This window comes from Leuciscus leuciscus, assembly GCF_965113295.1.
Source record: "Leuciscus leuciscus genome assembly, chromosome: 15".
NCBI classification, from domain to species: domain Eukaryota; kingdom Metazoa; phylum Chordata; class Actinopteri; order Cypriniformes; family Leuciscidae; genus Leuciscus; species Leuciscus leuciscus.
This window is the reverse complement of record NC_138739.1, coordinates 30,723,876-30,795,964: the sequence shown is the minus strand read 5'-3', so window position 1 is coordinate 30,795,964 and position 72,089 is coordinate 30,723,876. Positions and strand designations below refer to the sequence as shown.

At 37.9% G+C, this 72,089-nt stretch overlaps 1 protein-coding gene and 1 long non-coding RNA gene across 9 annotated transcripts; both read left to right on the top strand.

The window, feature by feature from the left end:
• Window positions 1-16,061: 16,061 nt before the first annotated feature.
• On the top strand, window positions 16,062-38,864 carry LOC309476742. 3 transcript variants are annotated; one of them, XR_014198323.1, is made up of 5 exons: window positions 16,062-16,210; window positions 25,804-25,948; window positions 34,125-34,196; window positions 37,098-37,187; window positions 37,799-38,864. It is a non-coding gene; the product is annotated as an uncharacterized lncRNA (long non-coding RNA). The 3 variants fall into 3 exon arrangements; XR_014198324.1 differs by having other exon boundaries at window positions 37,795-38,864; XR_014198325.1 differs by having other exon boundaries at window positions 37,098-38,864.
• A 4,802-nt stretch (window positions 38,865-43,666) lies between these two features.
• LOC309476598 (uncharacterized protein) lies at window positions 43,667-60,125 on the top strand. Of its 6 annotated transcripts, XM_082139702.1 has the most exons (12): window positions 45,534-46,106; window positions 46,218-46,298; window positions 47,583-47,636; window positions 48,839-48,904; window positions 49,016-49,096; window positions 50,360-50,413; window positions 51,512-51,577; window positions 51,689-51,769; window positions 53,410-53,463; window positions 54,771-54,869; window positions 58,590-58,668; window positions 59,427-60,125. In XM_082139702.1, the coding sequence occupies exons 1-10, from the start codon at window positions 46,041-46,043 to the stop codon at window positions 54,783-54,785; spliced, it is 618 nt and encodes a 205-aa protein (XP_081995828.1). In that variant the 5' UTR covers window positions 45,534-46,040; the 3' UTR covers window positions 54,786-54,869; window positions 58,590-58,668; window positions 59,427-60,125. The 6 variants fall into 6 exon arrangements, with proteins under 6 accessions (XP_081995832.1, XP_081995831.1, XP_081995830.1 ...); XM_082139706.1 differs by lacking the exons at window positions 45,534-46,106; window positions 46,218-46,298; window positions 54,771-54,869; window positions 58,590-58,668; window positions 59,427-60,125 and adding exons at window positions 43,667-44,424; window positions 45,126-45,241 and having other exon boundaries at window positions 53,410-53,829; XM_082139701.1 differs by lacking the exons at window positions 54,771-54,869; window positions 58,590-58,668; window positions 59,427-60,125 and having other exon boundaries at window positions 45,531-46,106; window positions 53,410-53,829.
• The last annotated feature ends 11,964 nt before the right edge of the window (window positions 60,126-72,089 follow it).

Genomic DNA, 72,089 nt, shown 5'->3' with positions numbered 1-72,089 from the left:
CTGTCGTTCAGTTGGTTAGGGTTGGGATAAGTGTGATCTTTCTTCAATATTGATGTGGATCCGAAACAAATGAGTTCCATCATTAAATTACTTGTACTGTGTGATTAATTATACAGTATGAAGGAGCTGGGGTTTTTTTGTTTTCATTTTTGATCAGCCTCTTAATTTATTCACCTAATGGCAGAGACATACTGAAAATTCATGAAAATTAGTCTTTGATGGTCAGGTCATTAAAAGTGCATGTACTTGTATCCTATCCAAATCGACATCTTTATTCATTTTCATGAATTGGTTAAACACTATCAGCTCAAATAACGTTTCGGCAAACCACTTTAGCTGCAGGTGCTATTTGCTAAACATAGTGATTATTCCATTGCTAAACAGCGCAGTCTGTCGCTCACACTAAAAAACATAATGTTTAGTCTCACATGTCTACGTTATCTAAAAAGTCTATATTTTATTTGTATTTCAGACTGACTAAAGGTAATCATAGATATGGCATCACGACAGGAATTCATGACTATCACTGTTTCCTCATATTTCTTAGACTGTCATCGTTTCACATCAGAACTTTTTGTTTGCACAGAGGGGGGCAAGAGAAATGGTGAAATGAAATAACAACATGGACTTGAGTCACATAGCGCCTTGTATATGGAAAGTAATTGCAAAACAATAGTTGAGAAGAAGACTATCTGTATGAACACTATTTTGAACTGCTCTCAGCTTGTGGTGAAATCAATTAAAACTCACGCTGTTTATTACCAATTGACTGAAATTAAGTGTTCTTGCAGTCGGAATGCGAGTCGATTCAATTTTTGGGGAATGAACATGTGAAATGAGGCATTACTTTTACAACCATCTGATGCGAAAGAGGCATCTGGCTCCTTCAGAAAAGAGATTTAACCAGAGTAATGCTCTGCCATTTATCTCCTCCTCCACTTTTACCATCAACATTATGCTAATAGGACGACTTATTAGCTCGTTACACACTCCTCGTGAAAATCCGTGCCGCGAAATCCATAGGATTCGTCGAGTTCCTATTCTCCGGATTGCCTGCTCACTCTCGGACGTATAGATCTGCTTTGAGGTTCTTATCTGACTCTCCCAGCTCCCGGCGTAATGCGTTCACTTACCAACCGCACACACTCGTTCTTCATGGGGAAAAGACAGAAAAGAAGGACTGACACTACAGTCTTAACTTCACAGTCAGCTCAGAGGAAAGCACACAGCTCTAAGCCGCCCCTGTTGCTGCCTGCAAGGTGGAGATATTACAACTCTGTGTAGGACAGATGCAAAGATCTGAGCAGCACTAGATAACCTGCGTCTGTCGTGCTTGTTTCCGCGCTTCCAAAATATTGGGAACATAGGCGTGATTTGAAACCAAAGAGAGACACATTTTGCAAATGTTGGTTATTGTGACATAAGGATTTAATGTCATTCAATGTCTTGACAAAAAGTTTGTAACATTGGCCCAAGAAGAGAAGACAAACCTTCTGATATTAATGGCCATTAGTTTACAGTGTTAGCTTTAAAGCTGTCTATATGCTAGTCTATAACTTGAATGACTCACCTCAAATCTTTTGTCCAATCAAATGCTCTCTATAATGAAAAGGTCCCTCCCCCTAATAAGGCCTTCTCACACTTGAAATAGTTAACAATGGTTCATTGTAAACCTCAGGTAAATCAATGGAATCCTGGGTTATCTTCACGTTTCACACAGTGGTTAACAATTAATCCTGGGATATTCAAAACTGACGTTTCACACCGGACATTCCTAAACCACAGGTTTATGTCCTTATTTGCATATATGCTGTGTCATTGTCACTGATTGGACGAACGGCGTACGTCATGTTTACATATTGGCTCTAGCATTGCACATCCTCGTATTATATATTGCCAACTACTATCAAGTTTATTCTGGATTGACTTTTCGGACTAGGCTATAAAGGTAAGAATGAAAACGATACTTCACTCCAATTGTGTTTTCTATCACCGTTTTACATTTTTCTCCTCAAACGCTAAAAACGGTTTCGTTTTTTTCCCGGTTGCTAAGCATCTGCCGTAACATTCTAACACCGCATCGTTTCACACTGTACATTGTTTAGCAAGGTTACCAGTGCAAAGGAGGTGCAAAAACCCTGCAGGGTTTCATAACCCCAGGTAAAAAGCGGCACTAACCCTGCTTCTAAATGAGTGTGAAGTGTGAAACATTCCTTTACCCTGGGGTTAAAAGCGGGGTTTAGAACGACGATAACCTGGGGTTAAGCACACTGTGAAAAGCCCTATAGGTCAACGGTCGCTGTTATTTTGCCAAGTAAGACATGTTCCTGTATCAGGATCTGGTATTGTTGATCCTGAAATGACATTCCTGTCCAAAAACATGGCTCCAACCCTATCCCTAATTTATCCATAGAATTAGAGGAAATTGATAGGTGAATAAGAATGGGGTAGAAGCCCCTAACCCTGGTTGTAAGCCTAAACCTATCCCTCAAATCTGATTGGTTGATTGGAATGTTGTACCAGGATTTACAAGGATGTTGATCCAGGAACTTGTTCTACTTGGTGAAATCATCTTAACCAGATGCAACAGTCGGGTTTCCAAAAGTAAAAACTCCATTCATTTTCTCTATAGGGGAAATTATTTTTTAACTACAAATTATTAACCTCTAAAGACAGACCTACTGTGAGGTTGTTAATCAATGCTATATGCTTTTGTTGAGTCGTCAGTATGCATTACTTCAACAGATGTTTTAAATTGTGTTTAACAGTGGAATTCCTAGTGAAGAAACCATGATTCTGCAGAATAATCTCCACTAATCAGAGAATCAAAACAAGCAAACTACGCCAGATTCACCAATAAAAGCGTTAAGTACACAGTCTTGTACTTTTGCCTTTTGGTCTGGGTTTCAAATACTTTTTTAGTTCAAATTTGTAATGTGATTCACCTCAACTGGTTGGTCTGGTTCATGGCTTATAACTTTTTGATGAAAACGTTTTAACAATCCTAATGGAAAAAGCTTTGGGAACCACTTGGGAACCAGTGGGAGGGCACTGTTGCAGTCTGTATCACCAGCTTCTGACTAACATTAGCATGTAGCAAACAGCTTAATTCAAAATAGCGTATTACTTTTACTAACTTTTGTACTATATGTATGGCAGATATGGTAAGAGTAGTATGTCTGTAAGCTCATTTGAATTCAGCCTATGTGCTACTTGCTAATGTTAGCAAAAAACTTAAAATAACTTCGATATGCCTCATCAAACTTCGCGTTCCAATAGAAAATACGTCAACACAGTAAACAAACTTCTCTTGAGTTTAAGAATAAAAGTAATCAAATGACTTGGCAAGCATCATCAAGAATTTTTACTTGCATTTCCGAATGAATCTACTAAGCAAAATAAATCAAACATTCCAGGTGGTGCCATTATAGTTCCGGCAGGCTGAATCTATAAGGAGATCATGACTTGATTTCATATGCACTTTCATGTGGCTTGCCATTTAATAATACATTAGTTTAGGGCCTCGGAATGAGACCCCGTCACTTCACAGGTACAAACAGTTGAATTATTGAGCAGCGTACATGCTGGAAATGCAGCAGCGTAGCTGTTTCGGTTAAAAAACGGGAAAGACTGCAGGGTGATGTATCCCTTTATTCTTACACTCCCAGAGTTACTCTCAGCTCTTTGAGTCAACTGAGCCGCTTTTCTATCACATTCGGCTCTGGAGGGGTGCGATTAAACTTGGTCAGACAGCCTCGCGTGGATTTTTGTCGTTAGCATTTTGGTCTTGTTCTGTGTTGCCTGAATATCCATGAATTTTCAAAGCACTGAAGCAGAGACTTCCAAAATGTAAGACAAAGCCTTTTGACAGATCAATTATGAGGGTGCAGCTTGAAGTGGCTAAATGTGCCACTGACTCTAGCAAAATGAGTTTTAATTCAGTTCCACGGTACTATGTGAGTGTACAGCTAAACCTACAGTAAATACAATTAAATACCCTGGGTATATATCCTATTGGATACAGACCTCAAGGATCTATGCAGAAAGCGTTGACATGGAATTTAAGGAGATGAAATGTGGAATGTAAATGTGAAATTTAAAGCTGAAGTGTGTAATATTTTTTTTTTTTATGTTTAATACTTACTCATATCCATGCTTAAAATGTAGATACAACTATAAGTAAGCCATTTGTGGGTTGATTCATACTAAAAGTGTAAACGCTGCAGTGTTATCAAAACATTGCACTGTTTGTTTCAGCATCCCAATCAGCCTGGCATAGCAACTGTGGCTGGACCAATGACATGAGCTTGGGGCGTGGCCTTTTGTTTGCAGACCCATTTTGCAATTCCTTTTGCAAATTCTGTGATAGTGGAGCTGAAATTGCATACCGTTAACTTTAGAATTAAAAAATTTGGAATTTTAAATGTAAGTTTGAAAATGACATTTTAACTTCTTAAATTGTAATTCTTTCAAATTGCCATGAAAATTCCAACGTAAATGTTTGCATGCATCAGAAACTGTCTATTGAGAAAATGCACTCTTAAAACTTGGTTGACTGAAGCCATTTGTGGAATGTAGCCATTGAGGATGCATGTCTTGAATGCTTGTCAAGGCCATTTTAAATTGCCAATATACTGTACAGTGCGTGTGCAAATGTGATTTTAAAGTGCCTGTGAACCAGAAGTTGCAACCAATTTTACTGAGGTATTTCCAAGTGAAACAGAATATTGAATAGAGGGCAGGTTTTATTTTAGCACAGCACACCTCCTCTCCATCCCTTGGTCATAGCCAAGCGGCAACCTTCCGGTCTCTTTCTTGAAACCAACACGGAAGTGAATTAAACTGCAATTCATCGACTGGCCGCTAGAGACAGGCTCCAAAAAGAGTCAATCCCATAGACGCCCCATTTTAAAATGGCCAACTTTACAGCAGGAAAAATATGTTTACAGCCTGGTACAAAAAGTGGTTTTGGTCTATATAGCTAATTTTGCCCTTCATGACAACAGTGAGGGGGGTGATTTTTTTTATAACTTATATTATATTAAACCTTAAAGTTTTGCATAATTTAGGGCGTGGCCACTTGAGTGACAGGTGGATTGCCACTGCTGTCACTACTAGCCGTTTGTAGCCGTCACGTCACCTCAGCTTATCCCACCTCTTTACCCATTTTCGTTTATACGGGAGTGACGCGTAGTGATGCGCTGCCAAGATGGCGACGGCCAGCTCCTCCCACTTTCTATCATAGAAAGTCTATGCTCATAGCAGACTGATGGATGGAGGGGAGTGGTTAAGGATATTCAACCCAAGCATTCAAACTGACGTCATCAGAGAAGAAACACCATTCCAGAGCGGAAGCAAATTTTCAGATTTCGATCAAAGATTATTAACAAGAGTAATTAAACAAAGAGTATTAACATAGGGTCCATTTTGATTTCATGCCGACTTTAAATCACTTAAATTGTGTTGTAATGTTTTAATATGTGACATTATTTTGCATTGTGCCTAACTTTTAAAACTGGAATTTTACATTTAAATTTTAACCTCTTAGAAAAAGAATTATGTCAAATTTAAATGTAAAGTACACTCTTAAAAAATGCACTCAGCTGACTGAAGACATTTTTTTTGGAAGGCAGCCACCCAGGGCACATCACTGTCTTTAATTTACACCTCCCGGGCTTCAGATGTGCGATATACAGCTGATTGGGTGAGGGGAAAAAGAGAGAGTGAGAGAAATAGAAGGGTGTAACAGAAGCTGACAGACTGAGTGTTTTTCGAAGCCGGATACGCATGAGTGGGCTGGTTAAGTTGATATCTACTGGGGGTGGTGGGTGAGGGGCGTGCGTGTGCCAGGCAGGAGGCCTTATGCCCCATGACAGGTGAAGCCTATTACTACAGCTGAGACCTCGCAGCTGACCTGGATCTACTGTGGATCCTCTCTGCAGAACACATGCCATGTTCCCAGGATTACTACGAGCCCTTTGAGACAACAGTATGCAGCTCATGCTTTAAGAATGATGGCAAATTGAAGTGTGCGTGGTCAGCCCCAGAGCTTAGTTTTAGCATGATGCAATCGTTAATAAAACTACAACTTACTTTGAAGTCAAAAAGTCAGCCTGAAGCTTTGCATCAAGTAGGTCGGCTTTGAGGTGCTTAAAATCTGGAACGTGACATCTTCTTGCACTCATTTCTCTCGAGCACTGCTCAGTGTTACATAAATGAGCACTTGAACACCTTTCTATCGTTGACGTACTGCAAGTGCTTTTGAAGGTTTATCCCTTTCAACTGTACCTATCCTCTGACTGTACGACTACAGGTTTAACCTTCTTGGAAATATTCAAGACTTCTCCACAAGGCATTAAAAAGGAGACCACCGAAAGTTCTGCAGAGCAACTCAACATTGAATAAGCTCTAAAATCAGATTGTATGAGACAGTTCTAAATTGCCATTATAGGCACAGCAGGGATCACACCTCAAATACATTTTATAGTAATGTGTCAAGTTGCGATATCTCTTTGTACTGTGCTTAACTTTCCTGGAAATCTTCAGGGCTTCTCAGCAAGACACCAATAGATAAAAATAGCAAAACAATCCAACCTTACAACTGGTTTTGCAAGGTATTAAAGAGTCTCTTGAATGCGGTCTCAAAAATATGATTGTGTGTTCGAAGCCATTGTAAATTGTCAATACAGGGTAGGTGTAAACGTGACCTTAAATTACTATTAAATTAAATTGTATAGTAATGTGCCAAGTTGCAACATCATTTTGCATTGTGCCCAACTTTTATGCAGATCTTCTCTGCAAGGCATCAAGTCACAAAAGAAGACCACCAAAAGTTCTGAAAGCAACCCAACCTTTTGAAGGGTCTCTCGAACACAGTGACGAAAAGATTATTATATGTTCGAAGCCATTGTAAATTGCCAATATACATAAACAACAGCTTGGAACGTGCATGCAAATGTGACCTTAAAGGGGACATATCATGAAAATCTGACTTTTTTTCCGGTCCCCGTTGCATCTGACAACCCAGAAAACGTGAAAAGAGACAACCCCAGTAACTTTGTTTTAGTAAGCCTTTGGTCCCTATCTTACACTCGGCGCAATGCAGCGCCAAGCGCGATGCAAGTGTTTTTTGCTAGTTTCAGTCCGACGCAGTTATCATTTTCACATCCTGCGCCACGTTGTTTAACTAGCAAATGCATTTGCGCCCATTTGTGCGCCCATGGGCGTGCTGGTCTGAAAACGAAGTGTGTTCTGGCGCATTGTTGGCGCGTTGCTATTTTGAGGCAACAGAAATAGACTGCGCCAAGTCAATGGCGCAATATTTTTTTAGTTATTTAAAGAGCGCGTTAGTAATGTGCACCTATAGGCGGGTCCAACGCGCGTACATTCTGCTTATTAAACACACAGGGATGCACAGCAGCACACAAACATGCCAAATATTAAAATTAAAAGGATTACAATGGAAAATATTATTATTGTGTACATAAAGATATGGTGGAATCCGGCTTGTCCCTTAGATGGTCTGCTTGCACACTTTTACCTCGCGCACAAGCAGTTCCATTTGTGCTCTGGAGACGGGTTTGGTCTTTCCACTTTCAAATTCCGGCATGTAAATAGCGAATCTGCCATGACACCAAAACATACCCATTACTCATTAAGAGAATAGGGACAACCCTTTTAGACCATGCGCCTGGCGAGCCGACCATTTTTCCCGTCGTTAAACTAGCAAAAGTGGATTCGGACACACCCCTAAGTGAACTTGCATAGTGTGCTTTTGACCATGCGCTTAGATCGTTAAAATAGGGCCCTTAATCTACTAGCATGACAAAAAATAAGATGATCAGATTTCGCTCCCCTCCTGACGTCGGAAGGGGATCTTATTATAATATTACTACCCGTTAATCTGCACGTTTCCACCCATGGCGCCGCCATTTGGTTTCGCAAGCCACAACAGTGTAACCCGTTCTAACGCAAAAGCATGAGCAAAGCATGCAAACTGTTCTGTCGTTGGCTGCACAGACGAGCACAGAACACTATTTGACAAAAAAAATGTCACAGCTGTCTTATAAAGACCTCAGGGAACTGTGTCAGCTTGTGTAAAAGTTAAAGATGACAGTACACAGATGAGATGAATCAATATAACTCCACAACAAGTAAATAAATGTATCCACTGACTATTCAGAAATGTCCAGGTGCAGTCTAAAGGTTGCAACCTCTTCCTGAGTCTCTCTGTAAGGCTACTGGTTATTTCTGAGATTTTGGATTATTCGCATGTTTTGTTATTGCCAGAGTATCCGAAAGCTCGTGTAAAGGATTGGTCGTCTTCTGAACGGAGGCGGGGAGCAGCAGCTCATTTGCATTTAAAGGGACACACAAAAACAGCACGTTTTTGCTCACACCCAAAAAGGGGCAAATTTGACAAGCTATAATAAATGATCTGGGAGGTATTTTGACCTGGACACATTCTGGGGACACCAAAGATTTATGTTGCATCTTGTGAAAATGGGCATAATATGTCACCTTTAAATCAGTTAAATTGTGTAGTCATTTGCGCATTCAAGTTGTTTTCATTCAAGTTGTTGCATTGTTTTGCATTGTGCCTAACCTTCTTAGAGATCTTCTGGGCTTCTTGCAAAGCTGGGGCGGAAAGTATGCAACATAGGCCCTTTACACCTGGTATTAAGATGCATTTTGGTCGATCGGATCACAAGTAGACGAGGGAGACAAATTCCCGTTTACACCTGGTGATTTAATCCGTCTCTTCTGTCTACTTTCAACCACTATAGGCAGGTAAATGTATGGTTTTTTTTCAGATCTTTTGATCTAATGGATGAAATAAGCTTGCGCAATTTACATATGAACACGTATGATGGAAAAACAGATGGAGTGCCAGCAGCTTTCGTTTCTGCTCTGATAGACACAAGACCACAGCGAACGCTGTGAGTGTGAGTTAGAAATCATTAATGGAGTGAGAACATTGTGCTTGGTGCATTTTTCGTCTCCAAACCAAACTTGGGTCTTCAGTCGACAAAGTTTAAATCCCGTCTGGCTGGAGCGCTTCCCATAATGTATACGCTTTAGGTAAGTAGGCGGAGAGAAGACGGTCTTTTGTGGCTGTTAGAACTCTGCGTTTTCAAGTACCTCTGGAAGTGGTTGAAAGTGGACAAGCTCAAAATGTTTTAGACCCCATTTACACCTGTATTTAGTGTTGTCCACTTGTGATCCGATTGACGAAAACGCTTCTTAATACCAGGTGTAAACAGGGCCATATGTACTGCATAGTCAGTAATTTGAAGGGGGTCCAAAATCGTCAAGATCTCCCACTCCATTCAGCTTCTCCCTCAACATATCCACCTGATATTGTATTGTTTCTGTGCCTAGTGCTTGTCATCAGGAGACGGGGACCACCCAAATTTCTGCAAAGCAACCTAACCTGGTTTTGCAAGTTGTCAAAAACTCTCTTGGAGCCCTTGCTCTAAATTCCAATTGAATGGAATTGTTAGGTCATTGAAAATGCTCAAAGATCCGGAGAACTGCCCAAGACATTGCAGAGTTAAATCTATCTGTCTTGACTTTTTTTTTCTCTCGTTTGGCCTGAAATAGGGAACACCTTGTGCTTCGACTTTCTGAGAATGATGATTTTCAGTTCCCACATGTGAATCATTATTCGGTGTCTTTATGAAAACTGACTGACCCAAAATGACAACCGAAACCTTTAGCTCCACTTCGTCATCCATCAGTCCTACCGAAATAATTACAGTGGCTGCCTGAGACCCAAATCGAGGGGTCGAATCTAATAACCTCCATTAACTCCTCAGACATCTCAGACAGCAAGTGCTGTGTAATGAGGTTAGGTCTCCTGCGTAACAGATAATGCTCGGTCTCTAGGCATATTGAGGCTGCTTTTAAGACCCTGGCCGTTTTTCTGGAGAAATGGCATTCTTTGAAGGTGTCCACAGGCAACCCCGGGTGGATATTATCAGCATCTCTCAGCTGAACCATGATGCCTGCCAGGGTCTTCAGTGCGGTCGACTGGCAGGCTGTCGCTCTGAGCAGTAGGGTTTTTCTTTCCTCTTGTTTTGGCACGGAGTCCGGGGCAGATGCCACACTCATCCCTCTGGGTTTTGCGTGCTTATGTGTGGATGTATGTTTGTGTGTTTGGTATGAAACCTGTGGCTGCCGTGTCGTAAGGCAGAGGAGGCAAGTGTTAAATAGCTCATCTTTGGCATCGTGGCTGCAATAGTGAGGTCTTCTCAACAGATGGAAAGAAAAGCAGACGGTGTAGCAAACCTCCGTGGAGTAGATGTAGGGAATGTTTTGCACTCAGGATTGGATTAAAGCAGACACATTTGTGTGGAAACAGTGCCATTTTCCTTTCTTCATCTCCGATTTTGAGTGAAACTGCCAATGCACCACTTGCAACACATACTCAAATCTTGAGGTTTGCCATGGAAGTTCTGATTTTGACTCATGATTTTGAATCTTGGTGTGTTGGTTTAAAAAAAAAAAACATGTTCCGTGTGTTGGTACGGAAAGTGTGGTTCTGCCACACATACATTTGTTGCCGTTCGGAGAGGCACTGGTACGTTCAATATCAACATGGATAGACGATTTCTAATATCTCATTGTTGTTTTTAACTTGAGATATGTACATACAATATGCGTGTTTCACTTGTTTATTATAGCTAGTGAGCTTAATTTACTTTGATTGATTAACCCCACCTGGATTTCATTTAAAAATCAATTTGCCATTTAAAAAGGTCTTCCTTCAACAGAAAAGTTTCTGCATCATTGTCGTGCATCTTCGGAGTATTAATAATAAAGATTTTTATCTCTAAAGTTTTACATGCTGTACATAAACGTTTGTTTTATTCCCAGGAATAAGTTTTGTTTTATTCAGTTTTATTCAATGGAAAGAACTGAGGTTTATTTGGAATATGAAACTGACTGATATCTTGATATTTCTCAAAGAGAAGATGCATATAGCACGAAACCTATGCTGCAGCTCAAGATAATGCAATTCATGTATGCATTGCCACTTCAAACACACACACACACACACACATACGTGCCCGCTTGAACTGATTAAACATTAATATTCATAAATATGTGCTCTGGTTTTTAAAGGTGATAATCACACATTGTAGAAAGTGGAAAATTATCATTGTGCTTCTAAAAAAGTCTAAAAATGAAGCAAGAAATATTTTTTGAAGCCTATGCGGGCAAGGATGTTTTACGTCCTTGCATCAGAGCTAAGGCTAAAATTAGACCTAAATCATCGTGCATTAACGGTTCTCTGAATCCTCTTTGCTCTCTACAATTTATGCTAAGCATTGCAAAACGTCAGTCTAAATTTAGGAGTGGAACAAAGATAAGATTTTGCTCATTTGTGATGAGCTGAACGCTTTGCTGCTGATCTTCTTTATTTTGAATTCTGTTTGTTGATTTGTTGCCCCCTCCAAACACACACACACACACACACACACACACACACACACACACACACACACACACACCTGCATCAGGATATTGTGACACATAACTGACAAGCCCTCATTGAGTGAATAAAAATGAAAGCAAGAAGGCCATTCCGAGTATGACTCTGATGCTGATTTGTGATTGCTGGTAAAATATCTCCTTAATAAATTTGCACAAGCCTGTTCCTTGACATGATACATGACTATCAACTGGAAATGATGCTAGCTATCCTTAGGCAGCCATTTTAAATGCAGCTTTAAATGTGGCGCTGCTACAGAAACTTCACAGACAACAGCTTTTTCACAGCTTGCCTTTCAAAATAATATTTACTCATTTAACAAAATCATCTACTGTTGCTATAAATTACACACTCTCTTTTACAGAACATTACCTTTTAGTATATCCGAAGGGTTTCAAATGAACCTTGATGCATCATGTTACAACAGGGGTCCAAACGAAAATAGGCCTAAGTAGATTTTGCTATTAATTAAAATAGCTTTATTAGCACCTGCAATATTGAATTGTGTCTTTTTGTATCTTTTTTAAATGTCCTTTTTCCCCATAGGGACTTTGTCTACGATCCATAAAGTATATTTTTTTATCTAGAGCTCAAATATGTGGAATATTCTTCGGATGTGTATGTATGCATCCGTCAAATCGATTAATCGCATCTAACATATAAGTCTGTATGCTGTATATGTTAGTGCTGTCAAATCAATTAATCGCTTCAAACAGAAAAGTTTGTAAATATATAATGTGTTTGTCTATAACATGCATACACACACACACACACACACACACACACACACACACACACACACACACACACACACACACACACACACACACACATATATATATATATATATACTTATGTTTTTTTATGCACACATACTTTTATCGATTTGATAGCACTAATACACACACATTTTAATAATTTATTGATAATGTTTTCGGTTGCAGAGATTAGGTCGATTAGGTACTCGTCATCTCCACAGAACAGTGCACGCACCTATATGCACGTTTCATAACATAATCCTAGAATATTTGTTTTCCATTTGAATCGGTTTATTTAAAAATAGACATTTCAAGCTTTCGATAGATGCATTTATGTACCGTAGGTATGTGTATGTAGGTATGTAGGTATGTGAAGAAAGTTAAAGCTGAGTTTTGGATTATTTTGGTTCAAGTTCACTAATATATACAGTATATATACAGACTTCTATGTTAGAAGTCTGTATATATACAGAAGTCAATATATATACAGATTTCTTTGTTAGATGCGATTAATCGATTTGATGGATGCATACATACACACACACACACACACACACACACACACACACACACACACACAGAGAGACTTTGATGTTATATGCGATTAATCGATTCGACAGCACTAATATATACACAGACTTTAATGTTAGATGCGATTAATCGATTTGACAGTACTATACTACAGTATATACAAAAACTCATGGCGAAGTCAAGTAGTCAGTGAGGGACAGATCGTTAACAGCGGGTTCTTTGTTATAACAGTATGTCAGGCAGAAAATCCAAACATTTGCCTATCATCATCAAATATGGCTTATCATTTGAAACAAGTAGCAACTTTACATGACCACTTGCTCTAACCTAGATAAATGTACGCTATTTTTAGGTGCATATCCATGTGTTTGTGCGGAGTGTGAAAGCTGAAGTATAGCACACATGACATGGAGGCGCCGGCGTGATCACTGGCATTTAACTTAAAATACTCAGTCTTTTTTGGTCTTACATCAAGAGTAGCATAATACGTCATCCGAAAATGACAAATTTTATTTGTGTGCACTCACAATAACTAAATGTTGTGCTTTTGTAAAATAAGGATGCACTTTCTGCCGTCTCGGCCTCTGTGAACTTGAATGTGTCAAAAAATAAACCAAAACTCAGCGTGAACTTTCTTCACACACATGAGAAATGCATCTGTCGAAAGCTTGAAATGTCTATTTTTAAATGAACCGATTCAAATGGAATACAAATATTCTAGGATTATGTTATGAAACGTGCATATAGGTGCGTGCGCTTTTCTGTGGAGATGACGAGTACGCATCGTCGACCTAATCTCTGCAAGCGAAAACATTATCAATAAATGATTCAAATGTTCAGACAGTCTCCTTGCTGTTTTTCACAACACATTCATAATCATTACTTTTGCCGGTGGGCTGTGGCAAGCTTTATGCGTACGCTTGAACGCTGATTAGGCTGAGAATAGACAATTAAAGGCTCATTATTATGATTCATGGCTTATTAATATACACGTGCGATTAGTCGACTAATCGCTTAAATGAACAACTAATAGTCGACTAGAAAAATCTTTAGTCGAGGGCAGCCCTAATATATATATATACCGAAAATGTACATGGCCAAAAATAATGCCTGGAAAGTTCTCTATTCATTAGCAGGTATGACAGAGTGTTAATTTTCGACTCTGCTCGCTAATTCTACAGTATGTGATCTGTTTAGTTGGTTGTACACTGTTGCAATTTTAAAGAGGCTTAAATCTTGAAAGGAAATGCAAAGCTAAGTTCTGGTAAACATCTCCAAAGCAGGAATGCTTTTGACACCACATGCTACAGCGGATACCCAGAGCTAACCAACCAACATGAGAAACACGTAATTCTGAGAGCGAGAAAAACAAACACGGATGATCGTTCTGCCAGTAGCAGGTGCGGTTCGATTCAAATGCCTGTCAATGCTAATGTACGCTAATCAGCTGTTGGATTTGCCTTTTTTGGCTGTCACACGTAATGAAAGACAAAAATATGTCATCAGACACTTTTTTTTCTCCTCTTGCAGAACTATCAAAGCATGAAGGTGGTGGGCCATTCAGATGAGAGAGAGAGAGAGAGAGAGAGAGAGAGAGAGAGAGAGTCACAAAAATCTGAAAACAACTGCACAACCCACGTGGTGGATCATGACAGCAGTCAAGTGAATAACTCAAGATGGGGAAGCTTTGCAGAATATTGATTTAATGCTGCATCCATGCAGGGAGGGTGTTCACCCACATTACGCACGCTCTAATATTCCCAACATACCTTGGGCCTTTGGTTTTCCAAGCCACTCAGAGAGAAAGACAGAGGCTGAAATATTCCTTTTCGCATGAGCATTTCAGAGCCGAATCGAGCCGCCTGTGCTGGACTGCCAGTGATTAGCACTCCTTTTGTGGAGAATGGGGGTGATATGAAGCATCCCAAAGAATTCTTGGTCAAAACTGTGTGTATTTGGTACGTTTAAACTAAACTTGGCACCCAATTAAAAACATGGTGAGTAAAGGTTTAATGTTAATAGAAGTGCTAGATACACAAATAAAGGGATCTTATAAAGAATATGTCAGTCTTAAGAAATGGATATTATATCCTTCTGATGCATGGTGACCCCTTTGTTTGACAAAAGTCATTTTTTACCATTCAGGAAGTGATGTTACAACCAAACCACCATGATATTTACTTTTGAGCCTTTCTGATCAAAAGTAAGCATTTTCTGAACCTCTTGATAGTATAAATTCAACACTTCTGATGAAAGTGGTGCCCCAAATAATATAAATATATATATATTGTGTGTGTGTGTGTATATATATATATATATGAATATAATCACTTACAATCACAGTTTTATGTATTTGTAATAGAATATCATATATATATATATAATATTATATAGGAATATATAAAATATTATTATATAGAATATTATATCATATCTATATAATATATAGACCTATATATATGATATTCTAATGCAAATACATAAAAATGTGATTGTTAGTGATTATATTCTTAGAAAGGTTATATTCTGTAAAAGGTCATTTTAACAGGGAAAAAAAATTAAATGCTAAAGTTAAAACCTGTTTTGGTTAACCTTATTTAATTAATTTGCCTTAACATATAATATAAATTATATTTTGATAAACAATAGATATGCAATGGTTTTTGAGTTGTTGTCTTTAATTTTACATTACATTTCTGGTAATAGTTTTCCTTTTTATATTAAACAAAATGTAAAATGTATACAGTGTTGTTTTGAAGTAAAAAGACACGTTTTTTCTTTCCTCAGAGAGTTAAAAGTGTTTACTGAAATTGTGTCCATGCAAACATCATTGACAATATTGAATATTTAGCTTATTCCGTTTAAAACATATTGTAAATGCATGTTATAATTGAATTGCTTAATATATTTGAATACTATAAAGACTTTATACGTGTAGCTATATTTAAAATGCACAAAAGCAGCATTTTTATCAGTAATGCAGACGATTATCAATAAGCAATCAATAAATCAAACTACCAATAGCTGATTCTTACTGATGCAATTTTTTTTTGTTCCAGGAGCTTTGAAGCAGCATTGACCTCGGACATCAGAAGACATTCCCCGTTTTTCTTCTCACGCATTCTTGCGCACAGAACTCAGCGAGGAGGAGCGTCTGTCCCTCCGCGTGCGCCCAATGGAACAAAGAGCAGCGTTCTCAATGTGCATGCGTTCAGCCAATAGGAGCGGCTCCCTGCTGATGACGCGACGCAGCGGCTCTGGTCTCTTCCCACTGCGCAGGAAGCGAGACGCGCAAAAGAATCAGAAGTTAAACGCAAAGGTAACGCGGCGCTCTCTCAACAGAAGCAGCAGCAGTTTTTACTGTAACCGCTCGGAGTTTCCCCACGAATGCGAGAGGAACCCGGCGTCTAGAGCAGAATGAATGGTTAGTATCGATATTACTTTTTTTTTTTTATTCTACGAAAAACACTTTGCGAGATGCGTTAGATGTTTATCGTAGTAGCTCTGAGTTTAAATTCGATTTTGCTTTGATGTGTAAAGACGGATTCTGGAATAACAAACCTTTGAGACAGCTAATTATAATAGAAATTCAAAATGATTATTTTAGAGCACTGTTTTATAGTAGCCTATTATCGATTTTGTGTATTCACGCATGCTTGAACTTTTTTTAAAATATGATTCTGTTGATTTCTCTTAATTCTGATTCTTCCTGTGAAACACACCTTTATTATATTATAAAACATATTTTCAACCTAATCTAGATCATCTTAAAACCACAGACCCGTTCAGTTAGTAATCAAAACAAGATGATATCTTGTTGAAAATATTTAAATATAAATATTTAATATTTAATAGTATATAGTATTTAAATATAAATATACAAAGATTTATTATCATCCCATGTGAAAATCTTCTGCATTTTGTCTGCTTTTGTTTAATTTTTGTTCGATTTGACGCGTGTTGTAAAGTTGTGACAGCCGGTGACCTGTGTCAAGCAGTTGTGTGTTTGTTTTTTCTTCATTAATCGTTTGCAGACTTCCATATGCATGTTTAAATGCAGCTCATAAATATAAATAATGCTTGTATTAATATTAAATTTACATCTTGAGAGCTGGGCTATCAAGAAACCTGAGTTCAGAAAAAAAGACTCATTTAGATTGCAATGCAAGACTTTGATGTCTGAGGGTCTTCAGATGTTTTTAATTAGGACCTGTAAAAAAAAAAAAAAAAAAAAAAAAAATGCAGTCTGTCCTGTTCTCTAGGGCGATGCTTTGAAAAAAAAAAAAAAAAGGCAGGAGAACACAGAAAGTCACTTCAGTGGAGGATCGTCTAATCAAATTTTTATAGCGTTTTCTCATTTTTTTCCCTCTCTCTGTACCCTCCCTCCCTTCTTCGCTTTCTTGATCCCGGTGAACGAGTTTCTCTTTGTCTGCCTCTTTGGTAACCACACCTCCCCCCAAAACACAGCCGGCTCAGACACCTGAAGGCTAGACATAATGATCAACGCAGTCCCCATGAGTCTGGATGCCTGCCAGTTGTTTTCGCTCTTTTTTCACTACTTTGTCTCTTCTTCTGTTTTTTCCTCTTGCATCTTTTGCCCTGCTTAATCAAGGGGCCGGCATGCAATGTTGGGGGCCAGTATGCAGTATGTGAGGGGCCAACTCTTCTGCAATGTATGGACCAGGGAGAAAGAAGTCTGGCACACATGCGAGGAGAAGCATGAACAACAATGTCTCCTTGTGTGTGTGTGTGTGTGTGTGTGTGTGTGTGTGTAAGCGGGAGTCTTTATTCAACCGTGCTGTTCAAAATTGCATATCAGGCTTTTCTTTACCATACAAGACCTGTCAACTTACAGTATTCGTGTGCTTAAAAAAAAAGCAAAGATTTATTTTTAGGCATGTTGTGTGACTCTTTTTCAGTGGATAAGAGTGAGCGTTAGATTCTAAGCTTGTTTAAGTGCTTTGTCTGTGTAAGATTAGGTTTACCTCATCTGAAATTACATAAATTGAGGCGTAATAATGCAAGAATGAATGTTGCGATGAGGAAAGCTGTACGATTTTTGCACAGTATCCTAATCCTAAGAATTATATTTTGAGGACTGTTTAAAATCGACACACTTAACATAGCTTTTTAAACTAACAAAATTAAAATTAATCCCCCCCCCCTTTTATTATTAATGTTAATGTTTGTTTGGATTTCAGTGCAGGATTCAGATGATTTAATGAGAAGTTGGATACTGATGTGTTGAAAAAAAAATTTATTCATTTAAAAATTACATTTTTATATGTTTTGCTGCTTTCCACACGCATAACTCTGAATATTACTCGCACATATGAATATCATTACATTTGGCTTGCATTAGCGTCTGTTTCCTTGTATTTTCATAGAAACGTGCCTCCTGAAATCAGTGTTCCATTTTGTCTCTAGCTAGTGCACTTTGATTTGCTCGACGTGCGATATTTTGGATGAAGTCTGCTTGTGTTTTCTCACAGAGCTCAGAGCCGACATGTTGGGAGTACAATGGCACTAAGTAGACGGCAGATCCTTTCTTTCTCGCTCTCCTCCTCTGCCATAAGCCTTTTAAGGGGCGTAATAAAAGGTTCAATAGAAGCAACAAGCTGTTTTTTTCTCTCCTCTCACGCGTTCTTTAGGCATTCTACCTGCGCATGAATAGGAGGCCACTGAGACCGTCTGACAGAGGAAGAGTGTTTATTGAAGGCTAAAGGGCTCAATACAATCAGACAGCCTCACGTAGAGAACTGCACGGCTTGGGCGAGAGGCCATGGGCGCGAGTTCTCCCTAGTGTCACACCCATTGACTCCGTTTGAACCAACGTTTTTGAGCTGCTGAGGGGAAAATCGTATAGCAATGCACATTGTGGATATAGATATCAAGTATGTTTTTAATAGATGTATTATCACAAAGACTTAAAATAAAGGTTCTTTTAAAATGAAGAACCTTTAACATCCATGGAACCTTTGCATTACACAAAAGGTTCTTTATAGTGGGAAACGTTGTTTTTAGATTATTAAAATAATGGTTAATCTATGACATCACTGAGAAACCTCACTTTGGGAATTTTTAAGAGACTATTTTGAAGAGCCAAAATAGAAGTTAAAGAAAAAAATAAACTCATATCTGAATATTGGCGTGAATATGTCCTTTTAAACGAGATGGTTAAAGGAATAATTCAGCAAAAAAATTAAATGGCCATCAAACAATTTCAAAATATATTGGGGTTTTTTTCCCAGAAGGAGGAAATTCATTCAGAATTTGACAGAATACATTTTTTGGGGTGAACTGTCCCCCTTAAACTTTTAACAATCATTAAACCTTGACAAGCCAATCAGTACCATTAGAAGTTAAAGTAATCCATTAAAGTAATCCATAAAAGTAATCCATACGAACATCAATCCCTCTAAGGAATATCATCTTATGTATAACACACATACACAATTTCAATTTGGTATGTATAGAAATACCATCCATTATGTCAGCTAAGCTTAAACCTTGCAGCCCAGCATTAAAAGAAAATATGTAATAATATTTATGCTCGCTGAATTATGGGGTGGATTTTGAATGGAGGGTTCTTGACTTATTCCTCTTGCGCTCAGTGTGAAAGCGCGTTGCCGGCTAGAGGTTAATTGTTTTTAGATCTTTATGTGTCAAGAGAAAATGGAGAAACTGGTGCATAATTGAGCTCCTGGTCGTTTGAGTGATTATGGATTAACGCGCCTCTGCAAAGGAGAAAGACAGCGAGGGAAGGAGAAAAAAGAGAGGACGAAAAGACCCATGTTGTGAGCTGCAACCACAGGGGTTGTCTGGCCTTTTCAGAGCAAGAAGGAGTGGAGGCTTGTTTAGTCAGAGTCCCTTGGAGGCTTGACCTTTGACCTGTGCCGTGCTCCAGGTGCAGGTCAGTTCTCCACGGTGTTCGTTGCACACACACACACACACACACACATGCGGAAGGGCTGAGGGTAATGATGCATGATCTTTTATTTTTTGTTTGTAAGAGGTGTGGCTGAGCCCAAAGGGTTGCAAGGGTGGGCGGAAGAACGTACTTATCCTGTAGTATTTGTTAAAACACCCTTGAAGTTCATGGTTTAAGAACGGAGGGCGCAGCAAAAGATAATGCAGCGTTGTAATATTCATGAATGCATTAATCAGGAGGTTGTCATGTATAATTATTACAGTGTTTGATAATGCCAGAGCAAATCACCTCAGGCAGTGGTGATTGCTGCCTGATGCTATTAATGTTCTTTAATAAAATGCCCGTGTGGGCCGAACCATCAACGCAGCCCGGTAGTTAAGTGCTGTAAGGTTAATGAGGCAATTTACATACGTTCTGCCGCCATCTGGACGCAGTAAGAGACAGCTGCTTGCTCTTATTTCATACTGTGTTTTGGGAGCTAACCCGCAGAAATGTCATTCCAGTACATGCAGAGAGCTTGTTGAACACTTCTGACTTTTGTCCCGTCAACACGGATGAATTCTGGGAGAGAATCGCTATGCTAATGAGCAGTTTTGCTTCTCAGTTGCAGTTTTCGTTTGTAATCCTCCACACAGTAGCTGACTTTCAAAAAGGAAAAAAAGAGGAACTGATTTGTTTTTAGGAGTGTATGCTCTTTTATTTTTTGCATTAGCATGTGGTATCTGTTATACATACAGTTACTTGCTATAATTAGGTATGCGAGAAATATGCAAGCATAAAATACAAGAGCTTTATATTCATTGAGCTCACTATACATGGCATGTACGTGCTTAGATTAAGTCTTTAATGGTTTTATAAGTCATCAGTCACTGATTAAATGAAAGTGAAGAAAACTGAAGTTGCGTAATTAAAACTGGAGGAACTCTTAAAGATATGACTCACCATAAATTTAAATTTCACCAATATCCCATTGTTTTTTCTTCTGAAGCTCTTTCACTTAGTGGTTTTCAAAAAAAATGTTTAGCTGGCAGACCACTTAAAACATGAAATTAGGAATTGCAGACCTACTAGCACGCTTGCTACCTCAAAACAATTACATACTGTTTTAAGTAGTGTACAAATTATCCTTCATTTATACCTTTAATTTTGAAGTTCTCTTTTTCTGATCAATAATGTTGCCAGATGGCCATTTTGTTCTTATTTAATTGACATTAACTGGACTGCTACTTTTAGCTAAGGAGCCAAAATGCTAAGCTAAAAAGTTCGCTAGCTTAAGCTAAGAACTTGCGCATGTACAACTGTTAGAAGTGAGACAAACATTTTTATTGTTGTTAGCACAATCACTTCATGCTATCAGTTGATTAATTAAATGTTGGTACTTTTCAACAATTATAACTATTTAAGTCTTGAGAAGCCAATTGACTGGCGGACCATTTGTAGTCTTTCACATACTTCCATCGAAACCAGTTTGAGAAGCGCTACTCTAACTAGATGTTCCTAAAGCCTTTGAAACGATGCTGCATCTTTATTTTCTTGGTCAGCCAGCATTTTCACCAAACAGCATAATACCAATTGCAGTCGCTATCTTTCCTTAACAGCAGCAAGAAAAAAAGGATACATGGATCATTTCACAACACTTCCTCCAAGGACTGGACAAAGAACAGCCACTCTGCAATCGATAACCAACGACCGCGGGCTGTTAAAGATTTGCAGTTTGGATTCGAAATAGGTAGACACAACCAGGATCCCCTCTGACAGCTGAAAGCAAATAACTGTTACTGGGCTATCCGTAAAATTGCTGAGATGGACCGTGAAAGGGAAAGGCAGAACTGTGGAGTTGGTGGATTCCTGCTGGCTCTGTTTCAGCCATGGTAGACTGACAGGGGTTTAAGCAACGAGCGTTGAGGGCTTGCCGGTGAAACCTGACTGCGTTTTCCGGCAGGCCGAGAAGGTGGTGGAATTAATTCGCTGTCACCTCTGTGTGCCTATTGAGAGCTTGATTCTTCGAGCTTCGCTCAATCTCAGCGATTAAAAAGTGATCCTGCTCAACAACGACTGTGTTAGAGTCAGCGGACGTGTTTGTTCCAGTTAGAAAATCGTGGAAAAAGGAACACGGGAATTAACTCTCATTGTCAGAAGCTCAATCCGAGATGAAAGCCGTCGAATGCACAGTTTTTACAAATTCAGCATTTGTCCGGTTGTGTGGCTCTATCAAAGCAGAGCTGCACCAGGGAGCCTTTATTCGCCGTCAATTGTGCTGCAATCCCTAAAAGATATAGTATCATTTTATTGTTCGGCTGCTCCTCATTTCAACTCGAGACTCTGTTGTGCGATCCATTCAGTCAAATTCTAGGGACCGTTCCAACTTTCAAGTTGCGGTTCATTCATTTAATGTCTTTGAACCCTATTCATGTGTTTGCAAAGTGAACTAAAGACCTGCGAGCTGTAAACTTCAAAGCACTTCCATATTGTACTTATTACAAGAAGTGCATCCAAGCATTAGTGGCTCTCGTATCCAAAGCATTTATCCACAGCTAGCAGAAAGGAAGCTTAAGTTGGCAAGCCATTGGCATCAACAATTTGTGCTACATTTTGCAACCCTTCCACCATGAATATACCACCAGAAGGTTACTTTGTGTTATCAATATGGTGGCACAGTTTAATTTTGCCAAGTTTAGCCTTCACCTTCAGTTTTAGGGCTCTCACAGTTGTCCTAATGACATCTAATGGTGGATAAATGGGGAAGAGTGATGGCAATCGCTTTCTGACCTGACTGAGATGGTTTGCAAGATGTGCCAGTATATCTTGTTCATACATAAGAACATTGATGGCGTTGTTTGGTTTTCCTCTGGTACTAGATGCCAGTTTGATGGATGTTTAATTGAGACATGGTGGACAATGAACTTGAAGCCCCCAAGGGACCACTCAATTAGTTTAGCACCATTGCCGAAGCCTCCCTGTTTTGTCAATGCGAGTACTGGGACTAGTAATCTCAAGAGGTTTTCATGATCTGTTTACGAATACATCCAAACTCCCTGTGGTCCTGCCCTGGTCACCTCCTAATTTGAGTTAAACAGTCCTTTTAAAAAACATTAGTGCTGGAGTAAATTTGGCGTGTGACCATTGTCAAGGTCCCCCCATTGACTTGTGGCATTGCTTTTGTTACCATTGGCATTAGCATAGCTTTAGCTTGCACCTGAAATCAGACCCCCTTAGGGTTCCAGTTATTAACGTTGACTTGTCAGTGAAACATTTCAACATTTCAACATTTCTTTCTAGTAAAGGAAAATGTACATAGACTTTTTTTTTTCTCAGCAGCAATTATGTATTATATTTAACTGTATTGAACTTCCTCAGGCCTAAATCTTTATTTTGTTAAAAATTGTTAAATAATTATATTGTTTTTTTAGGTAATAATGCATGTATTGATGTAACAAAATATGCTAGATTTGGAAAGCACCAACAATTTTGCACAGAAGTCACAGTTTAAATTTTGGATGGGGGAAAAAGTATGTGCTAAAGATCAGAAAAGTCAAACCTGTGAAATCATTATTAGATGTCTGTGTTCTTCAAATCCTTCTTATGTTAAATACTAAGAATGTTAAGTACTATCTTGAATGAATTATTCCACTCAAGGTTTATCTAGGGATTGCCTGAGGATTATTATGGAGTTAGCACAATCACTTCAGGAGCGCTCGTCTTCAGTCCAAATATTTCTCTTCCTACTCATGTGTACAAGTAGATCTGAACAATATGTCTTGAGTTATGAAAAATGCTTGTGATTTAAATATCTGCAAGTACAGCCCCTACATGCTCAAAATGTACAAACTAACATACTCTGCACAAGTAGATGAGCGCAAACGCTTCTAGCTATGCAATCTTTGCAATCTCAGCATTGCCACAAGGGGAGCTATAGCGAGCATTTAGTCTTCTTCTACTGTAATATTGTAATTCTACGTAATGCACATGCCTTGTGTATTTTTCGGGCTTACTCATGCTTTTAGGATTTTGCATGGATCAAATTTATATTATTTATACCTCAGCGTGTTGTTGAAAGGTCTGCCTGGACTAATATACAGGACTACTATAAACATGGCCATTAAAAAACAAACCATAAAATGTTTACTCATCATTGCCACAAGCGGCATTACAATGTGCATAATCTTCAAGTGTGTCAATTTGTTTACAACTAACTATTACACAGTTTAAAAATTGACAGTTCTTATCTTAATCTCATTTATACTTATTATCTAGTTATTTTTAAATTCATGTGTCCTTGTAATATTTAATCAAAAACAATAACTTTCCCTCCCTTCTCTTATTTATGACTTACGATATCTCAACAGTTAGCAAACAATGATCCAATCAAATCCCGATAGACAAAATCAAGTCCAGCCCTACATTTATTCTTGTTTGCGAAGTCATTTCACTAGTATATACGTCACAATCAGAATTTACTTTAATGCCAACTTTAATGGCAATAACATTGAAAGGTAACTCTGTCGCCCCCTAGAATACTGAGGTGTGTTACCACTAAAAGTTACCCAAGAACGCACATTATGTATGTACAATGAATCTGCATACTTAGTTTCTGGCCTGCCCTTGCCTTTTGTACAGACCAAATTGATGTTCCAAAAATCTAGGCTACATAATGTGAATCTTAATGCGAATGTTCATTTATGTAACGTATAAGTAGAAAATGCTCTACATGTTTGTTTTTGAAGGTTTTTTTTAAGTTAATTTAAATATGTTCAGAATCTGTCTGCATCTTTCCCAAATGGCTACCATAAACATGGTCATTAAAATAAAACTGGCCATAAAATGACTATTTAAATTAAAACCAGGGAAATGGTTGTTATGATCTAACGACGAAGGGAACAACTGTGCCACAGGCTAAGAGAGACACATCTACAGACTAACCATCTTACTTGAATGTCTACTTTGTAAATGGCATGTTATGTAGGCTATGTATGGTGAGGAAAAATAAAGATCCACATTAGTGTTATAGTTGTCGGCGTAGCATGTTTTAGCCTTGAATGTTTGTTCAAGGCGGATGCTAGTTGAGTTAAGCGATGCATAGCTGAATCCCTGACTCTCTACGTATCTTTCTCTCGTTTTTGGAGGGCTTGTAAACTGGCGGTCGCCTCATCTCCTAACCCCTTTTTGAAGCCCCCTCTGGTATTGCTGAGTGGACAGAAATGCAGGAATGGTTGGAGCTTGAAAACGAGAGACCCTCCCCGTCGCTCACTATCTCACTTTTCACACTGTCTTTCCCTCTCTCATTTTTTTGCCGAGCCTGTACAGGCATGCCTGTCAACTGAACGGAGGGTGGATGGGGGCGCTGAGGGAGAGGAGTGGTCTGGGGTGAACAAAGGAGCACTGTCACCGCTTTTCAGGGGTTCTGGGCTGTGCAGGGTGAACGGAGAGCTGGGTGGGGGGGTGGCGAGAATGGCAATTAAATATGGACGGGCGTGCATTGAAACCGAACATAGAGAAGGACAAGCATTGAGTGTTCACACATATAGTCAAGCTCGAAACGGAGACTGTGGAAGCTCTATGTTTGTCGTTCATTGTGCAATATTTGCCCAACCCTTTATCTGTGCAGCTGTGGCCTAAAAAAAGAGAAAGAGCGCGTTGAATAGCCGCACAGCTGCTGGCGATTTTGATGAGCGTCTATTACCACTACAGAGTCATCCTCTTGCGCTGAAGTCACCTCTCCACACAGTGTAATATAGAGCAGGGCAGGGCCAGATCAGGGCAAATGTTTGATTTGTCAAGCCTTGCTCATCCTTTCAGAGCAAAAACACAGCTGGTAGCCACACAGTCACGACCCCGATGACTGGGAGGTGTTGTACTGTCGTGACTTTTCTCTGTAATACTCTTTGTACGTCTTGCGGGTGCCGCGGGAAAGATAACGAAAAGTATTTTAATGTAATGATTGGAATCCGCGACCTCGTCTCATCTTGTCAAATTGAGTTTTTTAAATGAAATGCGCTGCCTTCTGCTTTCGCCTGACTTTAGACAGTTCCATCTGGTGAAACGATTTCCTTATCATTCTTCCTTCCCCCTCCCTCTGCATTTCATAGGTTATCAAGGCGCCAGAAACAGAGCGAGGGAAGCTGTGAGAAGATGCAATGCTAGGAAGTCTTTTAAAACCTGGTTCTTCTGGTGACTTGGCAGAGCTCAACCATGGAACGTCAGACTGTTGAAGGCCGAAGACGACCGATAAAGGTAACGAATTTACCTCTGAGGGTTTGTGGTGAAGTTGAAATGTACGTTCTGTGTCCTCGAATGGCTCCTCGTTACCATCTGCAAACGTGTGTATGTATGTGTGTTGGGCATTTTGCCATGTGATCCAGGTGCAGAACGTGTCGTTTCATCTCCGGCTCATCCTGCACACTCAGGCGTCAGTTCCTTGACTCATTATCTGTGCCTTCATCTAACCTCGTCATGTTAAACCGACATCTGAGACTCCCTGTATTTTACTCACTGCAATTACCTCACCGCAAGACACTATCACTGCTATTATGAGCGAGTCTGGAACAATATGTCATCTTTAGGGTTGAGATGCAGTGCAAGAATTACATTTTCAAATATAGGTATTCCACAACCTTTGCTGACTATGAAGATGTCCGGCATGATGTAAAAGTTGGTTTTCAGGTAGTCTGAAAGAGCAACAATTAAACAGCCTAAGCATGCAATGATTTGTAATTATCAACAGTTCAGCCAAAAATGAAATTTATTGTCCTTTATGTCAAACCTGCATGCATTTTTTTCTGGCGAACACAAAATAATAATTTATGAAGAACCTTCATAGTGAACGTGTCTTTTGAACTCCAAAAAGTACAAAGAAACACCATAAAAGTCATCCATACGAATCGTGTGCTATAAAGTCTTCTGAAGGCATATGATTCAGAAATGTATGCTGTAATTCACTGAAACTTTTGTCGCTGGTCTGGGGTATTGACAACAAACAGGACTAGATTGCTTTTGTGGTGTTTTTGTCCTTTTTTGAGCTTGACTGGCAGTCGTTGTTAAAAACGTGGTGTTCCACAAACAAAATAACAGCGTGACGGATCTGGAAACACATGAAGGTGAGTAAATGACAGAATTTTTGTTTTTCCGGTGGACTAATCGTTCAAGTTTAAATGTTGCTTGTGTACATGATTTTTACAGCCCTTACCCTTAAATCCACAAAGATCAGAGTTACCGATCAGCCGTTTCATTCAAAGTGTTTGCTTTTCTCCAGGGCCAAAAATGTTGCATTGTGCTGCCAGTTAGTATTCCCAAGACGAACTCTCAGCCACTTAAACTAAGAGCATTCTTTATCCATACTAAAAGCTTGAGTAAATGATCTCTAGTCTGTCAAGTGGTTAGACTGACTGGCCCTGTAGGATTATAGGTAACACAGTTGTAAATGCTGAATGGCCGGAAGGCTATAATTTCTCCTTCCTTTTCTATCCCCCATCGGACCCCACCCTCCCTCGCTCTGGTCTGTTGTAAAAGTCCCAGCAGACTTTTTTTGGGAGACTAGTTAAAGACACTGGCTGTCTCTTTTCCAGTGGACACTTGCTACATTATCCTCGCTCCACCCTTTTGTAGACCCCCACACGCCTCAACAAGTGTTTAAAAGCTACTTTTATTCCCTCCGGCGACGACCTCTCCAGCTGTTGTCTTCCTGGAGGTGATTCACTCGGCCGTTTGATTCCTTTTCTCTCGCACCTCTGCCTCATCTTCTCCCGCTGGGTTAACAACGCACCTCCGGCCTTTGACTACCGTCGCATGGCAGGTGAATCCAGCAATTTCAAGTGGACTTGAAAGCGGGGGGTGGGGTCTGTCATTGAAAGCACTAATTGAGAATGCAATTTTAGATCTTTCTCAGTTAGCATAATCTACCCCTTTTTTGTAAAAGTTTTCCCTCATGTCTCCACTCCCATGCTGCGAAGTCCCAAGGTCCACTCATCCTATTCTGCGTACGCAGCAGGTGGCTAGTGGCTAGCAAGCTAGCTGGTTTTTGCGAACCTAACAGTGCATTACATGCCGAATTAGCAGACACGGCCCTCAGAGCATTTATAAAGTCACACTGTGGAGAGATGGCTAACGTTGTCCTTTGGTAATTGGCACAAGCTTGGTGGGATTTAGAACTGTCAAGGAGGATTTTAAGGAGAGTTGAACTATATGGCAGAGTGCTGATAGATGAAAATTGTGTGATTTATACTTGCCTGATTACATACAGTCACTGGTTCTTCGCATTTGCCTTTATAGTATAGTAGTATGCTCTACATAGTATTCGTCTCTCTGTCCAAATTTATGTGATACAATGCATAATTGAATATTTGAAGTATAAAATACACATTGCATGTCACCTCTGAATCTTGGAGCAAATGCACAATGTCGATGCCAATTGTAGTCTGATTAACATTTACATTGGGTGAGGCTGAGGCACATTATCAGATCTGTTAGTCTGACTTTGTGAAGTCTGACTGGTATGATTTCAGTCTGATATAATATTTGCTTTAGTCTGACTAAAATCGTGCATGTAAATTTACTGATTTCTACTTGAGAACAGTATAGAAAAGAAAGGAAAGGCTGAGGAGAAAAGGAAGGAACAGCATTGGAAAATAACGCAAACCAGACTCTTACAGGTTTGAAACATGCAACCGTTGCTGTAGCTCAACTGGCTAGCATTGCTCTAGCAATGACTAGGTCATATTGTCAAATGTATATCTTAAATAATGTATGCAAATGTCATAACACACCGATAGGCTACGTAGCATATTCATGATTTAACATCCTCTCCTTGCATTCTGTAACAAATCCTTTCGTCGCGGGTCAAAATGACCCGAAGGCCTTTTTTTTTGTCCAGAAAGCTTTTTGATTTCTTTGGAGATTTTTTTTATTTTATTTTTATTTTATGTACCTTTTTTAAAAATAAATAATATAATTTAATCACATTCCTCAAATTCTTTAAACTTAAATTCTAAATAACTCCAATACATGCAAAACCAGCCGAAATCAGCTCAAAATATATCACATTGGGTCAATTTGGGGGGAAAAAATATATAAATATATAACTTGATATTTTATGACTTTTGTCACTAAATGGCCTTATAGCTCTATATGGAGCAAATGAGCTGTTCCGCTGGGTCCTAAAGTCAGTACGTGAGTTTCTCTTCAGTATGCATTCAGATACACATGTACACATTATAAAATGGTTTTTGGTAGTTTTAGCATTTTTACCTTTCATTGCGAGGATTTTTCTATTTATACTGAAGCATTCCTCGCATTCCATTCATTCCTAAGGGATCGAATTGACCCGCGAGGGAATTTTTTGCGAATTCGTGGTTCAAGTGCGACAGAAGTCCTAAGGTCTTAGACTCCTCCGATGAACACTCAATTTTTTAAAATGTTAACAAAAATGAGTTTCTGGTCAAAATGACCCGAGGGAAGGATGAGGGTTTATTGAGAAATGTAATTGCATATTGTACGGAAATTGTGTGCATTTACGTAAATGTGGGAATAGTTTACCTGCTGCTTCACAGAATGCTAAATGAGCGTGTTTCTATGGCCCATGCTAATTATGTAGCTCTGCTACAGGACCTGAGTGATAGTTACCGGTATGAAATCTGGACAGCTTTACTACCTCCGAGAACAGTGCCAGGGCCACGGGCACTTGACCAGAGAGAGATTATCTGGGCTTTCTTTCCTCTCTGCCTGCCAATATAAGCACAGCCAGCCATTTCACTTATCACCGGAGGTTAAAAACTACTGGCTAACCACATTGTGTCTCAATCTTCATGGTTCGTACTGTAGAGCTTGAAATGATCGTAGCATTTCAGGGAAACCTGGATGGAATTTGAGAGCGTTATTCCTACTGGGTTCATGAACCGCTTGAAATCCTTGGCTCTGTGGAGGCTTGTTTTGGACACAATGGCGTTCAGTACATTCCCCACTTGTTTCTTTCATAAGGTGCTGAACCTTCAGGTGGACTGAAAGCTCTTTAAAGCCCAGGGTTTGCGAGGGGACAAAAGACTCTTCACATGACTGTATTGATAGAAAAGACCTGGGAAATCTCCTGCAACGGCGTCCTTTCTTTAGGCAACATGCACATTGCCCTGTATTTTTTGAACTGAATATTAATAATCGCCACATAAATGAAGTGATAAGTCAAGGTGTCTGGCCCAAACAAGCAACATTGTAATCCAAGATTGATATAACAAGCAATGTTACAACAGGCCCTCCTTGCCTGTAATGTATTTTGAGAGATAAATGGTCTCAAAGAGATTAAGTCGGTACAACCACGAGCCAAAGCGGTATAAAATGTGTTCATCACACTCAATTTGCCTAGCAAATTTGTAGCCGTTAATGCTGCTGTGGGAAAATATATTGAGTTACTTACCACCTTGTGTCTTTGCTGCCCAGGAGCTGCTCACGCGAGTTCAGGGTCATTACCCTCGCTGTCAATGACAAATGGAGCTTGATAGCATCTGCGCTTAGCTACAATGGAAACAGATTAATACCTCGGGGTGAAACTTTGCATATTACGAGGAGGAAGGAGGGGGGGCGTTTGTACCCTCTCCTGTTTTCTTTCGGCGTCCCGTGTTTTGCAGCCCGAATAGTTGTTGCTCTCAAATGAGATCGTTTTAATGGATCATTTGGAGATTTCGAGGGGAAACGGTTTGTTTGGATATGCTAAGAAGATGAACGCTTCAGAGACAAAGGATGAATCATTAAAGCAGGAAAAAACACAGCTATGTTCTTCTCCAGCTACCCTGCACTTTGCCTCCCGCTTCGTGACTGTCCCTGATATTGTCATTGTAAATTACAGACTATCAGGGGCCACGAAGCGTCTTGTTTTAGGAGACAGTCTTTTATTACAGCGTCTCAGAATTTATGACATCCTTTCATCTTAAAAACTTAACTCTGGATGCTCCCGCTTACAACCTATAACATTTTCTACCTCAAAGGTGTTTACATTTGCATGTAGGCCTGTGCATTTCATAGATAATTTTATCCAAAGCGACTTGCGTTCAGTGCATAATTTTTTTTTTTTTTTTTTTGTGTTTATGAGTGCTGCCTTCAATCATAGCCTTATTTTTAGTTTTGAGTCTCTCAGATTTTTGTACTTTTGTATTGGTTAATGTAGTTGTAAATGTTGGAATTGTCCATTTTCTATATAAGGTTTGAGTGTGTAATGGCTGGTTTTCAGTGTGGCGAATTTGTACTCTGTATAAATCTCAAATGAGGGAGGTTACTGCTGTTATGACGACGTACTTTCAAGTCGATGGCGCACCCTGAGGATGGAGACAATTAAAACATCTAAAGCCTTGTTTAGACGGCTAATCTGGGTGGTCCAGAGCTTGGGCGACAAGTTACAACTGGTTAGCGCCACAATAAAGTCTAGAAAAATGAAGGCTGGTCTGGAGAACTCATGCCACTGTGGAGATATTTGAGGTTTTGATGTTGAATGAAAAGTTAGAAATTGGCTCAGTTTCATGCAGACATTGATATTATTAAATTAAATGCATTTCTAGTCCGTGGTGCACTGTAAGACTTCAGATGAGTTTGTGGGTGGTCCTCATTTAGGTCTTGTGTATACATTAGCTTGTTGAAGACAAAAATTGTGAGCCACATGGAAGTTTCTAAAATAAAAATGTTCATCAAGTTGTCAAGTAGGAACAAGACTTGGAAAATGAAATTGGATGACTTAACACCGTGCAATTCAGTGCATTACATCGGTGTTAGGGTTGAAGGAATCTATACAAATTGTATAAATCTTTATTAAAACTGAAGGTTTTCATATTCTAAAATCTGGATTTCAGTGTGCCTGGAGAACCAACATTCCATATAGAATTAGATTCTCAAATGTTTCTCCCAAACAGCAATGAGATTAAAGGAACAGCAGTGGAGTCTTCCATTGTCTTTTATTTTTATCATTTTTCTCCTATAGAGTTTCAAAAGAGATCTCAGTAATGTCACAAACTGTGCTCAATTTGTCAAGATCCCAAAGTCTGCTGTCAAACGTCAGAATATTTCTTAATTTAAAATGATCCAAACTAATATTATAGATCTGATCTCTCTTACAGTATGTCAACAGTTGTCTCATTTGTCTCTATTTCTTCTTCAAACGATTTTTAGAAGAAATATTTGTGACGTCATTTGTGGGAGTTCCATTTTATCTCCTGAGCTCTGATCTGAGCAATGCATCCTCTTATTTTTTATTAAATTTATTGGTCAAGGTCAATTGATTACGTTTATTTTTCAGACATATTTTTGCTAAAATGCAGAATAGGCTGACTGGATGCGCAACATTACCCACTAGCAACAATAATAGTCATTATTATTATTATTATTATTACTGCTGTCCTAACTATGCTTACATTTTACATGTTTAACATTTAGATTTTTTATTTTAAATTAGAAAACATATGCAATATATTGGCAACTCCTCTCTACAAATTTGACCTTAAATTGTCTTCAACAGAATTGCCATTTTTGTCCTCAAAATGAATTTATTAAGTTTCAGCTCTTTTTAATCCAACAGCACCGTAGAGACGTCTGCGTTTCGCGTGTTGTCAGTTTCCTCGGTTCCTCTCTTTTCATCTTCTGTCACTGCTCCATGTGAGATTGGGCGTCACAGTGTTCTCACATGTACCTGGCCTTTGAGATATCAAAGGTTGACTGCCATCTGTCCTAGCAGGCTAACACAGACGCGTGAGACAGAGTTTCTCACTCAGGTGAAGCCGTCTGGCTACAACCAGCTTTATCTGTTACACACAGAGGTAGAATGTGTTACAGGAACACACAAGAAAAAAGTTCAGCACAATGAATTGCCTTTATCTTACAGATAAATAGACATATATGACCAACAGAGACACTGATAGCGGCACGTCACCCACAATATTCAGATTATCATAGGTTTTCATACACGCTTCAACATGCGGTTGCAATTTCTTCAAAAACTGTGTGTAATTTTGAATAAGGAAATCCATGCATTTGAATTGCAATTGTGTATGCAAATTTTGGTTGAATCAGTTGAACTTGCAAAGGATACCGTAACCACATTGATAAGAACAGATATAATTTACCACTGCTACCTAGAAGCATTCAAATGAGTTTCAATCCAAGTGGTTATTTTCAAACTGCCTTTTATATTGTTCTGTGATGCATTAAATAAATTTGTTAGACAACTAGTCTAACAATTTATGGTCTCAAATTATGCTGCAAAAATGTTTAATCAGTATTTGTTTTTTATTTATTTGTTTAATTATTAATTCCTTAATTTGTATCTTTATCTTTTTTGTTTTATTCGCTTATTTTCTATGGAAGCTTGTTTCCGCCACGGAATAAAAAAACGTAAAAGATAATTGCGACTTTTTTATCTCGCAATTGCAAGTTTATAACCCGCAATTCTCACTTTTTCTGCTATTCTCACTCTTTTCTTGTTTATAGTGTTTATATCCCACAATATTTACTTTTTTCTTGCAAATGCGAGTTTATATCCCACAATTCTGACTTTTTTTGCAATTGCGAATTTATATCCCACAATTCTGACTTTTTTTGCAATTGCAAGCTTAAATCCCACAATTCTGACTTTTTCTCGCAATTGCGATTTTATATCTCGCAATTGCGATTTTATATTTCGCAACTCTGACTTCTTTTCTCTGAATTGTGAGATATAAACTTCTAAAGTCCAATTATGCGGGAAAAAAGTTTATATCATGCAATTGCGAGAGAAAAAAAAGTCCGAATTGTGAGATTAAAAAGTCGCAATTACCTTTTTAATTTGTATTCAGTGGCGGAAACCAGCTTGCATATTTTATTTCATTGTATCTTTTATATTATGTTATATTATTTATATATTTTTTAAACTTTATTTTTTAACAAATATTATCTGAAAAATGCATTTGCATGAGAACCAAAATTGTGTGAGATAATACGACTTGTTTTCAGAGAAAATATCCTTTTGAATGAAGTTTACTTTTCTTGCCCCATTGGCAAATTGTTTAAGCATAACTCTTACAAAACGTAACGATTTAGTAAAGCAGATCTCCTGCCAAGAGACGGGAATCACGGGCTACCCTCACACTGACCCCTCCAAGTGTAGAATTTGTACACACTGTGAGTGTTTGCTAAAGGAAGTCCAGAAATCTTTCAACTTCCTTCCAAAGTGCTTGGAGAAATCCTTCATGTCCTACACACCCTTAAATAATTTGTTAGAAAAAGAGAGATGACCCAGAATGCTCCAGCCCTGCAAACTCCACATGCACTTTTTCCCTTTAAACTACAGATATGGGGCTTAAATCTACCCAGTCTATATTCAACTACCAAACATTTTGAAAGAGATTTGATAAAAAGAGCACAAGTTTTATTTATTTATTTGGTTCTCTCTCCCTGTCTCTCTCAGGTCCAGACATGAAGGAGACCGCGTCTTGTCTGTGGCATCTCACAATGAGAAGAGCTTTCAGCGTGTCGCGAGGTAATTACTCTCCTTGAGCAAGGGGGGCGAAAGCTGTTTATTGTAATTATGTCAGAGAAATGAAGAAGCATGCTTGTGAGATGCTCAAACATTGTCTCAACATATTTGGGGGGGAATTTACCTGAGTTATGTGTCAGCATAATATCCCAACATCACATTCCCAGCCAGCTATAACATTCAGTTGTGTTTAGAGCGTCAGGATAATGATGTGCTAACGCTTGTGAAACCGTATCGTAATGCGCGTGTGCGTGTGTGTGTGTGTGTGTGTTGTCTACCCTGAAGCCCTTGGCCCCATACACTCGACAGTGACCATTCCATCCACACAATAGAAAAATATCCTGCTTCTGTACATAACAACAGCTCTGCTGAAGTGGCGGGATTAGAACATGCCGGCCCCGGCCAGGGGTTGCCATGGGAAAGAACCTCCCTTCTTCTGGATCTGTTTTTCATTTACCCCGCCGGTCTGGGATTGAGGTTTTATGTGCTTACACTATCAATGTTTGGCCCATTAATTCACATCTGCAATTATAATGTCCAATTAGAGGCCAGGTTGGCTCGCCTTTTTTGTTATGAAGTCAGAGGGGGTTGGAAAATAGTGCAATTTTACACTGAGAGGGGTATTTGCTGGTATTGCGTTCCTGGTTATTTTATGCCCGGAGGCTAACAGTTAATTGTGAGTAGGTGATAGTAGGGTAGTAGAGATTGCAGAAAGAAATGAAGGAGGAAGTCACAACAGGAACCGATGTATTGAGGCACTTGAATGTAATGGCTTGCTAGATCGACCAGTGCAACATGCAGAGAAATGACAGTCAAAAACAAGGTTTTGCTACAGTGACCATAGTTCAACTGTTTTTTGTTGAAAAAGCATAGTAACCTTGAGTAACTACAAAAATATGTATGTATTGCATTAAAACCATGATAACTTACTAAATTAACCATGGTTTTACTACAGCATTTGCAGTAAAACCACAATAACTACAACACTATGGTTTTGCTACAGTACAATGGTGTTTTGTTTTGGGGTTTTTTGTAGAAAAACCATAGTAACTACAAAAATAACCTTGGTTTTACTACAGCACCAGAATCTTAACAATAGAGTTTGTAGTAAACCGTAGTAAAAAATACAAACTTGACAATGGTTTTACTAGTTCTGACTCATTTATACGTTGAGGGAGAACATTTTGTTTCCAAAATTAAATCATTGGATTTTATTGTCACTGTTGATGTCACAGCAAATTATTATCAGTACCACTATTAGACTTTGTGAAATCTAATAAAAACACAATAAAATATGATGTAGTACGTATTAGGATATGTCCAAATGTATGAGATCACACTGAAAACCTAGGTTTTATTTAAGCCTAGCGGGTTGCACACATGCTCCCTCTCTCCACAGTACCTACTGTATGAATAAAAATAGCCAAAAAAGCACTAGTGTGTATAATGTCTCTCATCTGAGATGTTAGGATCGCAGCGGTAGGGGCTGTCGAGCCATGCGGTGCAGGCCTCTGAGGAAACCCTCGGCAAATGGATGTTCTCTTTCAGTGCACAGCAATAAATAATCCAGAAAAATGATCGTGTCTACGGCAGAAGAGGTGGGAGACTAACGAGCCCGCTGTTACTCATACTGTCATTAGCTTCCTGCTCTCTAAGCCCCACCCACACCTCACTTGAGGGAAATTTAAATGCTAGTAACACAGAACACATCCTAGTGCGCCTGCTGCTCTGCTAGCTTAGCCGCTAATGTTGTGTTGTAATCTTAGCTCAATAGGATAGCTCAATAGCAATAGGATAATGGGTGATGCAAGCACAAGCAGTAGACTCATTAAAGGTAGTGGTGGGCTTAGTGGTTAAACAAATAGCCTGTGTCTTATAATTGGTCTGTTAGCATAGAAATAGCATGTCTGCTAATCTTCAAGAGAACATTTGATCCATTATGATTCTTTTTATTTTTTCATATGCTTTCTGCATGACTACATTTTGAGATTTATAGATTTAAGTTAATTAGCGACAAGCAATATGTCTGTTCCAATTAACATTTTGAAGATGGCTTTTATCACTTTTTGCTTTATCACATCATGGCTAAAGTTTTTCAAAGGGGCTCTTTTTAATGTAACGTCAAAAGTTATATTCGTACAGTAAAGCTGCCTTATTATCAGTTCACGTTCTCTCGCCGTTGTTTTTTTGTTGTTGTGCACATGACATTTCGCAATGGTTTTTAATGCTAGCAACCGCATTGTCTCTTAATATGTCGCAATCCTAAAAATGTGTAAACGCGCGCACACACACACACACACAAACGTCATGGTCTGTAATGACATTCATGACTTCAGATGTCCACTATAGACTGATTTTCATGGTTATTGAGAGACTAACGTCGCATGCTTTGTTTGAAAACTCTTCATGCTTTTGACAGGCCTGCGGACTTCCTGCCGGTCAGTAAGCTTTAGTTGGACCACTCATCCAAACACACGCACACACACCATTTGTTTGGTCCTCAGGGGTTTTAAAAGGCTGCATGGTTGGTGCACATCAGCACAGATACTTTTGTTTGCCTGATATGTGAGGAAGCTATGTTTTTCGGTATCACCAAAGCATGCAATTAGAAGCGGTGGCATATGTGTGTGTGCAATGTCCTCCTCCTTCGTCCTGATAGAGGCCCCTTGTGTGAAGATCTTACAGACCCAATTACTGTAATCACGATGATCAAAGGGAGGGTGTTGAAGAGAAGAGAGCAGCAGTCAAGTCAAAGTCTGGCTAAGTGTGTGTGTGTGTATCATTTGCGTGGGGGTAGGGGTGCGGTTTGCTGTTCGATTCACATCCATCATCTGTTTAATGTACGGATTCGTTTATACAACTCTCAATCTCTTTCTTTTTGTGTGCATGTGTGTGTCTTTGCAGTTTCCAAGGTTGGTACAAGGGATACACTGGATGAGGTCGGAAGCCAAATTCCTCCTGGGCGGCTGACCCTCTCCTGCACCACGGGAAAGGGTGAGCATCGATGTTCGGGTGCACTCAGAAATGATTCCGTGTTCAAAGTTTTACAGACACAGAAATGGTACTAAACAAAAGTAAATGTAATTTTTAAAGTCGGTTATATCAGTAGCCTAATAAAAACAGTTTTATTTTACATGGAATGGGTCGCCTCATGGAGGCCACCATTTTGAAAGATTTTCCTGCTGAAAACTACTCACTTAACCATCCTATTATTAAAAACTTTTGCTTGCTAAATATATTATTCAATAGGACAGCAAAAAAAAATTTGCATTTCAATCATGTTTTTGCTAACTAAATGCTTTTGGTTTTGCATCATTCTGCATCCACACCACTAGGTGTCAGTATGTCATGTTAGGCATTGCAACCAGCACAATATAAACCAAAAAATTACTGAGTGCTCCTTTTAAAGTGTATCTTTTAAATAAGATTTCCAAGATAATAAATCGTATAATGCCCTATAATGAATCCTGTTCAGTATTTATTTAATTATAAATGACACATTTCATGGATCTTCCATATAACATCTGTTCTCTTTTCTTGTTTCCTTTTATTTATTTCTCTGTTTCTGTTTGTGTTATGCTTGCTTACACTTGGATTAAAGCCAGATTACTGTCTAAGACTTGTGGATACTGAATCTAATCACCTTTTGTAAGCAAGACTTTGTTTGATTTATAAAGAATGCTTTTTCAAAAGAATGCATTCAAAAGAAATGAACACTTTTACATTTTGTATGTTAATTGTATTTTTAATCATTTGTATATTAATTTTAAAACTTGTGTATCGTATTTTCAACTGAAAAAGAACATTCATCTAGAAGTAATGGAGGGCAGGGCTTGAAGTGATAAACATGTGATATTATTGGTTAATATTTTTGCCCCGCCCACATGGCCTTGGTTACATCAGTAAGAAATTGATGCACAATAAGACAAGGGGCAATTATGGAAAAAATAAATTGTCAGTTTTGTTTTTAGTTGTGTAAAAATGTCCAAACCATCAAAAGGTCATAAAGTTTGAGAGCAGAATTCAATAAGTTGTATTTTTGGAGTAGGTGACCTGTGATATGTCCTTTCAGCATTGAGAGGTGGGATGCACCCGCCCGCTGCTTGCCTTGTCTCCACAGCGACCTCTGTGCAGACTGTCAAGTCGACTCACCATCAGGCCATGTTTGCCTCAGTGAACATTCAACGCTGTCGGTGAGTTTGAGCTAAATAGAAAAAAACCATCGACCGTTGATTGTACCCTGCGGCCGAGCCCTACCGAGCCTTGCCTCTCCCTACCACCGGCAAAAGAGGAATTTAAACATGGACTCCTGGAGACACGACGGCGCGGTCTTCCGATGCTAGCCTCGAACAACGCCTGAAAAGTTTGACTTTGAAAACTGCAACAAAGGTCACAATCAACATTCATTGCTGTCGGTGGGTTGGACTGTAAAAGAAAGCTCACTGAACAATGAATGCAACTGTGTCCCAGATTTCCTTCTCGCAAAGTGGCACCGGAGATAAATATTAACTGACAGAGCTGGATATACTCATTTGCTCGCCTCTCTGAGTTTGTTTGTGGCTCTTCGTGGCAAAGACGCAAGTGGACTGAGAACACCATGTCAAAGGCCCCTTTAAGGCTGATGAATGTTTCCTTTGTATAATAAATAAAGACAAGACCTATCCAAACCCAGTCTAATCCTGTGAGTCTCAAATTTATTAACCGGAGCTGTGGTACAGTTGTTAAATTATTTTCATGATTTGTTATCACAAATTTGTATCTTTTGGTCAAATCAACTTAGATAATTCATGTGATTCAGATAACATAATATTTTGAGTTTCTATTATTAAATCAATCTCCTTAGTTGTAATAACTCAATTTTTTTTATTTCAATGAACTCAAACATTTTAAGGCAACCAGATAACTTACTTTAAGTTAAACCAACAATAACTTTTTAAAAGACTGTTTTATGTCTTGATGGCTAAATATTTTCTAAATTTGCAATAATTTTAGGCCTAGGCCTACTATATAACTACATACATATATGTATGTATGTGTGTGTATATATATATATATATATATATATATATATATATATATATATATATATATATATATATATATGAAGAGTTCAGATGCAAAAGCCTCTAAATGCCATCTGAAATTTTCTTCTAGAATGATCATTTTTATCAAACTCGTATATTTAAGTTCAGTAATTTCACTTAAATGACAATTAAAAGGTAATCTTCATTGCCATTTAAGTGAAATTATTGAATTTAAATATACGAGCTTGATAAAAATGATCATTCTATAAGAAAATTTCAGATGGCATTTAGAGGCTTTTGCATCTGAACTCTTCATATATATATATATACAATGATTATACATATGGTACAATGACATAGTGTGACCCACAGAGTTTAACATTTTTTGTTTAGAGCCATTTTTTTACACAATGACCCAATATACTGTCTAATAAATGTATTACATTTATAATGTGTATAAAATAAATGTTTACATTATAAACATTTATGGCAGATGGCTGAGACTATGTGGTTAGGAGCTAAGTAAACAAGGTTATTTTGAAAACATCTTATAAAAGAGTTTTTTGCAATTCACCAATAAATCCGAGGCTTGTGAGATCATAGGCTACACTTCGCGTTTGAGCTGAACTAAACCGATCACGGTGAAATCAGAGAAGGATAGCGCTCTCGCGCGCTGCATCTGGAGGCCGTATCTTAATTAGAGGCTAACGGTTTTACTGTCCGTTTCTAGGCCAATCCAAGATTATGTCACATTGCTGGTAGTTCATGAAAAATTAATCCAAATTAAATTTGTCAAAAAACTGAAGTGGCTTATCGTGTCGGTGTGGGTGAGAGCCCCTCGGCACCTCGGTGACATTGCTGACAGAGATTATTGACTCCCGCTCGCCGTTGATTTTTTTTTTTTTTTTTTTTTTTTTTTTTGAAACGACAGTCAATTCGCGGGATTAATTAACATAAGATTACGGCTCCATCAGAGACCTGCTGTGTGTGATTTCTTAAAGCTGGGCTACTTTACTTACTGTGGCGGTGAGGACGCTGGTCCTGGGGATGATTATATAGGCCTACTCATCAGAATTATTTGATGAAAACTGTCACATGAAAGATATTTGGAGGCTGCATTAACAAATGCGAAGCAACCTTGTAAAGTAATGCTGATGGCCGTCATGTTGTGAAGTCTAAAGATTTGATTCCTGTCATAAACATTTTCCCATTTCATATAAATGACTTCAAATGTAATAGGATAAGCTTAAAACACATTAGTAGCACTGTAACATTTTTTTATATATATTTCAGTGATTTGTTATCACAAATTCATATCTTTTGTCAAATCATATTTTGAGTTTCTATTTATTAAACCAATCTCCTTCATTGTATTAACTCATATTTTTCATTTAAATGAACTCAAAAAATTTCAAGGCAACCAGGTAACTCACTTTTTTAAGTTAAACCAAATATATATATTTTTTACAGATTATTGTTGGTAATGCACTTTTATATCTAGCTAACTTCATTTTAGATAGCCCAGCTTTAGTGATTTTAACCTGATTTTCTACTTGCTAGTTGGTTGCAGCCAGGGGTTGGTTGAGGGGCGGGGAATTCTCACTAAAGTGAGCTTTGATTGGACAAAAATCTGTGCAGGATGATTAACCATGCTGTCCAAGAAGAGATCGTTAAAAAACTTTAATTTGGCAGCTATTGAAAAGTGCACATTTCTGCTTTTCAAAATATTAATTTAACTATATAGTATTATATATAGAAGAATGATAGCTGCTCCTTATGTAGTGTAAACTACCTATGGATAGGCCAATCACACTTCAGTTTGCAAATAAACAGCACAAAGTGGGCTACTAAAACAGTAGTAAAACAGTAGGCAAATATACAGTGCAAACAATATAAGAGTTTAAAGTTCAAAAGGTATAAAATATTAAAATATATATATTTGATTTATTTATAATATAATATTTGATTCACAGAAAATTATTGAGAAAAACAAACAGAATTCAATTTATTATGAAGTATCTGGAGTCTTTAAACTTGTAACACAATGAGCAATAATAGGCTATAGGCCTATATAAGGTAACAACATGTAATTGCCTGAAAAAACTTAATATGTTGTAAGTTTCATTTAGTTTGTATTTGTACGTTCTAACTCATTGTGGTGTTTTAATTATTGTTAGTTTAACTTAAAAACGATGCCTTAATTTTTAGTTCATTGAAGTTTTTGAGTTAATATAACAAAGGAGATAGGTTTAATAAAAAAGAAACTCAAAATATTGTTATCTAAACCAAATTAATTTTCTAAGTTGATTTGACAAAAGATAAAAAGTTGTGGGGATAAATCATGAATATATATTATATATATATTATATATATATATATATATATATATATATATATATATATATAAAGTGAGTTTTTTTGTTTTATTGTAGGCTACTGGTTTTACAGGCACTTTAAATAGGCCCATTTGACCCTCATAAAATGGCCATGTTATAATGTAGGCTAACTGGCCAAATTAAATAATCATAAAAAACAATAAAAAGAGGTAACTGAATTTCACTAGTGTTTACTAATTCTAGTGCCCCTAATGTTATTTGATTCCCATTCCATGGTTTTATGTTTAGTTAAAAACTCACAATCAAAGAACATGAGACACATTTCCGAGCTTCTACTGTAGGCTACAATTCCTGTTTCCTGTTCTCCTCGAGACATCACAAGCTTGTTGGCTTTTGTATAGGCCTAATAAACACAGAAATTACAATTTCTGTTTTACCGTCGCCTCCTTTGAAGCCCCTCATTCGCTCATTGTGTGGGTATCTATAATTAAAGCCTTGAAGCTTTCCAGCTCTTGTTTTCAAAGCGCCAATTCAAAGTTACAGACCTCAGCAGTATTTTGGGACAGAACGTGTTCTGTTTTTTTTCCGACTTCTGAATGTCACTGTGGTTTCCTAACTGGCAACAGGAAAGGTGAAGAAGACTGCAGGTGTTTTGAGAAGAAGAGACCCGAGCATCAGTCAAGAGGATTAACTCAAGCGAATATTCGCGGTTAGACGTTTCGACCTGTGTACATACTCGGCCGGTTCCCTCAAATATGACACTATTTTGAGAAATACCGCAGTGCTTTTATATTTTCCTCCTGCTTCAATGGCTTCCTTTTGTGGAGTTAAGGAACTGAAAATAATCGTGACACCTATCAGCACGTAAATTACATTAAAGTTGATGTTCAACTAAAATATCAACCTCCCTCAGATGAATTGCTGAGTTATTGCTCAACGGTTTGACGAAAATGGCCGTGTTTGCTAAATCGTTATGCTAGCGAAAGCTCAGTGGAAATTATAGAAGGTCCCTGTTCACTTTCAGCCAACATTAACATTTGTCAGGTGTTATTAGCATGTGTCAACATTTGAGTTGGAAAACGTGAAGGTTCAGCGGGGTCCTACAGGAACAATGTATACCAACAGCAAAATGAGTAAATAAAGAATTTGATTTAAATAGCACCACGTGTTCGGAAGGCGAAAACATGTCTGGTGTTTTTGGGAGAAATATAACACTGCGGGAAGTCATTTCAATTTCTTCTAATTATTAAATATTTAGTTTAGGCCTGTTTTTAATATTAGCCATTCCACTTGGAGCTTTTTTAGTTGAGTGTATTCAATTTTACATGTAGGCCAATATGATAGATAGACTTGTAGAATTTTTTTTTTAACTTTAATTTTCATAACTTAATTTCAGTCCTTACTTTTTTGTTTAAATCCACTATTTTTTGACGCCTAATTTTTATTTTATATATATTAGTATGATTTTCTGAAATACCTCATAGGTGAATTGTCTTGTAGCAGATTAGAATATAGGCCTATGATACATTTAAATAATATATGATTTATTTTGAAATAAAAAAGAATGCCACTTCATATTAATTTGTTGTCTAATAAACTGTTCAGAATATTCAAATAAAAATATTTTAAATAAATACAAAATATATGACAGCATGTGAATGCGTACTGTTGATTAAAACTAAACAAACGCTGCCACCTAGTGGTTATACTGTGACATCGGTGAGTGACGTCAGCGACTGGTGATTTGTAAAACATTTATAGCCTACTTATCAGAGTATCAAAGAGTTTGTTGCATAATTCACAGTTCGACTGTTTAAAGATATCCTTCTTTAACATGATTATAATTTTTTATTATTTAATAAATAATTAAATCTGACATTCCCTGAAAAATAACAAGAGATAGGCCTACTTTTGAATAATGCTAAAAGGAAGTATGTCTGAAGCTAAAATTCTGCTATAGCAATAAGTTTATATGATATGGGTTGGTATAGAATGTAGTTTGTCACAGTGATTTTATCGGCATAGCAGTTGGGATGTGATTGTTTGAGGGGCGATGACCTAATGATGACCCCCATCCCGAGGTCAGTCGTGTCAGGTTCCTCATTTGTAGACTGTGTGTGTGTGTGTGTGTGTGTGTGTGTGTGTGTGTGTGTGTGTGTGTGTGTGTGTGTTTGTTTTTGTGGTTTACGAGGACTTTTGACCTGAATACGCACCAGCACTATGGGGACATTTGGGTTTATGAGGACAGAGGCCATGTCCTCATAAATCCGACAGCGTAGATGTCATTTACTACGTTCCAGAAGCTCCCTCTCAAAGTTTGGCGCCATGTCCTTACATACCACAAAACCCTGAAATTTTACCATACACAGTGTATCCCTGATTTCGAGAGTGCGCCCCTGTAGCCAGGTCCTGGTATTACACCCGCGTCATCAAAAATTTGCATCTTTTACACAAGTGTATTCTTTGGGGCCTGTGATTGGTCAGATCGGTACCGGTAGGCGGGAAATCGCGAAAACAAGATGGCGCCAGTGGGCGGAGCTTCAATCAGCTTTAGTGATTGGTCAGATCGGTACCGGTAGGCGGGAGATCGCGAAAACAAGATGTCGCCAGTGGGCGGAGCTTCAATCAGCTTTAAAATGTGTAGCAACTTAATGCAAAATACTAATTATTTAAGTATTTTTGCCTGTAATTTATTAATTTTGCATTAAATATATGATAAATAAATAAATAAAATCCCGTTTATATTATGATAAGTACAACGTAATCAGAGGTGTAGTCATTCGTCGTCACGTCATTTCCTGTTTGGACTGGACAAACTCTGCACCTGAGAAGACATCTGTGGACCTGATGAAGGCAACTGTTATCCAAAAGGTAAGTTATAACGTTGTTTAATTGCTTCTCTAATAGCATGTGGGTCCGGTTGGCTTGTTTGTGCATGTTCTGTGTGCTCTTCGCTGCTCGTTTTACAGTTAGAAAGCAGCTAGCGCGTGATGCTAACGGTGCTAGCGGACCTATAGTGATTCTGTTTACAGACTGACATGAGGGAATCAGCGATGCTTGTCATTTTAAACTCGTTTTCGATTGCACTATATTTGTAACTGCTACCTTTTCTGATCTCATAAAATAGTCTAGCCATCATAATAACGCGTTGTCATGACTACAGTATGTGAAGGGGAGGCTATTTCACCCAGTACAGTATCCTGATATGCTACTGTTAACTTAATATTACTACAGTTATGCTTGCTTTAAACACATTAAGACACAAATATGTGCTCATATTACTCCTGACTATAATAAAATATACTCTGAATATTATTAGAACTGTCAGTCTGATTCAGTCTTATTAATACTGTCACTATTATTGCCTATAATGTATCAATTGTGAATGAAATCTATGAATGAATAGTTATCAATTAACATATTCCTTAAATATCATATAATAATAAAGTATTAAAATAACTTGAATGCTGTTTACCATAATTGATCAATTTATTTAAAACAAGCTTTTTGAATAATATGTCAAATGAAATGCAATGGTCGTGATTAATGAGAGTCTTTTTCTATGCGCGCAGACACATGGGATGATGGCTGAAGTGAGTCAGTGAAGGAGAAGATCAAGATCTGGAGGAGGACATGCCGTTTACAGACAAAGATGAGCTCCAGGGCAGATTCAGCAATCATTATAAAGGTGAGTTCAGGGTTTCCATGCTTAAGCAGTGCCATGCGACCAGTGTTCCTCAGAAACAGATTATTTGCCACAGTTATCAGTCCCTGAATTATGATTGTGTGTGTAAGAAGTGAGTCACAATCACTTACTGTACATCTAGCACAGGCGCAATGTCTCGTATCACTCTCATACATACACACACTTGAACTCAGTGCCGTCCAAATGTATCTAGTTACCAGTGTCCCAGTAAAACTAGTGTCCTCATAGACCAGTATTCTGTTAAACTTACACAACACACTGAGATTCTTCAGTCAAGTCAAACATCAGGAACATGCTCTTATGATGTCCTCATAAATCTAGTGTCCTCATAGACCAGGATTCTGTTAAACTTACACAACACACTGAGATTCTTCAGTCAAGTCAAACATCAGGAACATGCTCTTATGATGTCCTCATAAATCTAGTGTCCTCATAAAACTGGTGTAAAGCTACACACAACCTGACACACTGGAATGAAAACACATGTAATGTGATGCATAAAAGCCGTGAACATTACCTTGTGGTAGCATTTAAATATTGAAATATTGATTTGAAAACTTTAACTATTTTGTAATCTTGTATATTATCTCAAATCAGTATTTCATGTGCAAATATTTATTGATAGGTAGCTGTGTATCAGGACCCTTATTATCCTGTCAGTTTATTTTGTATTAATTACTGACTGACTGTACATTATCCTTTATATATTCCATTTATAATGCTTTTTTTAAACTCTTAGGTGAAGTGTTTCTGTATGTAACGCTTAATTTCATATTCTCAGATGAGCCATAAGAGCCAGTGGTCATCAGGCAGTGATTGTGCTGCTCTTACTGTGGGACTAGACAAGGTAAGTGAGAGTTGTGCTGGAAGAGAACGAGCAAACGAAGCAGAGACATCTGTGAGATCTAGTGTTCACATATTTACACCACTGTTTCATGTCTAATGTTATGTTTTGTAGACTCTCAGTGAGGTTGAACCCTCCACTCTCGAAATGAAGAGTCCGTACCCGTCCCAGTCAGAAGTCAGAGATGTACAGAAGGTATTGTTTTTTTGGAAATCAAATTAGGGATACAGCGATATGAACATTTGGGCCGATAACTGATCATTCTTTATATTCGAAAGCCGATATCTGATATATTAGCCGATGAATCTAAATCCAAAATTTGATATACTTTGAAAGCCTGATTACAAAAACGAAACGCACATCATTTAAAGCCAATGTCCCAAACACTTCAACATAAATCAAACATATACAGTACAGTGGCCTAATGTAAGATTCCTTAACTTTTAAAATGAATTTTACATTCATATTTCCAACTTTCTTTATAAAAAAATGGCAATACTTTATAAAAAGGTTTCATCTTGTTAGTATTAGTTAACATGAACTAACAATGAATGAACAATACTTCTACAGGATTTACTTAATGTTTATCTTACTTAACGTTAATCTTAACATTTTCCAAGACATTTTAGGATCCAGTGTTGTATCTGTTAATTTAATACACTGTGAACGAACATGAATTCGCATATTTTATTAACTCACATTAACAAAAGTTTTTCAATATGAAAAGCAATTTCACTAAATGAATTGAATAGCTCTATTTGGAAATAATTAATCATTCTAGAATGATTGGTGTGATTTTGTAGGGGTTTGCATCTGCATAGAAAATAATAAATTGCAAGCAGAGATAAAAAAAATTAACAAAGATGTGAAATAAACAATGCCTCATATATTCCAGGTAAGTCTAACAGCATTTAGGTACAGAACTTGAGGAATCAACTGTAAAATAACACGGCAGAGTCTTTATATAGCCTGACTTCACAGAGGCCTATACTGCAATGTCACTACCACAGATGGGTATGAATGATAAAGCAATACATTGTGCAGCCCTACAAGTTAATGTTCATGGCTTTAATGCATCACATTACATGCATGTTCATTACAGTGTGTCAAGTGTGTGTGTGTCTTACACCTGTTTTATGAGGACACCGTTTTATGAGGACATCATAAGAGCAATGTCCTGATGTTTAACTTGACAGGAGAATCTCAGTGTGTTGTGTAAGTTTGACAGAATCCTGGTCTATGAGGACACTAGTTTTACCGGGACACACATATGGAATATTAGGATCGATACTGATAACCCATAATTCACAGCTCATTGTGGCTAATACCAATAGCGAAAACTATTTGTGCTTGTCAGATTAAATATAATCATTGAAGAAGTTGGTAAAAAATAGCAACCTCTGTTTGGCTTTCAATAAGTGATACTAAAATTAGTATTTATTTGTCTTTTTTATATATTTTTACTACTTTTTTTTTCAGATGATAACTCTGAAGAATCAGATGAAACCTGAACAAGATACAGCAACTCTAAAGGTATCCAATAAGTTAATGTAATAACTCTGTTTCCTCAGAAACAGATTATTTGCCACAGTTATCAGTCCCTGAATTATGATTGTGTGTGTAAGAAGTGAGTCACGATCACTTACTGTACATCTAGCACAGGCGCAATGTCTCGTATCACTCTCATACATACACACACTTGAACTCAGTGCCGTCCAAATGTATCTAGTTACCAGTGTCCCAGTAAAACTAGTGTCCTCATAGACCAGTATTCTGTTAAACTTACACAACACACTGAGATTCTTCAGTCAAGTCAAACATCAGGAACATGCTCTTATGATGTCCTCATAAATCTAGTGTCCTCATAGACCAGGATTCTGTTAAACTTACACAACACACTGAGATTCTTCAGTCAAGTCAAACATCAGGAACATGCTCTTATGATGTCCTCATAAATCTAGTGTCCTCATAGACCAGGATTCTGTTAAACTTACACAACACACTGAGATTCTTCAGTCAAGTCAAACATCAGGATCATGTTCTTATGATGTCCTCATAAATCTAGTGTCCTCATAGACCAGTATTCTGTTAAACTTACACAACACACTGAGATTCTTCAGTCAAAGTCAAACATCAGGATCATGCTCTTATGATGTCCTCATAAATCTAGTGTCCTCATAGACCAGTATTCTGTTAAACTTACACAACACACTGAGATTCTTCAGTCAAGGTCAAACATCAGGAACATGCTCTTATGATGTCCTCATAAATCTAGTGTCCTCATAGACCAGGATTCTGTTAAACTTACACAACACACTGAGATTCTTCAGTCAAGTCAAACATCAGGATCATGTTCTTATGATGTCCTCATAAATCTAGTGTCCTCATAAAACTGGTGTAAAGCTACACACAACCTGACACACTGGAATGAAAACACATGTAATGTGATGCATAAAAGCCGTGAACATTACCTTGTGGTAGCATTTAAATATTGAAATATTGATTTGAAAACTTTAACTATTTTGTAATCTTGTATATTATCTCAAATCAGTATTTCATGTGCAAATATTTATTGATAGGTAGCTGTGTATCAGGACCCTTATTATCCTGTCAGTTTATTTTGTATTAATTACTGACTGACTGTACATTATCCTTTATATATTCCATTTATAATGCTTTTTTTAAACTCTTAGGTGAAGTGTTTCTGTATGTAACGCTTAATTTCATATTCTCAGATGAGCCATAAGAGCCAGTGGTCATCAGGCAGTGATTGTGCTGCTCTTACTGTGGGACTAGACAAAGTAAGTGAGAGTTGTGCTGGAAGAGAACGAGCAAACGAAGCAGAGACATCTGTGAGATCTAGTGTTCACATATTTACACCACTGTTTCATGTCTAATGTGATGTTTTGTAGACTCTCAGTGAGGTTGAACCCTCCACTCTCGAAATGAAGAGTCCGTACCCGTCCCAGTCAGAAGTCAGAGATGTACAGAAGGTATTGTTTTTTTGGAAATCAAATTAGGGATACAGCGATATGAACATTTGGGCCGATAACTGATCATTCTTTATATTCGAAAGCCGATATCTGATATATTAGCCGATGAATCTAAATCCAAAATTTGATATACTTTGAAAGCCTGATTACAAAAACGAAACGCACATCATTTAAAGCCAATGTCCCAAACACTTCAACATAAATCAAACATATACAGTACAGTGGCCTAATGTAAGATTCCTTAACTTTTAAAATGAATTTTACATTCATATTTCCAACTTTCTTTATAAAAAGGTTTCATCTTGTTAGTATTAGTTAACATGAACTAACAATGAATGAACAATACTTCTACAGGATTTACTTAATGTTTATCTTACTTAACGTTAATCTTAACATTTTCCAAGACATTTTAGGATCCAGTGTTGTATCTGTTAATTTAATACACTGTGAACGAACATGAATTCGCATATTTTATTAACTCACATTAACAAAAGTTTTTCAATATGAAAAGCAATTTCACTAAATGAATTGAATAGCTCTATTTGGAAATAATTAATCATTCTAGAATGATTGGTGTGATTTTGTAGGGGTTTGCATCTGCATAGAAAATAATAAATTGCAAGCAGAGATAAAAAAAATTAACAAAGATGTGAAATAAACAATGCCTCATATATTCCAGGTAAGTCTAACAGCATTTAGCTACAGAACTTGAGGAATCAACTGTAAAATAACACGGCAGAGTCTTTATATAGCCTGACTTCACAGAGGCCTATACTGCAATGTCACTACCACAGATAGGTATGAATGATAAAGCAATACATTGTGCAGCCCTACAAGTTAATGTTCATGGCTTTAATGCATCACATTACATGCATGTTCATTACAGTGTGTCAAGTGTGTGTGTGTGTCTTACACCTGTTTTATGAGGACACCGTTTTATGAGGACATCATAAGAGCAATGTCCTGATGTTTAACTTGACAGGAGAATCTCAGTGTGTTGTGTAAGTTTGACAGAATCCTGGTCTATGAGGACACTAGTTTTACCGGGACACACATATGGAATATTAGGATCGATACTGATAACCCATAATTCACAGCTCATTGTGGCTAATACCAATAGCGAAAACTATTTGTGCTTGTCAGATTAAATATAATCATTGAAGTTGGTAAAAAATAGCAACCTCTGTTTGGCTTTCAATAAGTGATACTAAAATTAGTATTTATTTGTCTTTTTTATATATTTTTACAACTTTTTTTTTTCAGATGATAACTCTGAAGAATCAGATGAAACCTGAACAAGATACAGCAACTCTAAAGGTATCCAATAAGTTAATGTAATAACTCTGTTTCCTCAGAAACAGATTATTTGCCACAGTTATCAGTCCCTGAATTATGATTGTGTGTGTAAGAAGTGAGTCACGATCACTTACTGTACATCTAGCACAGGCGCAATGTCTCGTATCACTCTCATACATACACACACTTGAACTCAGTGCCGTCCAAATGTATCTAGTTACCAGTGTCCCAGTAAAACTAGTGTCCTCATAGACCAGGATTCTGTTAAACTTACACAACACACTGAGATTCTTCAGTCAAGTCAAACATCAGGAACATGCTCTTATGATGTCCTCATAAATCTAGTGTCCTCATAGACCAGGATTCTGTTAAACTTACACAACACACTGAGATTCTTCAGTCAAGTCAAACATCAGGAACATGCTCTTATGATGTCCTCATAAATCTAGTGTCCTCATAGACCAGGATTCTGTTAAACTTACACAACACACTGAGATTCTTCAGTCAAGTCAAACATCAGGATCATGCTCTTATGATGTCCTCATAAATCTAGTGTCCTCATAGACCAGGATTCTGTTAAACTTACACAACACACTGAGATTCTTCAGTCAAGGTCAAACATCAGGAACATGCTCTTATGATGTCCTCATAAATCTAGTGTCCTCATAGACCAGGATTCTGTTAAACTTACACAACACACTGAGATTCTTCAGTCAAGGTCAAACATCAGGAACATGCTCTTATGATGTCCTCATAAATCTAGTGTCCTCATAAAACTGGTGTAAAGCTACACACAACCTGACACACTGGAATGAAAACACATGTAATGTAATGCATAAAAGCCGTGAACATTACCTTGTGGTAGCATTTAAATATTTAAATATTGATTTGAAAACTTTAACTATTTTGTAATCTTGTATATTATCTCAAATCAGTATTTCATGTGCAAATATTTATTGATAGGTAGCTGTGTATCAGGACCCTTATTATCCTGTCAGTTTATTTTGTATTAATTACTGACTGACTGTACATTATCCTTTATATATTCCATTTATAATGCTTTTTTTAAACTCTTAGGTGAAGTGTTTCTGTATGTAACGCTTAATTTCATATTCTCAGATGAGCCATAAGAGCCAGTGGTCATCAGGCAGTGATTGTGCTGCTCTGACTGTGGGACTAGACAAAGTAAGTGAGAGTTGTGCTGGAAGAGAACGAGCAAACGAAGCAGAGACATCTGTGAGATCTAGTGTTCACATATTTACACCACTGTTTCATGTCTAATGTGATGTTTTGTAGACTCTCAGTGAGGTTGAACCCTCCACTCTCGAAATGAAGAGTCCGTACCCGTCCCAGTCAGAAGTCAGAGATGTACAGAAGGTATTGTTTTTTTGGAAATCAAATTAGGGATACAGCGATATGAACATTTGGGCCGATAACTGATCATTCTTTATATTCGAAAGCCGATATCTGATATATTAGCCGATGAATCTAAATCCAAAATTTGATATACTTTGAAAGCCTGATTACAAAAACGAAATGCACATCATTTAAAGCCAATGTCCCAAACACTTCAACATAAATCAAACATATACAGTACAGTGGCCTAATGTAAGATTCCTTAACTTTTAAAATGAATTTTACATTCATATTTCCAACTTTCTTTATAAAAAAAATGGCAATACTTTATAAAAAGGTTTCATCTTGTTAGTATTAGTTAACATGAACTAACAATGAATGAACAATACTTCTACAGGATTTACTTAATGTTTATCTTACTTAACGTTAATCTCAACATTTTCCAAGACATTTTAGGATCCAGTGTTGTATCTGTTAATTTAATGCACTGTGAACTAACATGAACTCACATATTTTATTAACTCACATTAACAAAAGTTTTTCTCTGTTAGTTCATGTTAGTTAATGCAATAACATATGTATTGTGAAGTTTTACCAAAACATCTATTGCCTTAATAATAATAATAATAATAATAATAAATCAAATGAAATTAAAATGCAAACAAGTTATTAGACAACATTAAACTTAAAATGAAATGGCCTAAAGAGCTGAAGGAACACCCCTAAACTGAGGCTTTGTTAGATGGTTTTAGCTCAGCGGAACACAACCTATATATGATAAATTAGATATTTATACAAAAGAAACACAATATTACAACTTATACTTGCACAAAATCATGCACAGATTAACTTGAGCTATTATTAATAGTAATCAACTATTACATAGTGAAACTCCTGTTGTGGATGCGCTCCTCCCAGGACAACACGCTGAAACACAGCAACTAAACCCAAAGAATTCACGACGTTTTTAATGCAATAGTTTGCTCATTATAGTGTTATGTATATATGACAGTCCCAATCATAATTAATGTTTTGCTGACCACCGGTAGGCCTACAGTGAAGTGTTTACTGCAGCACTCATTAACTCAGCCAAATGCATCCTATATGAGATAAATCAGATATATAACAAAAATAAAAAATATTACAACTTACAATTCCACAAGCGAACTCTCCCTGTAACAATGCGCTGATTTCACAGATTTGTGATTCAAACATTTCAAAACCATCATGGTGAACAGCGCACATCTGAAGCTGAAGGAAGTAATCCATTATTTATTAGTGTTAATATAGCGGCCTAATTTTCTTATCGGATTGACAATGATAACATTAATAATGAGCATTATTTTCATGCATCCCTGATTGGTTATGACCATATATTTATAGGGTTTTAACTTTATACTTGATTACAACTTATGTCACAGTGTTTTAAATCTTAAGTCACTGTTTGAAATGTCCCATCATACCTGAATTAGTTTGGCGTCATCAGCCTTCTTTTGCTCAAGTATATCATTGATAATGTGAAATTGTTTTAATTTTATGTTTTATGACAGTGATCAGTCAGTGTTAATGGAGTCAAGTATCTGTGCTGCTTCATTTGGAGAATCTCTGAATCCTTTGTATCTAATAGATGTTTATTTTTTCTTTCTTTGCCTTGCTTTCAGGTGAGCCCTGAGAAGGAACAATCATCATTGGAGGATCAAGACTGTGTTGAGATGGTAATAAAAAGAGCATTGCATCATTTTAGGAAATGCTAGTCTAGTAAGAACTTTTTCACATCATCTTTGGGGCTGTTTTACACCTGGTCATTTCATTGTCAAAACAATTCCATTTACACTTGGCCACATAAATGTGTCTGCACAAAACAGACATAAATCCGATCTTCATTTCCCGCGCTATATCAGATTTAACTGTGTTCACGTCATCGAAAGCTACCGCTATGAGCAGCATTTTTTGTATCAGCTAATTTTAAGATCAATAGGAGAGAGAGTAGCATCAGCACTGGTAAAATCATTTATTCTCACTACTTTTAATGAAGATGACTGTGTGTTGAGCATCTGCGACTTACTTTAATTTATTTTTAGTTTGTATTTTGCGCATCAGCATGCTGAAGAGATCCTCAGCTACTCATCTGCAGTGATGCGTGTTGCAGAAGCGCTGTCATATCTCACTATAACGTGTCATATAGCCTAAAATACGCTCTCACCTGTTTATAATTTGGCATTTTTGGGAGGAGTAAAATTCATAGTGTTACCATTAATTACCTTTACTCTAGTGACCCACCACAGTCTAATCTGTCCCTCCACAGTTTGAACCAAAAGAACCGAAAATATTTTTACGCCTCATAATAACATAAATTGTCTTTGTTTTTTGCGCAGTTGCTTTGGCAAAGCATCTCTCAAACATATTAAAATCAAAAGCACAACATGGCTTAATGCCCTTATCAAATCGCAAAAGACGATAAGAAAGTAAGTCTGTAGTCTGTTGTGCTGCGTTTCAAACTGAAGAGCACACTTTGCTCGCTCGATCAGCTCATGATCTGGCATTTTCCATGCCTCGTTTCACAGGGAATGAATGCAGTGAACTCCATCTCTGCATGTGCCATAAGTTTAACATGCATTTGGGAACGCAACCAGCACCAGTTACTCTCTATTTTCACATTCGCATTATATCCACATTTTTTGTGGTAATCCAATTTTGCAATAAGATGCGTTTATAAACCTGTTTTCACTTAAACTGCAGGTTTCTGCCAGTATAACAGCTTAAGTGAAGAAATTAAGAAAGTATTATAACCTCTTATTGTAAAATAATATACTCATTATAAAATATTAATTTTTCATTGACAGTATTAGTATATCACTGTCTAGGCGATAATTCTAATAATAGTGATCTTAGTGAAGTATTATAGTTGTTATTAATATGATTATTATTATTAAACGGTGCCATTTGTCATGTTTCATAAATGACTTCTGAATACAGGTTAAACTGAAGATGTTCTTGTTTTAAATGTCTCTTTTTCTTTAAGATGAGATCAGTATGACGGACTCTGATGCCAGTGATCCTGATGAAAGCGGTTCTGAAGGTGATGTTCCTGCTGGAGCTGCAGGCGTCTCCAGTAATGTTGGTATGTGTCAACTAATGCTGGGTTACACACCAAAAGATTTTTTACATCTTATAAGATTTTCAAAATGTGATAGACCACAAACATGAGGACAAAAAATCCTAGATTTAACCGTTTTGCTCCTATAGTGTGTGGTGTGCCATGATGTGAAAAGACCGTGAGGGTTGGGTATCGTTTAAATTAACGATTCCGATTCTGCTTATCGAATCCGGTTCTTAACGATTCTTGGTTTCGATTCCAATATTTATTGGAGAGAAAAAAGAGAGCAAATACTTTTTTCTACCTTTTATTCTTGTTACATTTAGGCTATTACCAGTAAAACTGTGACAATGCATCTTAATTTACAATATACTGTATATATATAACACTTTAAGGAATTATAGACTCGACTCGTATTAATTGTCTTATGTATTTATTCATGATCTCTATTTTAAACAAAACTGGTTCTCATTTTATCCAGAATTATGCGGCTCTAGTTTTGTACCTGAGTGTGAGAGACTGCTATTGCTGCTGCTAGTAGCTTTATCTGGTGTGTGGAAACCTGTGGTACTGCTGTTGAGAGATCGCACCGAATCAAATGCGCTGCATTCCTTCAAATTGACCCTGTGTTGCAGCAAATGTTTCATCATATTGGAGGTGCTTCCTCCCTTGCATGAAATGTCTTTCTTGCATGTGATACAATTCGCTGTATTTTCATCTTTTTTTGAAAAGCTTAACCAAACTTTTGAACGTCTGCTGCGCTCCGCCATCGTAAATATAATGTACAGCGCATGTGCGGCAGGCAGGTCCTGGCAGATCAATACAACTGTAAACAAATGCTCACTGCCATTCACCTCGCGCATGTGAGCATCACCAAAGTAAGGAATCGATAAGCGGAATTGAAGTGCGCACGTCTTATCGAATCCCCTGTTTTTGGCATTTTGGAACCGGTTCTAGATACCCAACCCTAAAGACCATGCAATCAGAGTCTCGACTGTTAACACTCTAGAGACCTCAGAATAAGCATGGCGGACGATATGCAGGAAGAAATTGCAATGATAGTGTTTGGAAAAGTTTTACACAACACGTTGTGTAAACATTTGTTCCACAAATCAACAAGCTGATCCTCCATCTCTGCTGTCCACATCAATTTCACTTTGTGCCGCCATGACTGCATTTGTTATGCTTCCTTCTTCCTTCATCTCGCTTTCTGATTGGATATTGTTTCCTTTCACGTGATAATCTCCAGAGCATGCACGCGTTTGTCCTTGGGCTTCCCCCCACATTTCAGGATTTCTGATCGTAAATATTCAACATGTTGAATATTTGCGATTCGAGATCAGGGCGGCTCCGACGTTCTTCCGATCAGGTTCGGACACTCTTAACACACCTCACACCAAGGGAAAATCTGATAAGATAATCTATAACCATCAAGATAATCGGGACACAGCTAGGATTGTCAGAAGGGGGAAATCGGCCCAAAATCAGCTTGATTATCTTTTGGTGTGTACCCAGCATAACAAGTTTGTGTTTATGAACATGTTTATTATTATTTTAAACCAATATATATTGTGGTACAATTTTACGTTAGTATTTTCACCAAAGAAAAATGGTTTTAAGCCAGTTATATACACAGAAGAAGTCTTAGAACTTTGAGTTAGATCTATAATTTTGTTCAATGTACCCAAAATGCCTATTTCTCTCAAATATTGTTCAAAAATCTGTCTAAAGCTGTGTTAGTGAGCACTTCTCCTTTGCCGAGTGAATCCATCCACCTCACAGGTGTGGCATATCAAGATACTGATTAGACAGCATGATTATTGCACAGGTGTGCCTTAGGCTGGCCACAATAAAAGGCCACTCTAAAATGTGCAGTTTTATCACACAGCACAATGCCACAGATGTCGCAAGTTTTGAGGGAGCGTGCAATTGGCATGCTGACAGCAGGAATGTCCACCTGCTGTTGCCCGTGAATTGAATGTTCATTTCTCTACCATAAGCCGTCTCCAAAGGCTTTTCAGAGAATTTGGCAGTACATCCAACCGGCCTCACAACTGCAGACCACGTGTAACCACACCAGCCCAGGACTTCCACATCCAGCATCTTCACCTCCAACACCGTCTGAGGCCAGCCACCCGGACAGCTGCTGCAACAATCGGTTTGCATAACCAAAGAATTTCTGCACAAACTGTCAAAAACCGTCTCAGGGAAGCTCATCTGCATGCTCATCGTCCTCATCGGGGTCTCGACCTGCAGTTGGTCGTTGTAAACGACCTGCGTGGGCAAATGCTCACATTCGATGGCGTCTGGCACTTTGGAGAGGTGTTCTCTTCACGGATGAATCCCGGTTTTCACTGTACAGGGCAGATGGCAGACAGGTTTGCTGATGTCAACATTGTGGATCGAGTGGCCCATGGTGGGGTTATGGTATGTGCAGGCGTATGTTATGGACAACGAACGCAGGTGCATTTTATTGATGGCACTTTGAATGCACAGAGATACCTTGATGAGATCCTAAGGCCCATTGTTGTGCCATTCATCCACGACCATCACCTCATGTTGCAGCATGATAATGCACGGCCCCATTCTGCAAAGTTCTTGCATGGCCACCATTACTCACCGGACATGTCACCCATTGAGCATGTTTGGGATGCTCTGAATCGGCGTATACGACAACGTGTTCCAGGTCCTGCCAATATCCAGCAACTTCACACAGCCATTGAAGAGGAGTGGACCAACATTCCACAGGCCACAATCAACAACCTGATCAACTCTATGCGAAAGAGATGTGTTGTACTGCGTGAGGCAAATGATGGTCACACCAGATAATGACTTGTTTCCAGACCCCCGACACCCCCCAACCCCCAACCCCCCGACACCCCACACCCCCCACCCCCCGACACCACACAAAACTGCACATTTTAGAGTGGCCTTTTATTGTGGCCAGCCTAAGGCACACCTGTGCAATAATCATGCTGTCTAATCAGTATCTTGATATGCCACACCTGTGAGGTGGATGGATTATCTCGGCAAAGGAGAAGTGCTCACTAACACAGATTTAGACAGATTTGTGAACAATATTTGAGAGAAATAGGCCTTTTGTGTACATAGAAAAAGTCTTAACTTTTAGTTCAGCTCATGAAAAATGGGGGCAAAAACAAAAGCGTTTAGAATTTTGTTCATAGTGTATGTATATATATATCATACTATAGTGCAGGGTTCACCAATCTCAGTCCTGGAGGGCCGCTGTCCTGCAGTGTTTAGCTCCAACCCCAATTAAACACACCTGAACCAGATAATCAAGGTCTCACTAGGCATACTAGAAACTTTCAACCAGGTGTGTTGGAGCTGGTTGGAGCTAAACTCTGCAGGACAGCGGCCCTCCAGGACCGAGATTGGTGAACCCTGCTATAGTGTGTCAGTAGATAATATCAGATTACATTTCTAAACATTCCTTTTGCCATTAATTGTAAAAATCAGTTATCAATAATCAGATATTATTATAAATAACAATTTTTCTAGAACAAAATTAATGGAATCAGTACCAAACCAATAAGTTTATCATGTTCATGTTGGTCAAAAACTTTAAAAAGGAGATGTTTAACACAACATTCCATCTCCAGAATAATGAGTGTCATTTGAAATGTAATTTTTAGATATCAGATGTATAACCAGTTTTAAGTTCTAGATGCAGGTTTGAGTTACATCTGAGTTTCTGATCTGTCTATAACTGATTTCCTACAGGTGTTCAGAAGATGCCCATCGAGAAACCACTGAAGTTCCTCAAGGTACCTGAGGTTTAAATCAGAATATGACCACCATTGTAAGTACATGAGCTCTCATATAGTTAGAGTTTACTAAAGCATGTATTCTTCTGTACAGAGAATGAATGTGAGGTAGGAATAGAAAACCTTGTGGAAAGGACAAAAAGTGTGCTGGTCAAATGCTGAAGTTACAGCTGCAATTGAACATTTTAAGGCACATACACTCACCTAAAGGATTATTAGGAACACCATAGTAATACTGTGTTTGACCCCCTTTCGCCTTCAGAACTGCCTTAATTCTACGTGGCATTGATTCAACAAGGTGCTGAAAGCGTTCTTTAGAAATGTTGTCCCATATTGATAGGATAGCATCTTGCAGTTGATGGAGATTTGTGGGATGCACATCCAGGGCACGAAGCTCCCGTTCCACCACATCCCAAAGATGCTCTATTGGGTTGAGATCTGGTGACTGTGGGGGCCATTTTAGTACAGTGAACTCATTGTCATGTTCAAGAAACCAATTTGAAATGATTCGAGCTTTGTGACATGGTGCATTATCCTGCTGGAAGTAGCCATTAGAGGATGGGTACATGGTGGTCATAAAGGGATGGACATGGTCAGAAACAATGCTCAGGTAGGCCGTGGCATTTAAACGATGCCCAATTGGCACTAAGGGGCCTAAAGTGTGCCAAGAAAACATCCCCCACACCATTACACCACCACCACCAGCCTGCACAGTGGTAACAAGGCATGATGAATCCATGTTCTCATTCTGTTTACGCCAAATTCTGACTCTACCATCTGAATGTCTCAACAGAAATCGAGACTCATCAGACCAGGCAACATTTTTCCAGCCTTCAACTGTCCAATTTTGGTGAGCTTGTGCAAATTGTAGCCTCTTTTCCTATTTGTAGTGGAGATGAGTGGTACCCGGTGGGGTCTTCTGCTGTTGTAGCCCATCCGCCTCAAGGTTGTGCGTGTTGTGGCTTCACAAATGCTTTGCTGCATACCTCGGTTGTAACGAGTGGTTATTTCAGTCAAAGTTGCTCTTCTATCAGCTTGAATCAGTCGGCCCATTCTCCTCTGACCTCTAGCATCAACAAGGCATTTTCGCCCACAGGACTGCCGCATACTGGATGTTTTTCCCTTTTCACACCATTCTTTGTAAACCCTAGAAATGGTTGTGCGTGAAAATCCCAGTAACTGAGCAAATTGTGAAATACTCAGACCGGCCCGTCTGGCACCAACAACCATGCCACGCTCAAAATTGCTTAAATCACCTTTCTTTCCCATTCTGACATTCAGTTTGGAGTTCAGGAGATTGTCTTGACCAGGACCACACCCCTAAATGCATTGAAGCAACTGCCATGTGATTGGTTGATTAGATAATTGCATTAATGAGAAATTGAACAGGTGTTCCTAATAATCCTTTCGGTGAGTGTATAACCAAAGGAAAACTGGCCACACTGACTGAATGCCAGCAGTGTAAGACCGCTGATGATCCTTTCCGTGGGTTTTCAATTTCTGCCTCTCTCTCATTCTCTGTACAGAAGAATACATGCTTTAGTATTCTCTAAACACATGTAGGGCTGGGTACCGAGTTCGATACTTTTTAGGTACCGACCGAATTGCCTCGATACTATCGAGTATCGAAAAATGACTTGTTTTTCGGTACCATATTTCGATACCTAAGGGGTTAACTCGTCAACGTCAGGGCTCAAACAAATACATATGAAATGCACAACAACACGCCTAAAGTCGCTCGCGCACATACACGTGAACTCTACACACACGAGACGCGGGGAACTCTCCGCGCACATACTCATATGAGACGCGCGCGCGCACATAAACTGTCCACGCACACATTCTCATATGAGACGCGAGCACACACACACACAAACTCGCGCACATACTCAATGAGACGCGAGCACACACACTCACAATACCCTAAAGATGTCGATCAAAAGTGTGGATACATTTCTCCAGGCTCGATGCCAACAGCGCGCGATGCAGTATTTGTGGTAAAATAATTGCTGCAAAGACGGTACCGCGACAGATATGATGAAGCCCTTGACAGTGCACGAGTAAACATAAGAGCAGAAAGTTGCTCCGTCTTCGACTGGTAAATGAAGATATACCTTGTTGATCACTCTGACTGTGTTTATATTGCAATAATGACCTACTGAGTGTACACTGCCGTTCAATAATGTGTTGGTTGGTCAGAATTTTTTTTTCACTAAGGATGCATTAAAGTGATCAATAATGACCTTAAAACATGTGTAATGTTACAAAAGATTTCCTTTTTTTAAATAAATGCTGTTCTTTTGAATGTTTTATTCATCAAAGAATCATGAAAAAATGTATCGTAGTTTCCAAAAACTGTTTTCATATTTCTGGAGGATCATGTGACACTGAAGTAATGATTTTGAAAATTCAGCTTTGACAACACAGGAATAAATTACATTTTGAAATATATTCAAATAAGATTTAAAATTGTAATACTATTCCACAATATTACAAGTTTTATTGTATCTTTGATCAGACAAATTCAGCTTTGGTGAGCATGAGCTCTATATAAAAAAAAAATATTTTGTTCCTTATGTATATGTATAAGCAGGGCCTGAAATTAACACCCGACCACGCGCCAAATGCGGGTGAATTTTGCAATTGGCGGGTAAAACTGTCAATCTACCTGCCACATTGGCGGGTAGCCAATGAGAATCGAGTGATTCATTAGTTGTTGGTTTTTTTGCGTCTGTTTTTTTATTTATTTATTTTTTAAGTCCGCGACGTAAAATACGATGTTTTGGATGTGCGATTAACAGTATTAAACTGTTGGTGAGATGGGATGAGATGAGATAAAGCAAAGCTGACGTTGGTTATGGTACAATGACAGTTACACAGATGTGTGTGCGTGTGTATGTTGAGTTGGGAACCAGTGAGAAAATGTCCGGTACCCGGTAACTTTACCAGTAATATTAATATTAATTTAGTTCTGCTTAACGGTTCAATTGACTTTGATTAATATGCGCGAGTGAGAGAGCGCAAGACAGCGCTCGACGTGTTGTTTGAAGACGTGAGAGTGCGCGCGCGCGCGGCCGGACCGGGGCTCTCTCTGCTCGTTATCGCCCTGTCAGGCGAAGCAGTCATTCTATTCTACATCACTTACCGATCAAATAAGGCTTTGGCGGGACAAAAATCGAGACGGCTTTGGCAGGACAAAAATCGAGACGGCTTTGGCGGTACAAAAATCTTCGGCCGCCCAAAAAATTTAAATGCAGGAAAACTCCTGACAATGCTCGTAAGCGTTTGCTGCGCTGTTTCTTACCTTGCTTTACGTTGACTTTACTTTCCAGCTTCACCGTCACCGCTTTTTTTTATTTTATTTTTATATTTGTTTAGAAAACCTCTATTTTCTTCTTCTCTTTTCTTTCCTCTTCTGAGCACCGGACTTGTGCTGACCGGACATTTTGAGCGTACTGAACTTCAAATTAAATGACAACATCAAATTTTGATCAGTGGCCAAACCATTTTTGTCTTGGATGTGGGGGGCCCCAGTTCTGGTGGGGGTGGGGACATGTCAAAAAGTGGTGGGGACATGTCAAGGAGACCAGACCTCATGAAGATGCAGCAGCAGTGGAGGAAGAGGAGTGCATCTGCTCCTTTTTTGTGGACTCAGATTAGCAGCAGTCAGTATGAATATGACATATGACTATGTCTGTGACACAGCAAATCAATGAATAAAAAGATGCAGCACTTAAATGTGTATTCTTACAAGTTAAAGAACAATGTTTGTGTGATTTCTATTTTTCACCTTTATGAGGCAAAAAAAAAACAAAAAAAAACTGGCTGGTAAAAAGTTACTGTGGCAGGTGGATTTTTAAATCCACCTGCCACAGTGGCTGGTGCTCAAAAAAGTTAACTTCAGGCCCTGTGTATAAGGAATATTTTGTTCCTTTGTGCTTTTTTTGTTCCTTTGTGCACTGGCTAAGGAGCATGAGTCAAACTGAAAAAATAACACCAAGTTTTTCTGAGGTAATGTGTTATGTAATCTTGTTAAAATGGATTTCATAAAATTGGTATCGAAAAAAGTATCGTTTAGGAACCGGTATCGAAATCAAGGTATCGGTATCGGTATTGGTATCGAAATTTTTTGAACGATACCCAGCCCTAAACACATGAGAGCTTTTGTACTTACAATGATGGTTGTATTCTAATGACACTATACTCTTCTAGAGCTGATGTACAGCCCAAACTAACTTTGTTGAATACTTTTCCTGTTATCTCTGTAATTCTGCTTTGAAACTTGACAATTCTGTTTACATTTTCTGGAAATAACAGAATTGTCTTTTTAGGTAAACCGTCCCTTGTAAGTCGGTTTCTCTACATGTTGCAGCATATATTGCATGTTGAGTGAGTTCATTTTATACATTTCAAAGCCTGTTTAATGACATCTTTAAATTGTGCCTGTTTCCAAGGGCTGTTTTGTCAATCTTTTCGAAGTTTTGAATGGTTCATCTGTTTGTCATTTTAATATGTCAAAACAGTAATGATACTGTATGCTTTCTGAAAGATCACACAGTTGTGCAAGTTTTATTGACCATGTTTTTAAGTTTGTGGATGTCACTTTCCCCTTAAAATGGCATGACATGATTGTATTACATGGTAAAACTGAAAAAAACTCAATGTTTATGATGATATTATTGAATTCATAATTAAAGCACTTCTAAAACACTTCTGTCCCTGTAATGTTGCAAGTTGTTTTGTGTATTGTATTGGAGATCCGGTACTCTTTAATCACCTTAGTCTTGGTAATACACCGTGTTGTCAGGTTTGTGTGTGTGTGTGGGCATGTACCATTAAACACACTCGTCCTTATAATGTTGGATTATGCAGTTGTGTATTGTGTTTAAGATCCAGTCCTCTTAAATCACCTTAGTCTTGGTAATACACTGGGTTGTCAGGTTTGTGTGTGTGTGTGGTCATGTACCAGTAAAACACATTGGTCCCTGTAATCCACTGAAATGACATATTTAGTGTATTGTAAAAAGAGTGTCCTCATAATCAAGTCGGGCCCCAAAAATCACAATTATGTCATAGGCGGGAACATTTTAGGATGGGCGGGAATGTCCTTGTGTACCACCAAAATATCATATGGTCATATTTTCTGTTCTGTTGTGTGTATAGAACATTTGAAGTCAGATTTGTGATCTGCAGATTAAAACAAAATTTTTGATATTTGTATCATCACTGTAGGGCATTGGGAAAGGGGTGTCCCCATATACCACCACCAAACTTGTTTGGGCATCAGTGTCCTTCTATACCACAAAAACAAGTATGTGTGTGTGTGTGTGTGTGTGTGTGTGTGTGTGTGTGTGTGTGTGTGTGTGTGTGTGTGTGTGTGTCTTATTAGCACCTAACGATGCAGCGGGGACAATCTCCCTGTTCCAAAACACTGAGTCTATACGTGCAGTCGAGCTGATTTACAGGGCCTTTCAGGGCTGAAAGATGGAGGGTTTTCACTCATATTCTGTTCTCTGTCCTCCTCCTTTGTCTGTGTTTCATGTTTTGGATGGCGGGACGGGATGCTCTATTATAGCGATTAGAATAGAGAATACATTCTAATGCTCCTGACTTTCTAATAAAACGGTCATAGAACAAACTATGAGAGTGTTCAGTAATTTAGACATAAGTAACCAAATAAAGGAGTTTGATTTATTTTTTTCTTTACTGTTTTTGTAAATTGATCGTTAATTTAATTATATAATTAAATTAACGATTAATTAACAAAAACAATATAACAGGGCTAAAGACTCCACGGGGTAAAAGGCTCCTTAGATTTGATTTTCCTCTAAACCACTAGATGGCACAAACACTTGCCGCATCACTTTCCAAAACATCCGCTTTTTAATTTTTTTTTTAAAAATGTTGTACATTTAAGTAGGCAATGAGAACCGATGCAATTATTGAATCTATTTTGAGAAACATGTATTGTTAATGATTTCTACAGAAGCGTATTGCATTCACTTGAGGAAAAATAATCTACTCTGTTTATATGAATTAACGAGTTAATTATCTCAGAATTAGGAGATCATTTTTCATGAAAAAAAGTGTTTGCTCTGTTTTTCTGAATGAATAAGTTAATTATCTCAGAATTACGAGATAATTTTTCATGAATAAAAAGTTTTTGCTCTGTTTTTCTGAATTAATGACTTCATTATCTCAGAATTACGAGATAATTTTTCATGAATAAAAAGTTTTTGCTCTGTTTTTCTGAATTAATGACTTAATTATCTCAAAATTATGAGATAATTTTTCATACAAAATATTTGCTCTGTTTTTCTGAATTAATGACTTAATTATCTCGTAATTATGAGATAATTAAGTCATTAATTCAGAAAAACAGAGCAAAAACTTTTTATTCATGAAAAATTATCTCGTAATTCTGAGATAATTAACTCGTTAATTCAGAAAAACAGAGCAAACACTTTTTTTCATGAAAAATTATCTCGTAATTCTGAGATTAATTAACTCGTTAATTCAGAAAAACAGAGCAAAAACTTTTTTTCATGAAAAATGATCTCGTAATTCTGAGATAATTAACTCGTTAATTCAGAAAAACAGAGCAAAAACTTTTTTTCATGAAAAATGATATCGTAATTCTGTGATAATTAACTCGTTAATTCGTAAAAAAAAAAAACTCAAGTGAATGTAATACGCTTCCGTAGATTTCCAAGGTAATTAAAGCAACAGTTTTTCAATAACAGAAGAATATGTAAAAGTATGGTATATGGGGTAAAATGCGCCCCTGCTGTAAGGGCGAAAGGCACAATAATTAACATGATGATAAACAGCCATACATTTTAATGACAGTATATTTATTAGAAAAATAAACCAGAAATAGTACAAACTTTGCTAAAGTGGTTGGTTTGAACAAGTATTAACTTAGACATTATTAAAAACATATTGTTTTAGTATATTTAGTGTATTATTTGTATAAATTCTTTGTGCCTTTTACCCCGTGTGTGGGGTAAAAGGCCCACCTCGCCACCTCATACATTTATACGATTTTTAAACTAAATAAACCACTTTTATGATTTATTTTCACACAAAATCTGTTGCTTCATAAATGTTAAATACAAACATATATATTTTGCTGCAATCATACACTATATTGAAAAGCATTTTTCATAAGGTGTGCCTTTCTTTAGCCCTGTTGTATCAATATATTAGTGCTGTCAAATTGATTAATACAATGATTTATTAGTCCTAACATATAATGTATGTGTAGGCCTATATATTTCCAGTGTTTATCATTGAGATACTATTATATATATTTTTAATTTATATATATATTTTTTTCGTTTTCATTTTTATTCTCCTTAAAGATTTTGTAATTTTATTGTGTGATTTTGTAATTTTTATTAGTTATTGTTTTGTAAATGTCAATGTAACCTAGTTTTTATGATTTTTTTATTTCCGTTTTAGTTTTCTTTATATATATAGGCCTACATATATATGAAATAAAATTAATATTTTTCATATTTCATAATAATTAATATTTCATTCATATGTAGGCCTATATAGTTTTGTTTTGTTTTTTCAGTTAACGTTGATTTTATTTAAAGTAACAAAAATAATATTAGTTTTAGGTAACCCTGGTCAGAAGACAAAGACGCTTGGAAAAACAAAATATCAATAAAAATGTTTGAACTTGCTTACAAATTTTTTTTGGAGGGTGTGTATATACAGAATTCATGACCACAAGGTGGCAATATATATCTGAAAAAGGCATCGCTTTACCAAGACAATGTTCATATCTTTAATAACACACTGTATATGCACTGTTGTCAGTCAAAATCAGTTAACATAAAAGTTGATTACAGAGTTATTACTAAAACTGGTATAAAACATTACAACTTTCTGATCTATTAATATTTACTAGAAATATAATGCACAAAAGTTGTAAATTGTCACTAAACACTCTAACTTGAACTACAATCTCTGTTTGCCAAATAAATATTCAAGGTAACAAACTACTTCTAATTAATTTGCCATTAGTAAACAACTTGCATGGACTTTTCATGTGTTTTACCAAGGCTGAATCATTTACAACCAAATAACATATTGCCGACAGAGCGCGAAAAAAAAATTCCAACAAAATCCCTGACCACTGAGACTCATATGGGAAGGTCACTGGATTCCTTTATGCATCTCACACACTGTGGTTAGTGAGGAAGATGAACCTCCAGTGGTGGAAACATGCCTGTCCCAGCGTCTGAAGCCGCCCTTTGACCCACAGCTTTATTTAGGAGGTATAAATGACGGAGGGATGAACAAAAGAGAAATACCCATCCACCTGGCACTGTCGGAGTCTCCGGTCCCAGATCTGTCTCAGCAAATGGTCAGTGGAACAAGTCCATTAGATGGATCATCCTTCAAAGCTCTGATGCATTTTTGATTTGTCTTTATTAATGCTTTAATTGCAAAGCTAAATTATTAATGTAATATTTAAGAAGTTGAGCAAAAGAGAGGTGAATAAATAATACATAACCCTATAGCATATCTTCACGAGAGTGTTTGGTTTGATTGAATTCTGTGCTGCTATGACTCGTAAATTTTGATCTATTGATTTACACACAGTGGCTCAACACGGCCTGAACCGAATGTTGTCTGACAGGTGTGTATTCTCAATTAAATAATCATCGCCTTCTTGTTTACACTTTTGACGGGCCGAGACATATACGAAGGAAGCATCCAAAATGCATGCATGAAATTAAAAATGAAACACAGCAGCTCCAAATGAAGTCCCCCGCCTAAAAAAAAAAAATGCAAAATTCAGATGAGAAATATCTGACAGAACTGGAAACTGCAAACAGGACTGCAGGTGGAGAGGTGGTTAATATTTGACTTTCGTCCTGGGAAACAAATTCAGCAAACATTTGTTATGTTTTGCAAGCAGTAGTCATTATCGTATTCAAAGACATGTTGTTGCTTGTCAGTTGATGTGTCGAAACCCCTTTATCTTTTAAAAATAATGCAGCTATACAGTAAGATTACTAAGTGTGAGTATTAACTTTCCGCAAGTTATGAAAGAATAGGCTCCCTTAGGCTGCCTAGATTTTGAGGAGGATTTAAATCATAATAATCATCATCATGAAACACATTTAACACAAGGTCAGGAGTTGTAATCCTTTCACGTTAAGGGTTACTGGAAGCTTTCACAATCAATAACACAAACATGCCACATAAAAAGCAGGAAATCACTCATATTATAGCAAATCTCCAGAGAAAAAACAACTTGTTTTTGCTTAAGTGGGAACCTTCACTGTATTTGATCAATTAACTCTATATATTTAATATAAAAAGGTTGTCACCATATGGAAAACGTTTTTGCATTTTCTGTTTCTTACAACTGATATTTTGCCCTTTTTTGAAATGCTGTTGAAACACTGTAGGCCTACACACGTAGCCTATACGTGAAAAGAATACATACACCTTTTTCTTTGTCCTCCCTTGTGGGGTTCAACCCTTCTGATTTAGCAAAAAGCAGTAAAAAACACAGTAGCCCTAAAATAACCTGAAGTGATTGAACTGTAAAAAATTATATATTCAACAAGCTATGTCAAAAAACATTTTTTTACAGTGCTTTAACTCATCAAAATAAGTAATTTTCAGCTTTTAGTTGAAAGCTATACAAGATTCAACTAGTTTTTTAAGTTAGTTTATCGCAATTTAAGTTGAAATGACAAACATCCAAGTTGATTGAACTTAAAAATGTAAGGCAGCAACTTCTTTTCTTTTTTTTACAGAGGAGATATTCTGTAGATGTGAGCGGAGGCTTTTTAAAGTAGGCCTAATAAATTAGTTTCTCATGATTAAACTGTACTTTAACAACAATAAAGTAGATTTTTTTTAGCGGTTATATGCGGTCATATAACATAGGCTATACAAAAAAGTTAGCCTACTTAAAGTCAAAGTTTGTGTATGGAAAATAAGAAAAAGTCTATGTACCTACTAGACAAACATTAATTACTTATAAACAGACATTCTTTGAGGAAGGCAAAGCTACTGTTTGAGCATTTTTCTTCTTTCTTTCCTTTTTAATCGATGGTCTGCTTTTTTAATGAGACATACGATATGCACGAAGCATGTTGGACTTGACAGGATCAGTCACCGGTGGCAAGTGTGCTGATACATCAAGGATACCACCTTTTACCCTGACAATTCTGCAAACTCAGGAGGCCAATTAACACCTTCGCAATGAGGGCCGGGAGAAGCGCGTCGGATTCCTCCCTCGTGAGTAGAAGAGCTCGGCGCGCGGCGGTGCTGGGGCGCGCGTGGCTGAGAATGGAAAAGCGCGGGAAACTCGCAGGTGAAGTTCTCCTCAGGGTAATTGTGGCGAGACCTCAGGCGAGATTCGGCTGAGGCGATGCGTTTTTTCCTTCTTTCTCCCTTTGTTTTTGCTTTTTTTCTGGATGTTTACCCCATTGTGGTTCGAATTAAGTCACATGAATTAAATATTAAACGCACATCAGAAAATATTAATCTAAAGGTAGGATTTCTGTCAGGGGAACCGTCTCAACTCAATTGATATTCTTTGGACTGATGGCTAATACATATTCATTCATCAAAACAATCATTAAATGAAATGATGCGTAGGTACTGAGATTTCCTTCTGTTAGTCTGTTGGTTGATTTTTATTTGAAGCTAGATTAATAGAAACAAGAGAATCTTTTAAGATGCATTAAAATAAGGGATAATATACATTATCACAAAATAAACTTCATTATCCCTACCCTGCAGCTACTTATTAATAAATTCATGTAGGCTACATTAAATATTTATTTGAGTTTAAATTATGTTGCCTTATTTGTAGAAATTAGGAAGAGACATTGGCCAGCAACAGTCATAATTCAGAAATATTTGATCAGTGAATGTCACAATTGACCAGGTTTGATAAAATCCAAAAGAAACAAATATTAAAGCTAAAAGAAAACAAACCCTGTTCATATGGCTATTAAGGTTTGTTGAAAACAATGATATAAATAAAAAGAAAATAGGCCTAGGCCTATATAACGGCACTGTAAATATATAATAATCTCAATAGCAATATACATTATACTCGATAATATACACGACACAGCATTTTAAGGTGGTATTCTAAAAGCTGTTTCACTGTCTGCCAGGTTCACATTAATATCCTCCTCACATCACTGGAGCAATGACAGAAATCTGAGGAAACAGACAAACCAGGACAGGTGAGACATAGTTCAGCTCGGTTGTCTTCTCTATTCTAAAATCTGACGTGGTGTGAGTTGACATGGAGGAGCCATTGTGTCCCATAAAAAGACATCTCAAGACCCTCTGCTCTTTGGATAGAATGTAAATAAGATCCTGGGGAATGTACTGGGAGAACGGCATCGGGGGGTGAACACCGGCAGCCGGGGTCGCCATCCATCATGGCGACTTGGGCCCGGTGCGGTGGACAAGCTCGGCACAGGCCAAGAAATCTGAGCCACTACAAGACAAACACATGCTCTCTCCAAAATAACAATGGGCTCCAGTGACACACGCTGCCTGCTGTCAGAGCTTCACTGCAGGCTCACGACACCTGACATTGTTATATTGAGCGTATAGTGTTACCAGACCCACAGTTAGAACAGACGAAGGAACAAATGCCAAAGATAATCGCAAGTGACAACTTTAGGAGACAATCCTCTGGTCTTTTTAGGCAGGAGCTTGTGAAACTTAAAAGAGTAGCAAATAAGGACATTGAGAGCGGTCTAAATATATGTCAGTATGGGTGTATTTTACACTTCACCTTCTATAGCCTTTATCACATATGATTTAAAGGATTCTTTTGTGGATAGAAAGTGCTGTCACTTTTGAGATATATATATATATATATATATATATATATATATATATATAAACCAATTTAATAAAGAGTCTGTTAAAATCAAAGCCAATTTAGGACAATGTCACTGGCGACCTTCATGAGCTTAGTCCAAAATTTGTGTCTTCTCTTGGGTGAGGAACTTTTTTGCCAGTCAATAACAAGACCATAGCTATAGACTGATGTAAATGTGTCTGTCCAGTGCCAGTTGAGTTCATTTGACACATCACAAACTCTCAGGCCCTGTTTACACCTGGTATTAAGAAGCGTTTTGGTTGATCGGATCACAAGTGGACGACGCTAAATACAGGTGTAAACGGGGTCTAAAACGTTTTGAGCTTGTCCACTTTTGTCCACTTCCAGAGGTAGTCGAAAACACATTCGACCGGATTGCTTTTGCAGTGTAAACGCTCATGTGGTCAAATGCATTCGAACACCAACAAAAGACAGTCTTCTCTCCGCCTACTGACCTAACGTTAAACATTACGGGAAGCGCGCTAGCCAGACGAGATTCAAACTTTGTCGGCTGAAGACCCAAGTTTGGTTTGAAGTTTAAAAACGCACCAAACACAATGTTCTCTCACCATTCCTGATTTCTAACTCGCACTCGCAGCATTTGGGTCTTGCGTCTGTCAGAGCAGAAACCAAAGCTGCTGCTCTCCGCATGTTTTCCCATGTATATTGCGTGAGCTTATTTCGTCCATTAGATCGAAAGATCTGAAAAAGCCCATACATTTATCCGCCCATAGACCCTGCCCTTGAAAAAAATCAGGACAGAAGTGGATGAAAGTGGACAAAAGAGGTGGATTAAAACACCAGGTTTAAAACGGGAAAGTCTCCCTCGTCTACTTGCGATCCGATCAACCAAAACGCATCTTGATACCAGCTGTAAACAGGGCCTCAGATGAACACATCCAAAACCCTCACAGCACACATGAGCACTTTAGCTAGATCGTGTGGGTGTTTCCAAAGCCATTCCCTGAGATTTTCCTGTTCATCCACCCCCATCATTCCTCAATGGTTGTGTCTGTTTTGGGGGGATGTGAGGGAAGGTACTTTAGGGTCCCTTAGTGCTAAGCCGCCGAGGTCCTCACAGCTGCACCGTGAGACCACAGATTTACAGGTGCCACTGACCCTTTCATCGGAGGAAGTCTCCTCAGCCGGCTGTTCCTCTCTGTTTCTCTCCGTCTTTCTCTTTTTCCAGAAGGGGCCAAGAATCTTTGATGAATCTTAGTTAAGGGCACAACTTACTACTAATGCTGACTGAGTTCTCTGAACATATTACAGCTAGTGAAAGTGTTTCCTCTTTCAGTCATCAACAGTCTCGAAGTGAGCACAACTATTCCAGAAAAGCCAATTAACCTAAAGCTTTGTGTGAGATAGTGCGTATTAGTCTAGTAAGTAAGAACATGTTCTTCATTAAAAAAACAACTTTGCCTTGAAAAGATAAAAAATTGTTTAGGTCGCAGAATGAATAAAATATGAAAGATGATTTTCAGCTAATCAATTATTTGAATGCACTGCGCTCCTGACAAGGAATGTGCGCGTTTCTGAAATACCACTAATAAACGCGCGGCCCTG

Bases quoted from the DNA above. Each gene is read 5' to 3' on its own strand.
- LOC309476598 (XM_082139701.1), top strand. From the start codon at position 46,041: ATGAGCCATAAGAGCCAGTGGTCATCAGGCAGTGATTGTGCTGCTCTT. The intron at 50,414-51,511 runs GTATCCAATAAG...TCATATTCTCAG, and splicing joins AAGATACAGCAACTCTAAAG to ATGAGCCATAAGAGCCAGTG. The intron at 51,770-53,409 runs GTATTGTTTTTT...CCTTGCTTTCAG, and splicing joins AAGTCAGAGATGTACAGAAG to GTGAGCCCTGAGAAGGAACA.